This window comes from Coregonus lavaretus (genome assembly GCF_964263955.1).
Source record: "Coregonus lavaretus genome assembly, chromosome: 12".
NCBI classification, from domain to species: Eukaryota; Metazoa; Chordata; class Actinopteri; order Salmoniformes; family Salmonidae; genus Coregonus; species Coregonus lavaretus.
Genome location: NC_139999.1, coordinates 32,058,351 through 32,130,439, shown reverse-complemented (window position 1 = coordinate 32,130,439; position 72,089 = coordinate 32,058,351). Strand labels below are relative to the sequence as shown.

Here is a 72,089-nt window from a genome sequence, read left to right as displayed (position 1 = left end):
GTTCGAACACTGGACTGTGTTGTAATCTACACCTCGATTAGGCTGATATGAATCCTCATTATTTCTATATAGCCTACACTTTCTCCTTCTGAAGTTCTAACGTGAGTGGCTTCGTGAAAATGACCGCACGAGCAGCCGATCAGATTTGACAGCTCTAAAGCAGTTACACCTCCAGCACCGCCTAAACACCAGCTATGCGGGTGTCAGCTATCACTGGTTAACGATTGTTCTGATTGAATCCAGGCCAAGACTCCAAAGGGACATCACTCACCATGGCCACTTCCTCTACTCAATCAGCAATCAATCCAAATTGCAATTTTAAAAAGAATCCTCGCAGCGGGATTTGAAAGGACCGCATCCGGATCTTTCATTGCACATATTTCTATTTCAAGCGGAAATCAGCAGAGGAAACAATAACGAAGCGTACTCCCCGCCCCGGTTTTCAGTAAAAAGCTGAGGGATGGGCTGGAGAAATGGAACCACTCTCAAATTCATAGAGCTATGGATGCAAGGGCTGACTATCAAAATTAAGAGTTTACGATGTTTTGAGGCTATATAGTATTTGTTTACATTTACTTTGTTTACAAACATTGGAGTAAAACAAGCTTATATTTTGGGTTCTGATGGAGGCATTTATAAGTTATATTCTTCAACAATCATTCATTTATAAGTCCAAAAATGTATGTAGCAACTGCTGATTGCCCCTTTTTTAAGATTCGTAAAAACAAAAAGAAATACTTGTATAATCTTTTGTTTTTTTCACCTGATTTTTATCTTTCCTTCTGAGCAAAACCGGCTGTGTTTAGATAGGCATCCCAATTCTGATATGGTATTTTGACCAATCACATCAGATCTTTTCACAACAGATCTTTCTCAGAGCTGATCTGATTGGTCAAAAGACCAATTAGTGAAAAAAATAACCAGAATTAGGCTGCCTGTCTAAACGCAGCCATCTAGACAACTGGAATCCAGTTCAATGGTGATTCACCCCACTATCGGGGTATGTGTGCCTGTGAGTGTGTTTTGCATGTGTATGAGTGTATTATGAACAAAGTAAGGACAATCTGATGTGAAACCTATTTTATATGCATGACATATGGCTTTTATTCAAATTGTAGAGTTGAGCTCTTCTGAAAGCGTCGGACACTGGCTGCATTTACACAGGCAGCCCAATTTTGAAATGTCCACTAATTTGACTTTTAACCTATCAGATCAACTCTTTTGCCAATAATTTGGCAAAGATCAGAATTGGCTGCCTGTGTAAACTAAATGTAGTACTCCTTGTTCTTAGTATTTTAGTTTTTGTCCAACCATTTGTCTGTTAACAAGTTTTTGAAAAGTGTTTTATTTGATGAATTTCCTATTAAACCAACTATTGCATTTACACGCTGCAGAAGATGTGATATTTGTAATCTGACTCAAATTGGGGACATGAATTGTTGTAGGTAGTATTTTTTTATGTCTGGTATAAAATCAGGCTGTCCCTATAAAGGCGGTTTTGCACATCAATTGTTTTTTATCAAGTTAATCTTCGTCTAGTTAAAATCTAAACTGATTGCCAAGTTTGTTTTTCATGTTGCATCAGTGATCTGCTATATCTAGAATGTGTTTTGCTCTATTGTTCAATGTCTAAAATGCTGCTGTAGTTTAGTAGCACAGTAGTAGTTGCTGACATGCGTATCTGTGGTACCATGACAAATCAATTGAAATAACTTCTAATATCTGTGTATACGCATAAATAATGATCACCATAATAATCAGTTGTCAGTAAATCGCTCACTGGTTTTATATAGTTTTCAGCATGTTCACCATGTCTTGTTTGTTCATTTTGCCTTGTTTGTCAACTTGCCAAGAATGATGCATTCAATGTAAATATCTACATCATCCAAATGGAATAAATATTTTATGGAATAAATATGTTGAGTTAAATCTCTTGCTCTATTCTTCTGCTAAAGAAAATGAGTCTTCTTGAAGCGTTTCATGTAGTTATAGTCAGAGCCATATTTATAGAGCCCTCACTCAAGCCTTGGCCTTAACTGTCCATTGAAAGTCTCACTTTTAAAACCTCATCTGTTAACTCATACCCAAATAATGTTTTTGATTAATCCTATACTTGTATTTGTGGTAAAGCATAAATGATAAACTTTTTTATTTTTTACTCAAACTTGTGTTTGAGGTAAACGGTTTAAAAAATGCTTGCTATTTCCTCAGAGGATGCCGTCATGTTTTTGGCTGAGACGGCCAATCAGCTGTTTACTTGTCATTCATATTTCTTATTGACCAGTATACGCCCACACCAATTTGCTGTTGGGGTATGCCCACAACATTCAAACACAGAAAAGCTGCTTTTTAAAAAAGGGCCAATGCAGCCGTTTTTTTCTCAATATCAAATCATTTCTGGGTAACAATTAAGTACCTCACTGTGATTGTTTTCAATTTAAATGGCCAAAAATAAACAAAAATAGCTTCTTAGCAAAGAGCAAGTTCTCAAGCAACACATGTACTAGGACAGTCTGGAAGTGGAGTGGGGGGAAAACTGAAAATTAACTGTTATTGGTAGAAGGGTTTGGAACTCTTTCTTAATGGTGATGTCACCAGGCAGGCCAAAACTCCAGCCCACCAAGACAGGCTGATATTTCAGGCAGTCTTTTCAAACAGCTCTTAGGGCTCTATTCAATCCGCATTACGGAAATTCAGCTTTACAGCGTGATTTAAATTTAAAAGGCAATGTTCCCGCTTTAGCAGAGACTGCATTCATGGTAAACATTGCTTATGTTGGCTCAATCAGAAATTACCTTTTATATTTATTTTGCAGAATCGCTTCAGCTTCACCGATTGAATAGAGCCCTTATACTAAAAGGGCATTATCATAATTTTCACAGTATTATTCCAACCTCGGTGTGGAAATATATATAAAACACTGGAAAACCACATTTGACTGCGCTGGGCCTTAAAGTAATTTAAAAAATTTGGAAGGAAAACACTTTCACTCATATTGTAATTAATTATAGATCATATTTCATAGAAATCTGGAAACACTGGACAGCTACTTTAAAAAGATGCGATTTGTAGTTTCTCCACAAAATCATACCCAAATTTCTATAGACCTTTTCAACTGTCAAAACAATAACACATTTTATATGCACGCACATCCAAGAGGTTCCCCACATCTGGTGCTGCAGCGCACCATAATTGCTAGCTAGCTAGCACGAAATCACAAGTTAGTATTTCTTGATCCAACCAAAAAACTGATCGAGTTCTACAGTGCCGTCAGAAAGTATTCAGACCCCTTGACTTTTTCCACATTTTGTTACCTTACAGCCTTATTCTAAAATTGATGTAAATAAAAATAAAATATCTGCAATCTACACACAATACCCCATAATGACAAAGTGAAAACAGGTTATTAGATTTTTTTGCAAATGTATTAAAAACATACCTTATTTACATAAGTATTCAGACCCTATGCTATGAGACTCGAAATTGAGCTCAGGTGCATCCTGTTTCCATTGATCATCCTTGATGTTTCTACAACTTGATTGGAGTCCACCTGTGGTAAATGCAATTGATTGGACATTATCTGGAAACGCACACATCTGTCTATATAAGGTCCCACAGTTGACAGTGAAAAAACCAAGCCATGAAAATAGATGTGCAGTTAGGGCTGTGGCGGTCACAAAATTTAGTCAGCCGGTGATTGTCAAGCAAATAACTGTCGGTCTCACGGTAATTGGCCATTTAGCATCTCCTGGCTTCCACACACAGCCTACACTGATGCAGACCTTTGGAATATCTACATAATTCCATGTAATATAGCCTACACCTTCACAATAAATCCATTATTTATTTTAGACAGTTCTAAAGAAACATGATATGAAGAAAATGTAGTCTATTTCAGAAGAACAGACTCTGAGTTGTCCTTTATGTTAGGTCCTGATCTGGCTATGCCATATGGCTGTGCTACAGTAGTTCATTTAGCAGACAAGATTTGCTTAGAAAGTCTGTGGCATTATTATATATTGAGAATAAGGCTGTAACCTAACAAAATGTGGAAAAGGTAAAGGGGTCTGAATACTTTCTGAATGCACTGTATACACAAATTGACGTGTTGCTACACTAAATAAAATCATCACACAATGTTTATTATCCTTTTGCTCTGGTGGTGTTAGCTACATTTGGCTAGAACAGCAAGTAACCACAGAGGTAGCGTGATGTGATGGTATCGAAAGAGCAGCTTGCCTTGTTAGCCAGCTAGATAGATATAGATTAATTTCTCTCACGACAGTAAACAATATAACTAAACTAAACGTTTGACGGCCACATTGTTTGCATCCAAAGTTAGCTAGCAGCTGTAATTACCCCACTATCAACCTCTCTCTCACCAATCTGTCTCCCCTAGCTCTTCGTCTGCTTCCTCCAAAACGCAACTATATTGCCCACTTAGTTTCAATTAAGAAAAATACTGTAGTTTTAATGAACAGCTAGCTTGTTCTAGGCACCTCACGTTACGAGAACTAGCTAGTGGTTTGTTTACATGTAGTGACGCTAGACTATAAAACAAATACTAGCTCTGACACCTTGTGGTGATCATGTTGAACTGCATATAATTACACCAGGATGACACAACATGAAGCAAACAAATTGCAACTATTTCAAGCAACATGTATTTTGAAATTAAATTAACCTTAAAATATTCCTTTCTGCACACCCTCATGATAGTGAAATTTGCTAATAATGTCTCTCTCCTGTGCGTCATCCTTAAGACCTACAAGGGTAGAGCTTGCACTAATCCATTTTTTTTTTTTGTCATTTAGCAGACGCTCTTATCCAGAGCGACTTACAGGAGCAATTAGGGTTAAGTGCCTTGCTCAAGGGCACATCGACAAATTTTTCACCTAGTTGGCTCGGGGAAAAATGGCTACATGCCATTTCATGATGGCATGTAGCTGTATAAGTCAAATCTGGTATCTTTCAACATGGTTGGCCTCCTTAATTGTCTAATGAAAAATAAAAACCCATACACTGATCTTGTAATATCAGCCTTTTATTTTCTTTCAAGTTTCCCACAAACATACATTCTCAGATGTGAGTGCTTTTCCTATTTCTAATAGTATCATTTAAAATGGAGAATATATCTCAACTAAATGCAAACAGTGAGTGAGGATTTGCTAATCGGTGTTTCAAAAAGTATAGAAATGACAAGCCATATGTTCCATGAGGCCAATACTAATCCCATCATGTTATCATAAATACTCTCACATTCACTGAAAGCAATGGAACCAAAAGGGTAGAGTACGGATACTGGAGGCAAGAGAAAAATACCCTGGAGAGTGACCACAGTGAAGGGTCACTTTTTTCACATGGGCTGCCTGCAAAGTAGCCATGTTAATGTATGTGTTCCATCCCTGTATGGCTGACCGTCCAGGACGCAAATCCTAATCAAATGACACTTGTAGCTAGCATGCCAACCACTGGAGAAGGCGGACAGTGAGTGTAGCAGAATGAAGCAAATCGGCGCAAAATTGCAGGATTAGAACCTCCCGCAGCTGAGATGCTTACGGTATTCAAATATATACTGAACAAAAATATAAACGCAACATGTAAAGTGTTGGTCCCATGTTTCATGAGTTGAAATAAAAGATTCCAGAAATGTTCAATATGCAAAAAAAAATTCTCTCATTCTGTTTGAGCATTTCTCCTTTGCCAAGATAATCCATCCACCTGACAGGTGTGGCATATCAAGAAGCTGGTTAAACAGCATGATTTACATTTACATTTTAGTCATTTAGCAGACGCTCTTATCCAGAGCGACTTACAGGAGCAATTAGGGTTAAGTGCCTTGCTCAAGGGCACATTTACGTCATTTAGCAGACGCTCTTATCCAGAGCGACTCACAAATTGGTGCGTTCACCCTATAGCCAGTGGGATAACCACTTTACAATTTTTTTTTGGGGGGGGGGGGGGATTGCTTTATCCTATCCCAGGTATTCCTTAAAGAGGTGGGGTTTCAAATGTCTCCGGAAGGTGGTGAGTGACTCCGCTGTCCTGGCGTCGTGAGGGAGCTTGTTCCACCATTGGGGTGCCAGAGCAGCGAACAGTTTTGACTGGGCTGAGCGGGAACTATGCTTCCGCAGAGGAAGGGGAGCCAGCAGGCCAGAGGTGGATGAACGCAATGCCCTCGTTTGGGTGTAGGGACTGATCAGAGCCCGAAGGTACAGAGGTGCCGTTCCCCTCACTGCTCCATAGGCAAGCACCATGGTCTTGTAGCGGATGCGAGCTTCAACTGGAAGCCAGTGGAGTGTGCGGAGGAGGGGGGTGACGTGAGAGAACTTGGGAAGGTTGAACACCAGACGGGCTGCGGCATTCTGGATGAGTTGTAGGGGTTTAATGGCACAGGCAGGGAGGCCAGCCAACAGCGAGTTGCAGTAGTCCAGACGGGAGATGACAAGTGCCTGGATTAGGACCTGTGCCGCTTCCTGTGTAAGGCAGGGTCGTACTCTCCGGATGTTGTAGAGCATGAACCTGCAGGAGCGGGTCACCGCCTTGATGTTGGCGGAGAACGACAGGGTGTTGTCCAGGGTCACGCCTAGGCTCTTCGCACTCTGGGAGGAGGACACAGCGGAGTTGTCAACCGTGATGGCGAGATCATGGAACGGGCAGTCCTTCCCCGGGAGGAAGAGCAGCTCCGTCTTGCCAGGGTTCAGCTTGAGGTGGTGATCCGTCATCCATACTGATATGTCTGCCAGACATGCAGAGATGCGATTCGCCACCTGGTTATCAGAAGGGGGAAAGGAGAAGATTAGTTGTGTATCGTCAGCATAGCAATGATAGGAGAGGCCATGTGAGGATATGACAGAGCCAAGTGACTTGGTGTATAGGGAGAAAAGGAGAGGGCCTAGAACTGAGCCCTGGGGGACACCAGTGGTGAGAGCACGTGGTGCGGAGACAGCTTCTCGCCACGCCACTTGGTAGGAGCGACCGGTCAGGTAGGACGCAATCCAGGAGTGAGCCGCGCCGGAGATGCCCAGCTCGGAGAGGGTGGAGAGGAGGATCTGATGGTTCACAGTATCAAAGGCAGCAGACAGGTCTAGAAGGACAAGAGCAGAGGAGAGAGAGTTAGCTTTAGCAGTGCGGAGAGCCTCCGTGACACAGAGAAGAGCAGTCTCAGTTGAATGACCAGTCCTGAAACCTGACTGGTTTGGATCAAGAAGGTCATTCTGAGAGAGATAGCAAGAGAGTTGGCTAAAGACGGCACGCTCAATAGTTTTGGAAAGAAAAGAAAGAAGGGATACTGGTCTGTAGTTGTTGACATCAGTGGGATCGAGTGTTGGTTTTTTGAGAAGGGGAGCAACTCTCGCTCTCTTGAAGACGGAAGGGACATGGCCAGCGGTCAAGGATGAGTTGATCAGCGAGGTGAGGTAGGGGAGAAGGTCACCGGAGATGGTCTGGAGAAGAGAGGAGGGGATGGGGTCAAGCGGGCAGGTTGTTGGGCGGCCTGCAGTCACAAGTCGCAGGATTTTATCTGGAGAGAGAGGGGAGAAAGAAGTCAAAGCATAGGGTAGGGCAGTGTGAGTAGGACCAGCAGTGTCATTAGACTTAACAAACGAGGATCGAATGTCGTCAACCTTCTTTTCAAAGTGGTTGACGAAGTCATCCACAGAGAGAGAGGAGGGGGAGGGGGGGGGGCAAATGTGGCAAAGAGCTTCCTAGGGTTAGAGGCAGATGCTTGGAATTTAGAGTGGTAGAAAGTGGCCTTAGCAGCAGAAACAGATGAAGAAAATGTAGAGAGGAGGGAGTGAAAAGATGCCAGGTCGGCAGGGAGTTTAGTTTTCTTCCATTTCCGCTCCGCTGCCCGGAGCTCTGTTCTGTGAGCTCGCAATGAGTCATCAAGCCACGGAGCTGGAGGGGAGGACCGAGCCGGCCGGGAGGATAGGGGACACAGAGAGTCAAAGGATGCAGAAAGGGAGGAGAGGAGGGTTGAGGAGGCAGAATCAGGAGATTGGAGGGAGAAGGATTGAGCAGAGGGAAGAGATGATAGGATGGAAGAGGAGAGAGTAGTGGGAGAGAGAGAGCGAAGGTTGCGGCGGCGCATTACCATCTGTGTAGGGGCAGAGTGAGTAGTGTGGGAGGAGAGCGAGAGAGAAAAGGAAACAAAGTAGTGGTCGGAGACATGGAGGGGAGTTGCAGTGAGATTAGTAGAAGAGCAGCATCTAGTAAAGATGAGGTCAAGCGTATTGCCTGCCTTGTGAGTAGGGGGGGACGGTGAGAGGGTGAGGTCAAAAGAGGAGAGGAGTGGAAAGAAGGAGGCAGAGAGAAATGAGTCAAATGTGGACATAGGGAGGTTGAAATCCCCCAAAACTGTGAGGGGTGAGCCATCCTCAGGAAAGGAACTTATCAAGGCGTCAAGCTCATTGATGAACTCTCCAAGGGAACCTGGAGGGCGATAGATGACAAGGATATTAAGCTTAAATGGGCTAGTGACTGTGACAGCATGGAATTCAAATGAGGAGATAGACAGATGGGTTAGGGGAAAAATTGAGAATGTCCACTTGGGAGAGATGAGGATTCCTGTGCCACCACCCCTCTGACCAGATGCTCTCGGGGTATGCAAGAACACATGGTCAGACGAGGAGAGAGCAGTAGGAGTAGCAGTGATCATTATACAAGTACACCTTGTGCTGGGGACAAAAGGCCACTCTAAAATGTGCAGTTTTGTCACACAACACAATGCCACAGATGTCTCAAGTTTTGAGGGAGTGTGCATCCAACCGGCCTCACAACCGTAACTATGCCAGCCCAGGACATCCACATCCGGCTTCTTCACCTGCGGTATCATCTGCAACCAGCCACCCGGATAGCTGAAGAAATTGTGGGTTTGCACAACTGAAGAATTTCTGTACAAACTGTCAGAAACCGTCTCAGGGAAGCTCATCTGCCTGCTCGTCGTCTTCACCAGGGTCTTGACCTGACTGCAGTTTGGCGTCGTAACCGACATCAGTGGGCAAATGCTCACCATCGATGGCCACTGGCACGCTGGAGAAGTGTCAGAGGTGAGGGACCTTGTACCTTCTCCTCCAATACAGTTGTGATACAATACAGGTGAGGAGATAGGATGCGAGGAATCAAGGAAAGACAATGTGAGACAAATCCCTAGTAGCCATCATGTGGTGATGTTAACCGCCCTAAGACCTAAAGTACTGTTATCCTAGCCCAACCAAGATCACGGTTTTGGTAGGATAATGGACACTGCTTTGTGGGTATGAAGTGCTGTTGTGGACAGGGGTTGCATCCTAGGTCAGCCATACAGGGATTCTTACACCCACACAAAGAGTGTTGGGCCAGTAACCAAAAGGTCGCTGGTTCAAATCCCCAAACCGGCAAGGTGGAAAAATCTGCCGTTCTGCCCTTGAGCAAGGCAGTTAACACCTAACAACAACTGCTTCCCGGGCGCCGTGGATGTCGATTTAAGGCAGCCCCCCACACCTCACTTATTCAGAGGTTGGATTAAATGTGGAAGACACATTTCAGTTGAATGCATTCAGTTGTGCAACTGACTAAGTATCCCCTTTCCCTTTCCTTTCAAGGACATCAGCTTCTGCTGCAAATCTGTGCAATATCAGACAAAATGAGGGTGAGTGACAACCAAATAAAAACAGACAAACAGGGAATGTTCAATGACCAAAAAATACACTATAATTAATTCAAAGAATCAACACTTTATTTCATATCATACAAAGAACGCCTACATAAATGGTTAGTGGGTTTAGACATCCATCTTACTCCAAAATAAGAGATGATTGAATAGTGTCTAATACCATTTTTTTTTTTTTACATTTTAGTCATTTAGCAGACGCTCTTATCCAGAGCGACTTACAGTTAGTGAGTGCATACATTTTCATACTGGCCCCCGTGGGAAACGAACCCACAACCCTGGCGTTGCAAGCGCCATGCTCTACCAACTGAGCTACAGGGGACTAAATAATAAGCAGAATGTCAGGGCTGGGCTGGAACAGAAACCTGCACACCCAGTAGCTAGATCTCTAGGAGCAAGGTTGGCTATGCATGTTCTAGATCTATGCATTGTTACTTTTAACAGTATTTTTGTAGTCCTACAACCAATTCTAACAGTAAACCAATGGCATATATAACCCATTGGAGATATACCCTTCAGTCTCCAGAACTTGGGACTTCCTATGGGACCTTCATCCGTAGACAGGGTTTAGCAGCTTTCACAGGTCTCTGTATCTGACGTTAGGAAACAGAAATTAGACCAGGACTTGCTTCATTATTCTTAAGTGATATAACATTTGCTTTTTCGTTGCAATTGTGTTTTTGTATTGTCATTTCTCTCTTTGGGACAGGAAATATGTTCATTAGCTAGCTAGCTAACATTGTTGTTTTTAGCAGATCAAGCTAACATTTGTGTCATTAATAAAACTAATATTGGATGGCAGTCTATCCTATTTCTATGTAGCTAGCTAGCTACCTAGCTGACTTGACCTAGAATAGATGGTTAACTTGATAAACAACTTACCCGTGTGCTACACATTAGGATTTAATATTTTCCTGGTATTTTACAAATGTTCCATCCTGAGAATAAATCACTTTTCTCCCAGGTAACCCAGTATTTCCCGCCAAAACCGGAAGTGTCATTCAAAAGCATTATAAAGCATATAAATATTTCTGGATTTGATTGTAGCTTTGATCAGCATGAAAATTCTAACCTGATGCTACATGAGCCTGATAAGCATATTAAATACATTTTATGAACCCTACATTAATGACATTGAATGATCCCAAGCCCAAAAAAGCCTAAATGATTGTGCCATTATCCAATACATATATGCTCCCACAGCGGTCTAAGGCACTGCATCTCAGTGCTAGAGGCGTCACTACAGACCCTGGTTCGATTCGAGTCGAATAGGGCGGTGCACAGTTGGCCCAGCGTCGTCCGGGTTTGGCCGGGGTAGGCCTTCATTGTAAATAAGAATTTGTTCTTAACTGACTTGCCTAGTTAAATAAAGGTTAAATAAAAAAATATATAAAAATATAGGCTACTGCACATTACGCATAACAGAAAAACATAAAAGCCCATTGATGTAGCAAGCTATATGCTCTCTTGGGTGTAGTGTTATGCTTTATATAAAGAATCCGGAGGCGAATATCACTTTGGTTGACTTTAATGAAACAATAAGTAACACAACATAGGAGACTGTCTTCAATGGACTTGTTACGACGGATGTTAGTTTAGTAACTAGTTTAGTTACTGTGCTCTTCAGTGGTGGCATGTTTTTCAGTGTGCTATAAGTATTTTCTGATTTGAAACTTGTATCTGCCCCTGTGTCAATCTTAAAGTCTATTGCAGTACCTTTTATTGGCAGTTTCACTGTCCACATTGTGCCTTTGTTTTTCTTTGTCCATGCCTGTTTCTGTGTCTCTGTTTCTCATTGTGCACCGTGCGTTTGTATGCTACTTCACTGAGCCAGAACAGCGCCGGAAGAAGATGGCTGCCGTTTTACAGCCCTCTAACCAATTGTACTATTATGTGTGTTTTTCCGCGTTATTTGTAATTTATTTTGTACATAATGTTTATGCCATCGTCTCTTATAACCAAAGAGAGCTTCTGGATATCAGGACAGCGATTACTCACCTCGCGTTGGACGAACACTTTTTTTTCAACGAGGCGTTCGCGAAGGATATTCTACAGACTCCAGACAAGGCCCAGATCCCCGTCATTCGCGTGAGGAAGAGACGGAGATACCGTGGACGTAGGTCGGGGTGCCTTGTAAAGATCCGACGGCGAACGAGTAAACTGCCTCTCCCATCAATCCTATTAGCCAACGTTCAAGCTTTGGATAATAAAATGGACGATTTAAGATTACGGTTATCCTACCAACGGGACATTAAAAACTGTAATATCTTATGTTTCACGGAGTCGTGGCTGAATGACAACAATGACAACATTCAGCTAGCAGGCTATACGCTACATCGGCAGGACAGAACGGCAGACTCGGGTAAGACGAGGGGTGGCGGTCTCTGTATTTTTGTAAACAACAGCTGGTGCACAAAATCAAATACTAAGGAAGTCTCAAGGTTTTGCTCGCCTGAGGTAGAGTATCTTATGATAAGCTGTAGACCACACTATTTACCAAGAGAGTTTTCATCTATACTTTTCATAGCTGTCTATTTACCACCACAAACCAATGCTGGCATTAAGATTGCACTGAATGAGTTGTACAAGGCCATTAATCAACAGGAAAACGCTCATCCAGATGCAGCGCTCCTAGTAGCAGGGGACTTTAATGCAGGGAAACTTAAATCCGTTCTACCTCATTTCTACCAGCATGTTAAATGTGCAACCAGAGGGGAAAAAACTCTAGACCACCTTTACTCCACACACAGAGACGCATACAAAGCTCTCCCTCGCCCTCCATTTGGCAAATCTGACCATAACTCTATCCTCCTGATTCCTGCTTATAAGCAAAAACTGAAGCAGGAAGCACCAGTGACTCGGCTAATAAAAAAGTGGTCAGATGACGCAGATGCTAAGCTACAGGACTGTTTTGCTAGCACAGACTGGAACATGTTCAGGGATTCTTCAGACAGCATTGAGGAGTACACCACATCAGTCACTGGCTTCATCAATAAGTGCATCGATGATGTCGTCCCCACAGTGACCGTACGTACATACCCCAACCAGAAGCCATGGATTACAGGAAACATCCGCACTGAGCTAAAGGGTAGAGCTGCCGCTTTCAAGGAACGAGACTCTAACCCGGACGCTTATAAGAAATCCCGCTATGACCTCCGACGAACCATCAAACAGGCAAAGAGTCAATACAGGTCTAAGATTGAATCATACTACACTGGCTCTGACGCTCGTCGGATGTGGCAGGGCTTGAAAACTATTACAGACTACAAAGGGAAGCACAGCCGCGAGCTGCCCAGTGACACAAGCCTACCAGACGAGCTAAACCACTTCTATGCTCGCTTCGAGGCAAGCAACACTGAAGCATGCATGAGAGCACCAGCTGTTCCGGACGACTATGTGATCACGCTCTCCGTAGCCGATGTGAGTAAGACTTTTAAGCAGGTCAACATTCACAAGGCCGCAGGGCCAGACGGATTACCAGGACGTGTACTCCGAGCATGTGCTGACCAACTGGCAAGTGTCTTCACTGACATTTTCAACATGTCCCTGACTGAGTCTGTAATACCAACATGTTTCAAGCAGACCACCATAGTCCCCGTGCCCAAGAACTCTAAGATAACCTGCCTAAATGACTACCGACCCGTGGCACTGACGTCTGTAGCCATGAAGTGCTTTGAAAGACTGGTCATGGCTCACATCAACAGCATAATCCCAGAAACCCTAGACCCACTCCAATTTGCATACCGCCCCAACAGATCCACAGATGATGCAATCTCTATCGCACTCCACACTGCCCTTTCCCACCTGGACAAGAGGAACACCTACGTGAGAATGCTATTCATTGACTACAGCTCAGCATTCAACACCATAGTGCCCTCAAAGCTCATCACTAAGCTAAGGATCCTGGGACTAAACACCTCCCTCTGCAACTGGATCCTGGACTTCCTGACGGGCCGCCCCCAGGTGGTAAGGGTAGGTAACAACACATCTGCCACACTGATCCTCAACACGGGGGCCCCTCAGGGGTGCGTGCTCAGTCCCCTCCTGTACTCTCTGTTCACCCATGACTGCATGGCCAGGCACGACTCCAACACCATCATTAAGTTTGCCGACGACACAACAGTGGTAGGCCTGATCACCGACAACGATGAGACAGCCTATAGGGAGGAGGTCAGAGATCTGGCCGTGTGGTGCCAGGACAACAACCTCTCCCTCAACGTGACCAAGACAAAGGAGATGATTGTGGACTACAGGAAAAAAAAGAGGACTGAGCACGCCCCCATTCTCATCGACGGGGCTGTAGTGGAACAGGTTGAGAGCTTCAAGTTCCTTGGTGTCCACATCACCAACGAACTATCATGGTCCAAACACACCAAGACAGTCGTGAAGAGGGCACGACAAAGCCTATTCCCCCTCAGGAGACTAAAAAGATTTGGCATGGGTCCTCAGATCCTCAAAAAATTCTACAGCTGCACCATCGAGAGCATCCTGACTGGTTGCATCACCGCCTGGTATGGCAACTGCTTGGCCTCTGACCGCAAGGCACTACAGAGGGTAGTGCGTACGGCCCAGTACATCACTGGGGCAAAGCTCCCTGCCATCCAGGACCTCTATACCAGGCGGTGTCAGAGGAAGGCCCTCAAAATTGTCAAAGACTCCAGTCACCCTAGTCATAGACTGTTCTCTCTGCTACCGCACGGCAAGCGGTACCGGAGTGCCAAGTCTAGGTCCAAAAGACTTCTCAACAGCTTCTACCCCCAAGCCATAAGACTCCTGAACAGCTAATCATGGCTACCCGGACTATTTGCACTGCCCCCCCACCCCATCCTTTTTACGCTGCTGCTACTCTGTTAAGTATTTATGCATAGTCACTTTAACTCTACCCACATGTACATATTACCTCAACTAGCCGGTGCCCCCGCACATTGACTATGCAACGGTACCCCCCTGTATATATAGCCTCCCTACTGTCACTTTATTCTATTGTATATATAGCCTCCCTACTGTCACTTTATTTTTTACTTCTGCTCTTTTTTTTCTCAACACTTTTTTGTTGTTGTTTTATTCTTACTTTTTTTGTTTAAAATAAATGCACTGTTGGTTAAGGGCTGTAAGTAAGCATTTCACTGTAATGTCTGCACCTGTTGTATTTGGCGCATGTGACCAATAAAATTTGATTTGATTTGATTTGATTTGAGCTGTGCGCCGTTACCTGTTATGGGTGGAAGATGGCACATTGATGCCATCTGTTGGTAAATGTTCATTACTGCAACTCCAGTGTTTTACCGGTGTACTTGAGATACCCGGATGTATTGCAATATACTGAACAAGACTGGTTACTCGCATCAATGCCTCTGCCTCGTTATTTAACATTCAAACATGGTGTCAGAGTCAGATAACTAACCATGCTTTCCGCAAATTAGAGTCACCTGTTCTGGTTTTAAAAAGCTTAGTTGAGTAAAACTTCTCCGGAATTGTCCTTAGCTAGATTGAGTTTGCTAGTTAGCTTCAGTGTTGTTAGCACCGTTTAGACATGGCAGCGAACATTTCCCCTCCCGCCGTTATGAAGCTCAGCGGAGATTGGAGCACAAACTGGGATACGTTTAGAGGTGAATGGGAGGACTATGCACTAGCAACGGGACTTCGGGAAAAGGACGATGAGGTAGTGGCTGCCACTTTGAGGACTATAATGGGAGCAGAATGCCGACACGTATACAAACACAACCTGAACCTAACAGCAGCTCAGCAAGGTAACGCTACAGCTATTCTTGATGCTCTCGAACTTTACTTTAAGCCAGCAAAGAACGTTATCTACGAGCGTTATGTTTTCGGTTGTTGCAAACAGGAGGACGGGGAGTCCATTGACAGCTTTGTCACTAAGCTAAGGGAAAAGGCAGCTACATGTGACTATGGTGCTTTAAGAGATGAACTGATCAGAGACAAGATAGTGCTTGGCATAACTGATGAGGGCACCCGCAGACGTTTGCTGAGAGAACGTGACCTGACACTAGTCTTGGCAGTGGAGACATGCCGTGCAGCAGAGCTTACGGATATACAGATAAGGTCCATGGAGCTAGAAAGGCAACATATGGACAATGTCAATGCTACATTCAGGCAGCCAATAAATAAATTCCCTTTTGCCACAGCTAATGCTAATACTACAGCCAACTCTGCAGTAGACAACCCCAATGCATGCCGATATTGTGGCATTTCTCATGGACGAGGAAAAGAACACTGCCCAGCCTATGGAAAAATATGCAAATCCTGTGGTACAGCTAATCACTTCGCAAGGGCCTGCATGAAAAGCAAGAGAAAGGAGGGTAAAGTGCACTCCATTGAAATAAACACAGATGAAGGGAACAACAGCACAGAGGATGTATATGCTAGCGAGTGCATAGGGGCAGTAAGGGCAAAAGGAAAAAAATGGTTTGTCACTCTGCTACTTAATAATAAACCACAGCAATGCCAGCTAGATTCAGGGGCCACATGTAACGTTATGAGCCTTAAAGATAAAAGGAGGCTCGCGCCCAGAGACAAACTCACACAGAGTAGCACCAAGCTGAAACTGTATTCAGGCCAGTTCATGACCTCTTTAGGCCTGTTTGTGACAGAGTGTGTTTTACGTGGCCAGAAACACACTCTTGAGTTTGAAATAGTTGAGGCTAGTCAACAGCCATTACTGTCAGGTTCTACATGCGAGCGCCTTGGGCTTATTAACTTCACCATCCCAGCTGATCTTAACATTATAGACAAAGTCCAGGCTGGGCCCCTGAGCAAGGAGACTCTCCTAAGCAAGTACCATGATGTCTTCAACGCACCGGTCAACAGCACGAGCTGTTGATGGGACTCAGCGGCGTGGAACCCATAGCAGATGACATCCTCGTAGTGGGCTGTGGGGACAGTGATGAGGAGGCAGAATGTGACCATGACGCCAAGCTGCTGGCCCTGATGGTCAGATGCAGACAGGTCAAGCTAAGGCTAAGCATAAAAAAGCTTCAGTTTAAAGTGCCAGAGGTTCGCTTTCATGGGCACATCTTGTCCTCCACCGGATTGAAGGCGGATCCAGAAAAAGTGAAGGCTGTCTTGGATATGCCCCACCCATCTGACGTGAAGGCAGTGCAGCGCTTCGTCGGATTCGTCACCTACCTGGCCAAGTTCCTACCGCGGCTCTCTGAAGTGTGTGAACCACTAAGGAGGCTCATGGACAAGGACACCATCTGGCATTGGCTCCCAAAACATGACACAGCGGTGAGGGAAATAAAACAACTGGTCACCCAGACACCTGTACTGCGATACTACGATGTGTCAAAACCTGTCACGATTCAGAGTGACTCAAGCCAGTATGGACTGGGCTGTTGCCTCATGCAAGAGGGCCAGCCTGTGGCATTCGCCTCTAGGGCACTCACTCCAACAGAGCAGAACTATGCCCAGATAGAGAAGGAGTGCCTCAGCATTGTATTTGCATGCCAACGCTTCCACCACTACCTGTACGGGCGTGACAATATTACCGCAGAGACAGATCACAAGCCCCTTATTGCTATATTCAGCAAGCCTCTCCTGAATGCCCCGAAACGACTGCAGAGCATGCTACTGGCCCTACAAAACTACAACCTCAAGGTGGTGTATAAGCCAGGGCCAGAGATGTATGTGAGTGACATGCTCAGCAGGGCTACTGCATCAGGCACTCACACACGCTCCATGCATGAACAACACGCAGTGTGCAGCTTACAAACAGAGCAAGTGGATGTTGAACACATCAACCAGGCTGACTACCTCAATGTTACGGACCAGCGCCTTATACAAATCAGACAGCACACAGACAGGGACGAGCAACTCCAGGCATTGAGGTCTGTGATTCTGATGGGCTGGCCCGACTGCAAGGAAGAAACTGCTTTAGCCACCAGAGAATATTGGCCAGTCAAAGAAGAGCTCAGTGTTCAAAACGGAGTAATATTCAAGGGTCAGAGAGTCGTTATTCCCCGGTCTCTGCGCCCTGAGATGTTGGCGCGCGTGCACTCAAGTCACATAGGAGGTGAGGCCTGTTACAGACAAGCACGTGACACACTGTATTGGCCAGGAATGCAGAGTGAAATCAAAGACTATGTCAGTAAATGCACAATCTGCAATGAATATGCCATTGAGCAACAGAGAGAGACGATGATGTCCCACGAGCTACCAATGCGCCCCTGGCAGATAGTAAGTCTAGATCTCTTCCAGCACAGTGGCAAAGACTTTCTGCTGGTAGTTGATCATTACTCAGACTTCTGGGAGATTGACCTCCTCCCCGACCTCTCAGCAGAGACAACGATCAAACGCTGCAAGGCTCAGTTTGCCCGCTATGGCCAGCCAGATAGGGTAATTAGGAGGGGGTGGGTGTAGATATGGACCATAAGTTATGCGGATGTGAGTTCCGAAATTTGCTGCAGAATGGGAATTCGAGGCACGTCGTCACAAAATGAGAAGTGCAAAGCTAATGGAAGGCTGAGTCGCAGGTCAAAGATTGCTAGAGAAACCTGCAAAAATCCTGCAATGGCGCAATACGGACTGAAAGGCATGGCTTGCATGCGTGCATTCGTCAGCCTCATGGCACGGCGTTTAAAAGCAGCTCTGCCAGTAGCAAGCACTCTCCTGGAGCCATGTGTGGTGACAGACGTGCTGGTGAAGCTACGTCACAGAAGACAGGTCTCCAAGTTCATCTACGACAAATCAGCAAAAGACTTACCTGAGCTCAGGGTGGGTGAAACGGTGCGAATGAAGCCACTACCAGGGGACCGGACGGGCCTCTGGAGACTCGGATCCTGTGTACAGAAAGTGGCACCACGCTCCTACTTGGTCGAAGTGAATGGATCACTGTACCGTCGTAACAGGGTTGACCTTCGGATTGCTGAGCCAGCATCTACTCAGAACTCGGATGGTCATAGGGGTCGCATGACAAAAGACGGAACCCCAGCAAGTCACATGGGGCCTGAGGCACTGGGCGAAGAGCCAGGGGATCACAGGTCGGCCACTCCCTCGCCCATCAATACTCCCCTTAGACAGTCAGGTGACACGCCTGTGCGGGCCCAGCCACCAAAAAGACTTAATCTGTAGGTTTCCCATTAGGGATTGTTGACAGACAGAGATAAAAGTGAAGAGAGTATCAAAATGTGTTAAGTGGTTAATAAAAAAATATAAAAAAAATACTTAACTGTTCATGTTGGAAATTACTACTAGGTTTGTTTTGTTAGTGAATTGACAGCTCCTTTCCTATTTTATAAAAGGGAAGATGTTATGGGTGGCCATCTGTTGGTAAATGTTCATTACTGCAACTCCAGTGTTTTACCGGTGTACTTGAGATACCCGGATGTATTGCAATATACTGAACAAGACTGGTTACTCGCATCAATGCCTCTGCCTCGTTATTTAACATTCAAACATTAGCCCCTTGTTCGCTAATATGCCCCTTTACTTGCTCCGACTGCCTCACGACACAAGATCTACCGCTTTGTCGAGTGTCAAGTCAGGCGTTAGTTGAAGCTTCTCTGACAACTCCTTATCTAATATCCCTAAGACCAACCTGTCACAAATAATTTCATTCTTGGCAATGTCGAAAGCGCATGTATCAGCTAGCTCGTGTAGGCTTCATTGATTCCTCGCTTTCAACAGTTAAATGAAATACGTTTTGTTGTCCTTATCTTCATCATTCTAATGACATCCTTGAATAATATAGGACTAGATTGAAAGAAGAGCGAACGCGCGATGGCGGTAGGCTATAGCAGTTATTTATTCAGACCCATAACCATTCAAACTACCTGTGAGTTCTATTGGCTGCTGTATTTAACATTCAGCAAAAGAGCTTGCGTCCCTCTTCGAATAATCTATTGGTATAGGAAATGCTACAAAAAGCTAAGCGCTAAGGAGCATTTTTTAAGGAGAGGCCAGCGGAGCACAGGTGCTTGCGTATTGCGCAAGAGACAGAGGCTATAAATTAGAATCTTATTAAGCATAACCCATCATTATTTTGCTAAATATAAGGCTAATAGTGCATTGAATTTATTATCTGAAAGAGGTAGGCTAGGACATCTATATATATACAGTGAGGGAAAAAAAATATTTGATCCCCTGCTGATTTTGTACGTTTGCCCACTGACAAAGAAATGATCAGTCTAACAGACAGAATAACAACAAAAAATCCAGAAAAACGCATGTCAAAAATGTTATAAATTGATTTGCATTTTAAATGAGGGAAATAAGTATTTGACACCCTCTCAATCAGAAACATTTCTGGCTCTCAGGTGTCTTTTATACAGGTAACGAGCTGAGATTAGGAGCACACTCTTAAAGGGAGTGCTCCTAATCTCAGTTTGTTACCTGTATAAAAGACACCTGTCCACAGAAGCAATCAATCAATCAGATTCCAAACTCTCCACCATGGCCAAGACCAAAGAGCTCTCCAAGGATGTCAGGGACATCTCCAAGGATGTCAGGGACAAGATTGTAGACCTACACAAGGCTGGAATGGGCTACAAGATGACGAAGGTGACAACAGTTGGTGCGCAATAACAGTTATTCGCAAATGGAAGAAACACAAAAGAACTGTCAATCTCCCTCGGCCTGGGGCTCCATGCAAGATCTCACCTCGTGGAGTTGCAATGATCATGAGAACGGTGAGGAATCAGCCCAGAACTACACAGGAGGATCTTGTCAATGATCTCAAGGCAGCTGGGACCATAGTCACCAAGAAAACAATTGGTAACACACTACGCCGTGAAGGACCGAAATCCTGCAGCGCCCGCAAGGTCCCCCTGCTCAAGAAAGCACATATACAGGCCCGTCTGAAGTTTGCCAATTAACATCTGAATGATTCAGAGGAGAACTGGGTGAAAGTGTTGTGGTCAGATGAGACCAAAATCGAGCTCTTTGGCATCAACTCAACTCGCCGTGTTTGGAGGAGGAGGAATGCTGCATATGACCCCAAGAACACCATCCCCACCGTCAAACATGGAGGTGGAAACATTATGCTTTGGGGGTGTTTTTCTGCTAAGGGGACAGGACAACTTCACCGCATCAAAGGGACGATGGACGGGACCATGTACCGTCAAATCTTGGGTGAGAACCTCCTTCCCTCAGCCAGGGCATTGAAAATGGGTCGTGGATGGGTATTCCAGCATGACAATGACCCAAAACACACGGCCAAGGCAACAAAGGAGTGGCTCAAGAAGAAGCACATTAAGGTCCTGGAGTGGCCTAGCCAGTCTCCAGACCTTAATCCCATAGAAAATATGTGGAGGGAGCTGAAGGTTCGAGTTGCCAAACGTCAGCCTCGAAACCTTAATGACTTGGAGAAGATCTGCAAAGAGGAGTGGAACAAAATCCCTCCTGTGATGTGTGCAAACCTGGTGGCCAACTACAAGAAACGTCTGACCTCTGATTGCCAACAAGGGTTTTGCCACCAAGTACTATGTCATGTTTTGCAGAGGGGTCAAATACTTATTTCCCTCATTAAAATGCAAATCAATTTATAACATTTTTTACATGCGTTTTTCTGGATTTTTTTGTTGCTATTCTGTCTCTCACTGTTCAAATAAACCTACCATTAAAATTATAGACTGATCATGTCTTTGTCAGTGGGCAAACGTACAAATCAGCAGGGGATCAAATACTTTTTTCCCTCACTGTATACAGTGGGGAAAACAAGTATTTGATACACTGCCGATTTTGCAGGTTTTCCTACTTACAAAGCATGTAGAGGTCTGTAATTTTTACCATAGGTACACTTCAACTGTGAGAGATGGAATCTAAAACAAAAATCCAGAAAATCACATTGTAGGATTTTTAAGTAATTAATTTGCATTTTATTGCATGACATAAGTATTTGATACATCAGAAAAGCAGAACTTAATATTTGGTACAGAAACCTTTGTTTGCAATTACAGAGATCATACGTTTCCTGTAGGTCTTGACCAGGATTGCACACACTGCAGCAGGGATTTTGGCCCACTCCTCAGACCTTCTCCAGATCCTTCAGGTTTCGGGGCTGTCGCTGGGCAATACGGACTTTCAGCTCCCTCCAAAGATTTTCTATTGGGTTCAGGTCTGGAGACTGGCTAGGCCACTCCAGGACCTTGAGATGCTTCTTACGGAGCCACTCCTTAGTTGCCCTGGCTGTTTGTTTCGGGTCGTTGTCATGCTGGAAGACCCAGCCACGACCCATCTTTAATGCTCTTACTGAGGGAAGGAGGTTGTTGGCCAGGATCTCGCGATACATGGCCCCATCCATCCTCCCCTCAATAGGGTACAGTCGTCCTGTCCCCTATGCAGAAAAGCATCCCCATAGAATGATGTTTCCACCTCCATGCTTCACGGTTAGGATGGTGTTCTTGGGGTTGTACTCATCCTTCTTCTTCCTCCAAACACGGCGAGTGGAGTTTAGACCAAAAAGCTCTATTTTTGTCTCATCAGACCACATGACCTTCTCCCATTCCTCCTGTGGATCATCCAGATGGTCATTGGCAAACTTCAGATGGGCCTGGACATGCGCTGGCTTGAGCAGGGGGACCTTGCGTGTGCTGCAGGATTTTAATCCATGACAGCGTAGTGTGTTACTAATGGTTTTCTTTGAGACTGTGGTCCCAGCTCTCTTCAGGTCATTGACCAGGTCCTGCCGTGTAGTTCTGGGCTGATCCCTCACCTTCCTCATGATCATTGATGCCCCACGAGGTGAGATCTTGCATGGAGCCCCAGACCGAGGATGATTGACCGTCATCTTGAACTTCTTCCATTTTCTAATAATTGCACCAACAGTTGTTGCCTTCTCACCAAGCTGCTTGCTTATTGTCCTGTAGCCCATCCCAGCCTTATGCAGGTCTACAATTTTATCCCTGATGTTCTTACACAGCTCTCTGGTCTTGGCCATTGTGGAGAGGTTGGAGTCTGTTTGATTGAGTGTGTGGACAGGTGTCTTTTATACAGGTAACGAGTTCAAACAGGTGCAGTTAATACAGGTAATGAGTGGAGAACAGGAGGGCTTCTTAAAGAAAAACTAACAGGTCTGTGAGAGCCGGAATTCTTACTGGTTGGTAGGTGATCAAATACTTATGTTATGCAATAAAATGCAAATTAATTACTTAAAAATCATACAATGTGACTTTCTGGATTTTTGTTTTAGATTCCGTCTCTCACAGTGGAAGTGTACCTATGATAAAAATTACAGACCTCGACATGCTTTGTAAGTAGGAAAACCTGCAAAATCGGCAGTGTATCAAATACTTGTTCTCCCCACTGTATATATAGGGCTATATATCAATCTAGAAAAGGATTATCTATTTTGGATGCAATTTGAATGGAGTTGATGAGAGAGAGAAAGAATGCGAGAGAGTGCTCGCGCGTGCACTGATTTAAAGCAATGATATTTGAGTGATGGGCTGTTTTAAAACTATGCAGCTGCAATTAAAAAAATAATCATCTTTACAATTAAAGAACAAGGTGACCAGATGGAGATGGGTAAATTAGACGTGCATTCGGTCTTTATATTACTGTAGCATAGGCTATGCTGCAGCAAATGTAGGCCTACCGGTCACAAGAACAATGGTTACCATGATGAGATGATAGGTCTACATGCATTGTGAACTGCGCTCCATACTGAGATGGGCTGTCTGTCCCCACCCTGAGCGTTGATTCATCATGCAGAGGCCGTAGAGAAGCCAGATTTAGACATTGCATATAATTTAACAGTTTCATTTCACGCCATGCTGTTCATATAAATAATTTGTTATAATTTACCGGGTTCTCGCAGTTATTTATCCCGGGAAAAGGGAGTGGTTTTGGGTGGTAAATCCTGTTAAATCTACATAACCGGGTTCCCGCAATTCAACCCTACTACACATCATCCTGGCGCTGTCACCTCCTGCTGCTAACGTTACTATCCATGCAGGCAATGCAGCCCGATTAAATGCTTCTTTGGGAAATCTATAAAAACATACATTTTCAAAAATAGATTCATCCCAGCTCATAAGGACCATCCCACCCGCAAATACTATGTTAAAAATTATATTTTTAACCTTGAGAAAGCTAGAGCAGGGATCTCCAATCCTGTTCCTGGAGAGCAACCGTCCTGTAGGTTTTCACTCCAACCCTAATCTAGCACACCTGATTCTAATAATTAGCTGGTTGGTAAGATGAATCAGGTTGATTACAACTGGGGTTGGAGCGAAAACCTACAGGAGGGTATCTTGGAATCTCCCTCCTATAAACTGCTGCGACATGACCATAAATGTTGCACCTGAAACAACGCAGTGGATTCGGCACAAAAGCTCTAACAGGATAACTAATATATCCTAGCATGACTTTGTCAGGTAAAGACAGACTCAAAACTGAAAAGGACTGACAGTGACTCCTCTGTTTCACCACGCTCACCTCCGGGTCTGCGTCGGATCTAACGGCGGGCATCACAAACACCAGGAATCTTCAACTTCAATTGCTCCACCTCCACACTTAACGCTACCCCAGAAATCACTCATTTCAATGGTGCCCTGTACCTAAGAGCAAAGCAAGAAACAGATCTTGACCCAAGTTGCGTGACACGGAGCGCCTGCTCCCTCTGGTCAGAAGAAACAAACAAATATCACAAGTCCACTACAGGTTACCTTCACTGATTCAACTGCACCAAACTCCTTTCCCACCCACCCTGAAACCACAAATGGAGCTGCCTCACTTCCTCTCCTCCCCAAAAAGCAGTTAAAAAGGTCTATAGAGTGCCACAGTATGAATCATAATACCCATAAAACCTAGCGGTCAAACAAGGAAATGGTTCCAATCGTTTTTCCAAAATTCATTTTTCCCATAGGGAATTTTAGAAACACTTTTTTAAAGGGCTGTGTTTTGTTTAGGCTTACCCTGGCGTGACGTTTTGATAACCGTGTAAATCTCTCTAGGACAAGGTGACTTTTATCAATATATTTGCCTGTATTTACCCCCAAAAAATGAAATGCTAATTAGCTGCTAATGTGGCTATCATAAAGAACTACAAATGCCATGGTGATCTGGACAAGACTGCCAAATTGAGGCAAAGGTAAGAATTTCTGGATTAACTATCTGTTAGCTAAATTTAGTAATGACTAAATTGGCTACATTTCTTTAAATTGACAATTCTGTTAACTGTTTTGTGCAAGTTTTAAATTGACACAATACCTGTTACCAAAGGTGTCAGCTAGAGATGACGTGCAGGAGTTTGCAGAGATTTGTAGTCTTGCATGATGTCCACTTTTTTTATTTATTATTATTTTTTATTTTTGGTCATTTAGCAGACGCTCTTATCCAGAGCGACTTACAGGAGCAATTAGGGTTAAGTGCCTTGCTCAAGGGCACATCGACAGATTTTTCACCTAGTCGGCTCGGGGATTAGAACCAGCGACCTTTCGGTTACTGGCACAACGCTCTTACCCACTAAGCTACCTGCCGCCCTTTAATTTAATTTTGATGCTAATTAGCAATTTAGAATCTGAGAGCAAATGGAGCCGAATATATTGATAAGTCACCTTGTCCGAGAGAGATTTACATGGTTATCAAAAAACGTCACGCCAGGGTAAGCCTATACGAAACACAGCCCTTATTTTAAGTGTCTCTAAAATTCCCTATGGGAAAAATGAATGGTGGAAAAATGATTGGAACCACTTCCCTGTTTGACTGCTAGGATTTATGGGTATTATGACACCACTGTGGGGCTCTATAGAGGGGTTAGTTGTTTAACAACAAAACAGACTGGGTTGGCTTAGATTGTTGACAACATGTATTTCGTCTCCAATGTTCATTGAAAACAGAAATACATTTGCACAATGAGCACTTGTTGTCTCTTAAATACATTGTTACAGTTGTTGGTTAGCTAGCTAGCTAGTGAATTTTAGCATTGACATGAAATCAGTCAAAACATGACATGGTATCAAGAACAAGATGAAACTATCTGAAATTAGTCACAGAATTCCCCACGTGGCAGTTTCTTGTCATTGTTGGTAGCTAGCTGGCCATCCAGAATCACAACAACTCTGACTTCTGCCCCATTTAATTGTGTGCATCGTTTTCCTGATGTTATCAGTTTACCCATCAATACTATGGGCCCAATTCAGACATAGGAAATGGATGCTTTTCCTACACATTTTGATTTAAGCACTTCTCAATATTTGGTATTCAGACTTACCTTATGCAGGTGTGCAACAAACTCTTTGGGAGTGGCTCCCTTCTTCTTCTATGATATCATGGCGGTCCGCAAACAATCATTTAAGTGCATGCCGGCACCTACTGTCCTGGAATATATGATCAATCATGATCTGCCCAATTCTGTACTACCATGAAATAAAATTAAAACCAAATAATTCCCTACTAACTTCTACCACACCCTCCCCAACCCCATTAAACATGATCTATATCATGAAACACTCCACCCTTAGGATTGTTCAGCATGTCAACAACCATACAAAGCTCTCCCTCGCATACAAAGCTCTCCCTCGCCCTCCATTTGGCAAATCTGACCATAACTCTATCCTCCTGATTCCTGCTTATAAGCAAAAACTAAAGCAGGAAGCACCAGTGACTCGGTTAATAAAAAAGTGGTCAGATGACGCAGATGCTAAGCTACAGGACTGTTTTGCTAGCACAGACTGGAACATGTTCCGGGATTCTTCAGATAGCATTGAGGAGTACACCACATCAGTCACTGGCTTCATCAATAAGTGCATCGATGCATAAAAATATGCCCCACCTCAGACAAACTGATATCTCGTCTATATGACGCTTTCCAATCTGTTAGCGCACCCTCTACAGATGCCATTAAGGCAAAATGGGAGGAAGAACTAGGGACTGATATTTCGGTGGCAGACTGGGAGGATAGCTTGGAGTATATCCACACCTGCTCCATTAACTCCAGACATCGTCTCATACAATTTAAGGTATTACACAGATTACACTATTCCAAAACTAAACTGCATAGGATATTTCCTGATACATCCCCTATGTGTGATAAATGTCAGGCTGAGCAGGGTACACTACTCCACTGCTTTGCCCTATGCTCTAGTCTGTATGGTTATTGGTGTGGAATATTTGGGGTCCTCTCTGAAGTTCTGGAGACTTCAATAGACCCAGACCCGCTTCTGATAATCCTGGGAGTGTCCGACTCCCTAAACGGATTAACCAACTCCCAAAAACAACTCATCTCTTACAGTCTCATCTCGGCAAAAAAATTAATCTTGCTGTTTTGGAAAAGGAGGGAAGCGCCCTCTACCAAATTATGGCTCAGCGAAGTTGCAAAAACTGTACACTTAGAAAGAATTATTATGTCATATTTATATATACCTTTGGGCAGCGTGTGCTGGCCCCGACACTCGAGCAGTCGGGAGGGGAATAGGGTGGAATGGGGGGGGGGGGGGGTTAGATAAGAACTGTACACATGTCTTTCATACCTATACACCATTCTTGTGTGTGTTCAATAAAAAAATGTTGAACAGAATAAGTGCATCGATGATGTCATCCCCACAGTGACCGTACGCACATAGCCCAACCAGAAGCCATGGATTACAGGAAACATCCGCACTGAGCTAAAGGGTAGAGCTGCCGCTTTCAAGGAGCGGGACTCTAACCCGGACGCTTATAAGAAATCCCACTATGCCCTCCGACGAACCATCAAACAGGCAAAGAGTCAATACAGGACTAAGATTGAATCGTACTACACCGGCTCTGACGCTCGTCGGATGTGGCAGGGCTTGAAAACTATTACAGACTACAAAGGGAAGCACAGCCGCGAGCTTCCCAGTGACACAAGCCTACCAGACGAGCTAAACCACTTCTATGCTCGCTTCGAGGCAAGCAACACTGAAGCATGCATGAGAGCACCAGCTGTTCCGGATGACTATGTGATCACGCTCTCTGTAGCCGATGTGAGTAAGACTTTTAAGCAGGTCAACATTCACAAGGCCACAGGGCCAGACGGATTACCAGGACGTGTACTCCGAGCATGTGCTGACCAACTGGCAAGTGTCTTCACTGACATTTTCAACATGTCCCTGACTGAGTCTGTAATACCAACATGTTTCAAGCAGACCACCATAGTCCCCGTGCCCAAGGACACTAAGATAACCTGCCTAAATGACTACCGTCCCGTAGCACTGACGTCTGTAGCCATGAAGTGCTTTGAAAGGCTGGTCATGGCTCACATCAACACCATTATCCCAGAAACCTTAGACCCACTCCAATTTGCATACCGCCCCAACAGATCCACAGATGATGCAATCTCTATTGCACTCCACACTGCCCTTTCCCACCTGGACAAGAGGAACACCTACGTGAGAATGCTATTCATTGACTACAGCTCAGCATTCAACACCATAGTGCCCTCAAAGCTCATCACTAAGCTAAGGATCCTGGGACTAAACACCTCCCTCTGCAACTGGATCCTGGACTTCCTGACGGGCCGCCCCCAGGTGGTAAGGGTAGGTAACAACACATCTGCCACACTGATCCTCAACACGGGGGCCCCTCAGGGATGCGTGCTCAGTCCCCTCCTGTACTCCCTGTTCACCCATGACTGCATGGCCAGGCACGACTCCAACACCATCATTAAGCTTGCCGACGACACAACAGTGGTAGGCCTGATCACTGACAACGATGAGATAGCCTATAGGGAGGAGGTCAGAGACCTGGCCATGTGGTGCCAGGATAACAACCTCTCCCTCAACGTGACCAAGTCAAAGGAGATGATTGTGGACTACAGGGAAAAAAAGAGGACTGAGCACGCCCCCATTCTCATCGACGGGGCTGTAGTGGAACAGGTTGAGAGCTTCAAGTTCCTTGGTGTCCACATCACCAACGAACTATCATGGTCCAAACACACCAAGACAGTCGTGAAGAGGGCACGACAAAGCCTATTCCCCCTCAGGAGACTGAAAAGATTCGGCATGGGTCCTCAGATCCTCAAAAGGTTCTACAGCTGCACCATCGAGAGCATCCTGACTGGTTGCATCACCGCCTGGTATGGCAACTGCTTGGCCTCCGACCGCAAGGCACTACAGAGGGTAGTGCGTACGGCCCAGTACATCACTGGGGCCAAGCTTCCTGCCATCCAGGACCTCTATACCAGGCGGTGTCAGAGGAAGGCCCTCAAAAAGACTCCAGCCACCCTAGTCATAGACTGTTCTCTCTGCTACCGCACGGCAAGCGGTACCGGAGTGCCAAGTCTAGGTCCAAAAGACTTCTCAACAGCTTCTACCCCCAAGCCATAAGACTCCTGAACAGCTAATCATGGCTACCCGGACTATTTGCACTGCCCCCCACACCATCTTTTTTACGCTGCTGCTACTCTGTTAATTATTTATGCATAGTCACTTTAACTCTACCCACATGTACATATTACTTCAACTACCTCAACTAGCCGGTGCCCCCGCACATTGACTCTGCACCGGTACCCCCCTGTATATATAGCCTCCCTACTGTTATTTTATTTTACTTCTGCTCTTTTTTTCTCAACACTTTTTTGTTGTTGTTTTATTTTAGTTTTTTATTAAAAATAAATGCACTGTTGGTTAAGGGCTGTAAGTAAGCATTTCACTGTAATATCTGCACCTGTTGTATTCGGCGCATGTGGCCAATAAAATTTTATTTGATTTCAACAGTAACATCTGTTACCCCCAATGTCTCTTTTGCTGTCTCCACAATAACCTTCAACCTGTCATTTCTGCTTTCCATAACCTGAGTCGTATTGATAACCTTACCAATAAATGCTATGAAGTCGACTTTATTCATTATCAAAGTGTCCTTTGACACCGCACATTCATGAGAGCAAGATTTCTGAACAGGCCTCCAAACCATGCCAGGACCAGCAGAAACACCAGCCCGTCATTAGGTCCACTTACTACAGGAGCAGCCATGGAAGCTCCATCATTCCACCAATCTGTCTTACAGCCTCTGCATACGATACATAGGGAATAATTCTACATCTCTGAGCCTCTCTCTGCACCTGGCATCCACCAAATGCTGCACTATGTTCCTCCCCACATTTACAGAGCAACTTACAGGAGCAATTAGGGTTAAGTGCCTTGCTTAAGGGCACATCGACAGAGTTTTCACCTAGTCGGCTCGGGGATTAGAACCAGCAACCTTTCGGTTATTGGCACAACGCTCTTACCCACTAAGCTACCTGCCGCTCCCACATTCACCGTAATCATGGTCCCCTCCACACTTGGCACATATTTTCCTTCATTTACATTGAACAGCTACATGTCCTATTCTTTGGCATTTAAAAAAACGCAATGGGGATGGGACAAATTATCTGACATTGAAACTAAGGAATCCTATCTGTACTTTCCCAGGCATAACCTTCTCAAACCTCAGCAGCACTGATAGGCTTTCACTTCTTTGACCTTCTTTCCTACTGATCAACCTTTTGGCCTCAATCACTCTTCCTCCCTTCACATTGTCTTTAATATCATCTATGGACATAGATAATGGGACTCCAGTGATGACTCCCCTCAATCTAGCATAAGCACCAGTGACATGGCTTTTAATCTTATTCCCATTAAGCTTTTCCATTTTCAGAATCTTCTCTTGCTGAGCCTGGCTACCACAAAATATTAAGTCTACCATTGCCAATGAACTGAGCTAATTTCACTTCACCTACCTCTTTCTCTGCTGCATTAGTTAGTCAGATATGGTGTAAGTGAGGCCCTGTGGTCTCATCAAACACTATAACCACTTTCCACTCCAACACATCACTACTCTTGCTTCCTACCTTGGCCCTCTTTATGCTTTCTTTACTAGACACTCCACTGCTTTCTGTATCATGATCTCTCTTCTTCCTATGTCTTTCCACTATCGACCATTCCGGTCCTTGACCCTCATTCTCCCGCTCCATACCATCAGAATTGACACCCATATTGTTGGCATTCCAGCACAGCTGTTGCTTCACCAACTTTTTCTAAATTTCCTCAATTTCGTCCGCACTACTAGCCGCCATATCCAACCTTCTTTCTGCCGAGTGGCTCCCTTATGCACACTGAATACATTTAATTCAACTGCTGAAAACCCTCCCACTTACTGGCCAACAGATTTCCTCATGGAGTTTTCATTACATTTATCTAAAGTCAGGGAAATGGTTCCAATTGTTTTTCCACCATTCATTTTTCCCATGGGGAATTTTAGAAACACTTATTATGGCATGACGTTTTGATAACCATGTAAATCTCTCTCATACAATATTACTTTTATCAATATATTCGGCTCTATTTACTCTCAGATTCGAGCTGGAAGTTTTTCCCCCTTTAAACAGGTTTTAACATGATCCTAAGACCTTTTCTGAGATTCTTTGTGGATACACTGATCTTGTACAGTGCATTCGGAAAGTATTCAGACCCCTTGACTTTTTCCACATTTTGTTATGTTACAGCCTTATTCTAAAATTGATTAAATTGTTTTTTTTCCCCTCAATCTACACACAATACCCCATAATGACAAAGCAAAAACAGGTTTTTAGAAATTGTAGCAAATTTATAAAAAAAAATAAACTGAAATTACATTTACATAAATATTCAGACCCTTTACTCAGTACTTTGTTGAAGCACCTTTGGCAGCGATTACAGTCTTCTTGGGTATGATTCTACAAGCTTGGAAAACCTGTATTTGGGGAGTTTCTTCCTTTCTTCTCTGCAGATCCACTTAAGCTCTGTCAGGTTGGGTGGGGAGCGTCACTGCACAGCTATTTTCAGGTCTCTCCAGAGATGTTCGATCGGGTTCAAGTCCGGGCTCTGGCTGGGCCACTCAAGTACATACAGAGACTTATCCCGAAATTACTCCTGTGTTGTCTTGGCTGTGTGCTTAGGGTTGTTGTCCTGTTGGAAGTTGAACCTTCGCCCCAGTCTGAGGTCCTGAGCACTCTGGAGCAGGTTTTCATCAAGGATCTCTCTGTACTTTGCTCCGTTCATCTTTCCCTCAATCCTGACCAGTCTCCCAGTCCCTGCCACTGAAAAACATCCTCACAGCATGATGCTGCCACCACCATGCTTCACCGTAGGGATGGTGCCTGGTTTCTTCCAGATGTGACGGTTGGTATTCAGGCCAAAGAGTTCAATCTTGGTTTCATCAGACCAGAGAATCTTGTTTCTCATGGTCTGAGAGTCCTTTAGGTGCCTTTTGGCAAACTCCAAGCGGGCTGTCATGTGCCTTTTACTGAGGAGTGGTTTCCATCTGGCCACTCTACCATAAAGGCATGATTGGTGGAGTGCTGCATAAATGGTTGTCCTTCTGGAAGGGTCTCCCATCTCAACAGAGGAACTCTGGAGCTCTGTCAGAGTAACCATCGGGTTCTTGGTCACCTCCCTGACCAAGGCCCTTCTCCCTGATTGCTCAGTTTGGCCGGGCAGCCAGCTCTAGGAAGAGTCTTGGTGGTTCCAAACTTCTTCCATTTAAGAATGATGGAGGCCACTGTGTTCTTGGGGACCTTCAATGCTGCAGACATTTCTTGGTACCCTTCCCAGATCTTTGCCCCGACACAATCCTGTCTCTGAGCTCTACGGACAATTCCTTCGACCTCATGGCTTGTTTTTGCTCCGACATGCACTGTCAATTGTGGGACCTTATATAGACAGGTGTGTGCCTTTCCAAATAATGTCCAATCAGTTGAATGTACCACAGGTGGACTCCAATCAAGTTGTAGAAACATCTCAAGGATGATCAATGGAAACAGGATGCACCTGAGCTCAATTTCGAGTCTCATAGAAAAGGGTCTGAATACTTATGTAAATAAGGTATTCCTGTTTTTTATTTTCAATACAAAAATAAAACCTGTTTTAGCTTTGTCATTATAGGTTATTGTGTAGATTGATGAGGACATTTTTATCCATTTTAGAATAAGGCTGTAACTTAACAAAATCTGGAAAAGGGAAGGGGTCTGAACACTTTCCAAATGCACTGTATATTATTTAGGCTTAGGAACGTATTTATGAATCGACCTACTTTTGTAGAGCCTTTACACATACAGGGGCCAATTCCGACCCGAATTAAGTGTGTGTAAATGGAACTTAATTCCTTTTTTATGCACTTTTCCCTCTATGGGTATTCTGAACTTGAATTTAAGAATGGGCCCGATTCAGACTTAGGAAATGTATGACTTTCCTACACACTCCTCAGTAGTTGGTATTCAGACTTACCTTAAGGGCTTTGCAGGCGTGGTTCCCTTGCACGCTGAATACATTTAATTCAACCGCTGAAAACCCTCCCACTTGCTGGCCAACAGATTTTCTCGTGCCGTTTTCATTCAATAGGGTTTTCATTACATTTAACTAAAGCCATTCCCTTTAAATTTGGTGAAGCTTTAAATTGAATTTTCTTGACAGACTCATTAAAATATATTATTTGGGGTTAGGAAAGTATTTATTAATAGTAATAAAAACAGGTTTGGAGAGCCTTGACGCACTAAATATATTGGTGAATCAAAAATAGTGGTTTGATTCATCCTGAAAGTTGGCATATGCAATTGTTCTATCCATGAACTATTGGAAGGTGAGTACAATAGGGGTTGAACAGTAGTCCTATAAATCTACCCTAATAATCATGGAACTGTGATGACACCATTGCGCCAGGTAGGCTTGGGCGGTATCCAGATTTTCATACTGTCATACTGTTCTTCTGCCATCCCGGTATTTACGGTATTACCCGCATAGCACAGCACAAAAAAAGCCCATTGGGCCTCTGTTACCAAAATGCTAACTGAATTAGCACAAGTAATAGCGAAATCCCACAGACGCTGTTAACTAAATTCTAACGTGCGAAACTGAACATAGACTAATTGCAAAGACAGGCAAATCCAGCTCATAAAGTTATACAAGCATAGCTAGTAGCTACCGAATGTCATTTTCAGTGAGTGTGGACATTTACAAGCGAAAGTAAACAATATAAATTGTGTGAGGGATTCTGAGAGGATTCATGTGAGTAGGCAGAGACTAATAGAGAGTGATGGGAAGAATATGTGCTTCAGTAAAGTAGGCATTCATAGCTATGGTTGTCAATTGTACTGCAGAAATGGATCGAAAGTCACAGAAAATAGAGGTTGTGGTGGCAGCGGCAGAGCAATACATGGGATTGCGAGGTTTTACTGCAGAACATTTGCAGGGGGTGTTGAGTGGTAGTGTTCTGTCCTCCCAGACCATTGGTCTGGAGTAGGATTAGATAGCGTAAATAGTGGAATGGGGTGGTGTTTCTTTTTTTTTTAGAGAGGGCTAATAGTTGGCAGGGTAATTTTTCCTTTCCCCCAATTTTATAGAACCGTATCACAAATAATTGTATGTAGGTAGGCCGTGAATGGCCTCACGCTCCAGTACAGTAGGTGGCGGTGTATGCACCATAAATTGGATGCGATCCGCCAACACAATCCTAAAGAAGAAGAGAAATTGAACAATGTTGTGATGCATGCTTTTCTGAAGGAAGAGCAGCATTTGTACACGGAGCACAGAGAAGGGAAAAAATATTTAGTAGGAAGCACAGGGGGAAAATGGCAGCTGTACAGATAAGAGCTCTTTGACTTCTAAAGCATGTCAGAAAGCCGTTATAAGATATCTGATGGCAAACATTTAGTAGTGAATTGCATACAAGTGTAACTTCATCACCTCATATGCGCTACACAACAGACTTGCTCCAGCTTTCTCTTGTTGTGCTCTTTACAAGGAACAAGTGACTGGCTCAACTGTTCTGGGGAACTACGGTAAGCTTCATAATGTAAAATTATGTGACAGGTGAAATGAAGAACATAATCTGCTTTATTTCCCAAGGTATTGCACAAGTTGACTGCAGCACAGGAGGTTGGTGGCACCTTAATTGGGGAGGACGGGCACGTGGTAATGGCTGGAGCGGAATATGTGGAAAGGTATCAACAACATCAAACACATCATGAGCAGACCTCCCCTCAGCAGCCGCCACTGGACTGCAGGTATTAACATTAACTTAAAAAGTAACTACAAATATTCAAATGTATTAAAACATTTCAAAGAAATAGTTTTGATGGTTTTAAACAATCCTGTGGCTTTTTCCAAAAAGCCCAGTATATGGTATACCCCCAAAGCCAAGTGCCAGGCTCCAGGTTTAAACTGCTAAGTATGGACTGCGTTCCATAATGATTCAAATAGGCCACATGTCCCAAATTGTTGCACAACTTGTAATACGTTAGCCTAATATGATCCACTATTGCTAGCGATCCTCAGGAACAACCACACAAACGTGAGAGAACAAAGGTAAACTAACGATGTAAAGGAATGTTACGAATTGCAAGGAAACTAACACAAAGTGACAGTTATAAATGTATGTGGGTCTAACTGACGGTGGCTACCAATAGTGGCTAATATTTAACACTTCAAATTGTAAAAAAAAAAATATACAGTGGAAAGTCTGGCCATATAATTAAACCAGTCTAGAAATCATAAATCAACTCTCTAGGTTTGGCACTATACTGTCATGTGTGCATGGCTACAGAAGCCTATAGCTTGGGTCTCCAAATTTCATCCCTTTAAGTTAGAAGGCCAGCATTTCATAAATTTCACTATGGAAAAGGTGATATGTTGATATGCTTCAGTTTGCTGCCATATGACTGGTTTCACGTCTCCAGTGATCAAAAGGTAAAATAGATCTAAAAGAATTGTCATTTATATTTACAATCCCCTTGTCCAAACAGATTACTCATTTACCTAGCTCTTATCAAGTTGTGAATTACAGTGCGTGGAGAATGGTGTTATGTCGGGAAAAAATTGATGTTTTTCAATTTGGAACCTTCAGGTTGCTCGACATTCATTGTTCCTTGCGCATAAAGGTGGTGGAATTATGAGGGGAATTAGGTCAAAGTCAGAATAAGCATATCTGTAAACACACCTCTATTTCTGCGATCTCCACCCCAAACAAATACCTGGCTGGCACATGCTTTTCCCCATGCTTATGTTTAAGGTCAGAATGCTGTAAAATTAAGTTCCATTTAGGAATTCCCCCCTATGTAAATAGTTAATGAATTAAATAATGTAGTGTAATGTATTTTTTCTTCATAAATAACACACCAAAATACAAACAAACAATAAAGGGATTTATTCATCATCACTGCCAGCACTATTATCATCATCACAATCATTTCCATCAATGATAGGGTCTGCTCTGTGTGTATTAAGACACCAAATGTGCACCAATTCATTTTTCCTCAGGTTTGAAGGTCTGTTGTAACAAAAACATAGAAAAAAATGATATGTGTGCATATAATATTTATATAAAAAACTAAAACAAACCGTTTACATTATCAGACAAAAAAGCTCTGCATTCCCCTGTGCTCATTAATATTGATTAGGGTTTCATTTTAAGAACCCGCCCTGATTTAACGCTTTCTTCTAGGCAGAAATTAAATGAGGCTGTGTACAAACATCAATATTTTTGAGCACAGGGATACCTTAATGATGAAGGGCCACACCCCATTGGTCTGATGAGTCTTTACTTTCTTTCACTGCGATTGACTGGTCACACTTTTGCCCCTTCTCTCTCGGTCCTGTGATACGTACCCTCCAAGAAACCATGGTGACGGTTGTGATCAGCGTCAGGAATGTTTGGGAATTTTCTTAAAACTGCGTAAGTCAAAAACATGTATGTCAGGTAAAATGAAAACTTCTAGGTGAAAAGACAGACAGACAAAAAAAACAGACACTCACGTTTTTGAGGAACTCCTCAGCGACGATCCGGGCCCTGGCGTTGACAGACAGCTTCATCTCACTGATCTCCTTGTCGATCTCTTCCATGAAGTGGATGACGAAGTCCACCAGCTTGTGCTTGTACATCTGCTCTGTGTGGAAGTTGGTGATGAGGAAACTGATGTCATAGCCCTGCGGACAAATGAAGGAGAGAGGGAGAGATAAAGGAGGGGAAATGATGAGTAAACACTGTGTGAGACCGTTTTGGTCCTTGTACTGCCAATATTTTTCATTGTAAATATTTTATTTGAAAGTGTGAAATTATGACCGCTTGAGTTCTCTAAGAGGGGAACAGACCAAGTCATTCTCTTAATGTTTCAACTCTAAAACTGTTGGTTGCGCCACCAGTCCTCTCATTTCTCACCTCCACTGGTTTCCTCCTCAGGATGAAGAAGTTCTCTGCTCTCATCATCATGAAGCGCATGAATTTATGGCACAGGATCTTCTCAATCTCATCTGCCTTCAGGGACACACCAATCACACAGCAGTCAAACTCAGCACCCACCAATCACAGGCTACAGCTCTAAAAGCCACCAATCATACACCAGGTCATAAAAAACAACTAATCACAGTATACATTTCATGTCTATGCAGCCCTGTGTAGCTCAGTTGGTAGAGCATGGCGCTTGCAACGCCAGGGTTGTGGGTTCATTTCCCACGGGGGGCCAGTATGAAAATATATGCACTCACTAACTGTAAGTCGCTCTGGATAAGAGCGTCTGCTAAAATGACTAAAATTTAAATGTATGACAAACCAGCACACAATCATCCTCACAGAACAGCAAAAAAAAGTGTACAGCTGAGCTTCCATCTCTGTACTTCTGTTTGGGTAACGACAATGACGGAGGAAAAGATAGGTGTTCCCAAAATATGAATAAAGCATGAATGTCATCTAAATCAAGCCTGTCAACTGCACAGAAGGACAGTTAAACACGTTGGAATCAGTAGTCGCACTGACCTGCTTGACAGCGATGCTGACTCGGACTGAGTTGATGGAGCCCTCTATAAGAACCTTCTCCTTGTCATTACGACTGATGATGACTGGCTGCAGCAGCAACTCTTTACTGCTCCTGAGGGGGATAGCATACACGTGCAATGTCAAACACCCGGAAACACACACTATCACGCACACACAGACAGACAGACAGGGACTCACCGGACCTCCACCTCTGGCTTGTTGTGGCGCTCCACCACCTGAGAGGAGAAGTTCTCCAGACAGAGGGCGGCCTGTAGCGTGGCACGCACAGCGTTGAGGTACGGGCGCAGAGTCGCTGTCTGAGGGAGGGAGAGCGAGAGAGGAAGAGGAGAAAGAAAAGTTAGAAGATGAGAGGGAATATCTCCCTTACACTCTGCCAAATACCCCTACCACTCTTTACCTCACCACTATAACGAAGACGCCCCTTCCCTAAATCCCATTTTAAATCCAAGAGGGGGAGTGAACTAGACCGCAGCCTCTCTTACCACCAAATACCGCCTCACTCCACCCTACTATCCTCCAAAACTATTAGCTAAAAGGCCCTTACTCTTACTCCTACACCACCACCCCTCAAAAACAGAAGGCAAAAGTACTGTCAGGCATGCAGGCCTAGACCTGCAGCAAAAATTCTTGGCATACTGTGTCTTCCATAGCAATGGCTCATGGTTGGGCTTGGGCTGACAACACACAGCTCAGCAGTGCATATTTGATACTGCGGTTTCTAACAGCTCAACACTGATTTCACCATCATAGAAACTCAAACATATTAGTCAGTAAAAGTTCAAATAGGCCTAACAACCGAAATGCAAAACAATAATAATGTTGCCTGCGGAACATTAGTGAAATCACCATTAAATTGATACATCCAGGAGTCTCTCAAATGTAAAAAGAGGAAGTATATTGACCACATGAGTACAGTGCTTTCGGAAAGTATTCAGACCCCTTGACTTTTTCCACATTTTGTTACGTTACAGTCTTATTCTAAAATTGATTAAATAGTTTTTCCCCCTCAATCGACACACAATACCCCATAATGACAAAGCAAAAACTGGCTTTTAGAATTTGCACATTTATTTTAAAAAACATAAATATCACATTTACATATGTATTCAGACCCTTTATTGTACTTTGTAGAAGCACATTTGGCAGCGATTACAGCCTTGAGTCTTCTTGGGTATGATGCTACAAGCTTGGCACACCTGTATTTGGGGAGTTTCTCCCATTCTTCTCTGCAGATCCTCTCAAGCTCTGTCAGGTTGGATGGGGAGCGTCGCTGCACAGCAATTTTTAGGTCTCTCCAGAGATGTTCGATCAGGTTCAAGTTCGGGCTCTGGCTGGACTACTCAAGGACATTCAGAAACTTGTCCCGAAGCCACTCCTGTGTTGTCTTGGCTGTGGGCTTAGGGTCGTTGTCCTGTTGGAAGGTGAACCTTCGCCCCAGTCTGAGGTCCTGAGCGCTCTGGAGCAGGTTATCATCAAGGAGCTCTCTGTACTTTGCTCAGTTCAGCTTTCCCTCGATCCTGACTAGTCTCCCTGCTCTGTCAGAGTGACCATCTGGTTCTTGGTCACCTCCCTGACCAAGACCCTTCTCTCCCGATTGCTCAGTTTGGTTGGGCAGCCAGCTCTAGGAAGAGTCTTGGTGGTTCCAAACTTCTTCCATTTAAGAATGATGGAGGCCACTGTTCTTGGGGACCTTCAATGCTGCAGAAATGTGTTGGTACCCTTCCCCAGATCTGTGCCTAGACAAAATCCTGTCTCGGAGCTCTACGGACAATTCCTTCGACCTCATGGCTTGGTTTTTGCTCTGACATGCACTGTCAACTGTGGGACCTTATATAGACAGGTGTGTGCCTTTCCAAATCATGTCCAATCAATTGAATTTACCACAGGTGGATTCCAATCAAGTTGTAGAAACAGCTCAAGGATGATCAACGGAAACAGGATGCACCTGTGCTCAATTTCGAGTCTAATAGCAAAGGGTCTCTACTTAAAGTATTGTTGTTGTTTTATCAATTTGCAAACATTTCTAAAAACCTGTTTTCGCGTCGTCATTATGAGGTATTGTGTGCAGATTGATGAGGAATTTTTTTTATTTAATCCATTTTAGAATAAGGCTGTAACCTAACTAAATGTGGAAAAAGTCAAGGGGTCTGAATACTTTCCGAATGCACTGTACATATCCCTAGAATATAGCCTAGGCCTAGTTACACTGAAGGCAATCATGGCCATAAATGGGTTTGAACAATTGCACTATTAACTTCACAGTTCACCATTGCACCATAGCAATGTAATGTACACCACCTCTGTTTCACATAACGGACTAAACTCCACGGTGAAGGAAGTTTCTGATGAACTTCACCAATGGCGTGGAGCCGAGACCAGGCTTTGTGGAATCTAGCACTGACTACATCGATTTGCCCAAGGTTAATACTTCAACAACAACAAAAAATATTATGAAACTCCCATTGAATAATGCCTATAATAGATAAGGATGGTGTGTACACATTGGCTCTGGCCTAAGGCCTTACAGCAGTAGCTTGAAACAGTAGAGTGCACTGCCACTACATGCATTTTGAGGATGACTATATCTAGCTACTTCAATCCAGCCTGCATCTGATTTGGGCCGAGAAAACATTTCAAATCAAATTGTATTTGTCACATGCGCTGCATACAACAGATGTAGACCTTACCTTGATGCTTACTTATAAGCCCTTAACCAACCATGCAGTTTTTTTTTAAAGTAAGAAAATACTAAACAAAATCTAAATAAAATGTACTAAAGTAAAAAAAGTAACAAAATAAAATAACAAGGTTATATACGGGGGTACCGGTACCAAGTCAATGTGCGGGGGTACAGGTTACTTGAGGAAATTGAGGTAATATGTACATGTAGGTAGCGGTAAAGTGACTATGCATAGATAATAAACAGCGAGTAGCAGCAGTGTAAAAAAGGGGGTCAATGCAAATAGTAATTTGATTAACTGTTTAGCAGTCTTATGACTTGGGGGTAGAAGCTGTTAAGGAGCCTTTTGAACCTAGACTTGACACTCCGGTACCGCTTGCCGTGTGGTAGCAGAGAGAACAGTCTATGACCTGGCAGGCTGGAGTCTTTGACAATTTTTAGGGCCTTCCTCTGACACCGGCTGGTATAGAGGTCCTGGATGACAAGAAGCTTGGCCCCAGTGATGTACTGGGCCGTACGCACTACCCTCTGTAGCACCTTGCGTCAGATGCCAAGCAGTTACCATACCAAGCGGTGATGCAACCAGTCAGGATGCTCTCGATGGTGCATCTGTAGAACTTTTTAAGGATCTGAGGACCCATGCCAAATCATTTCAGTCTCCTGAGGGGGAATAGGTGTTGTCGTGCCCTCTTCACGACTGTCTTGGTGTGTTTGGACCATTACAGTTTGTTATTGATGTGGACACCAAGGAACTTGAAGCTCTCGACCCGCTCCACTACAGCCCAGTCGATGTGAATGGGCCGGACATTTCAGTGGGCAAGTCTTATTGCAACCCTATGCGTGTGGAGTGCAATGAAGGGAAATCTAAACTTTGGACGTACCTACTGCAAAGCAAAATAATTCAGGCAAGGTGCATAGCTAGCTAGGACAAATGAAAGCAAATGTTGAGACAGGTTCCTGCAGACCTCTTTAATACCAAGGCTGGCTGCCTGAGATTAGAGATTTCGCCTAACTAATTACCCTCTTCTACCACCTTGTGTTCGATATATTTTCAATGTGGCATGGGGATCTTTACTCATGGCATTCATTTTTTTTATTTACCAGCTTGATAGATGACGTAAAAGAGCTCCCAGCTTCACCATTACCGATAGCTAACTTGGCTAGCTAATAGTTACCAGAAAATGTATGTTTATATTTATGCATACATTTGAAAGGATACTTTAGTTTACAGTATTTGGCACTAACTGCCAAACTATCAAACTAACCTTGTATCTAGCTACATCACTAGCTAAAAACAGATTCTCTCACATTTTGGGTGGGGATGCTAACTGACGTTTGCTAAGCTTGCTAGCTACCAAACCAAATCTAGCAATAAACATACGCATTAACGCAAGCAAGGCTCAACATACTACTCATCGTATGACTGATGTTGAAATCATGTCGAAATGTCTTTATTTTCATAGCTAAAAATGATAGCTACATTCTCTTACCATTTCTCTGTATCCGCTGGGGGAAGACGGAAGTACACTTGCCAAGGCACTTCCGTGACCCTCTGCGCTCAGCGGAACATACCATGTACAAAACTTCATAGGGGAGCGTATATCGTCAAGACGAAGATTGTTCTGTACAATTAATTGTTTGAATGTAGCAGACAAACATTGAACACTTGTATTATATTTTTAAAAGCCATTGTTGGTGGTTTTCAGTATTTGGTTACATAATTTCCCAATTTAAATAGGATGAGAACATTTTGATGATATCTTTCACAAGTAGCAAAATGTTCATATAAAAGAGAATTCTGAATTATTTGGGTTCTCTCATTCTTCATATGAGAACAGTACTCAATCTAGAAATGGTTAAACTGAATGATAGTGATTTTGTCTCATTATTCTTATCAATCTAAAACGTGTCTGGCTGGTGTTTTCTTCCTTATAAGGTAAAAGGATCTCTCCACTATTTTTGCCAATAGGGGGGAAACGTACAAAGGTCTGTTTCCATAGTCTTCGTGAATCGTGGGTCTTATTGTACAATTATCTGATTCTTTATTATTAACGATTTCATTTTGTGATTCTAAAAGAGCTGCAGTGTGCAAGATTCTGCTCCAGAGCCAGATTCTGTCCCATTAGATCTTTGCATTTGTTGAGTGTGTAGGCCCCATGTGTAAATTGACTAAACTACATATGATCTTGAAAAGGATTGTACCGTTACACACTTCAATTGTGAAGACAATGTTTAACTTGGATGTTCTAAGCCCTGTTGTGTAATTAGCTCTTGATCTCAAGCCACCACTAAAGGCAGGTAATGTGAACTGACTATAAAAGGGAATGAGAGATTCTGAAGATGCTGTGTAGTAATAGTAATAGAACAATCATTGCCGCGGAAAGTAGTTTGGGGGTGGGGGGGCTGCGGCAAAAAACAAAACAAACATGGCCGAGCTACAGAAGACTATCGGTCCTCTAATACAGTACTAGTAAATGCACTACTTTTGTGACAATTTTTTTTAATTGATGAAGACTATCGGTCCTCTAATACAGTACTAGTAAATGCACTACTTTTGTGACAATTTTTTTTAATTGATGAAATAGCGTTGTGCAGCTGCCTTCGCTTCACAAGTAAGCAAGTGTGTAGTGCTGGGGGAGCGCCTCACTTTTTTCAATTTGAGAATACATGGAAAATGTATTCTGATCAATTCTAAATAAATTATATTTAATTACCACAAAAATTCCATAAAAACAATAGAATGACAAACCAAATAAATGTGTAGGCTACATGTGTGCACTGCGGAGGCCCGTTGGAGGCTTGACAAGTTAAGAACATAAGAAAGTTGAAAAAAATATCTAAATTAACGTGTCTGCGTTGATGTTCATAAATCTCCACAGACCTGCTCTTGCGCAGGGAACTCAGAACGATATGTGACCACTTGGTTACAGTGACACCATTTTGCCGAGGACACCCAAACCAGAGTGGCCACCACAAAGCCCAAGAGCCTGACCCTTTCTGGAAGTTGCTGTAACCCTGCTTGGGCCAAGTTGGAGGTAATAATGCATTTAGGTTATAGTTTATTGAGATGCATGAATACACCACACCAAAAGCTTGATTTTTATGGCTGTTTTAAAACGAAATGCCTGCAATTCTACATATTAATGATTTATGTTCACTACTTGGTCAATTGATTTGATTAAATCTATGCAAATAAATTATATGAATTGATAGTTCACCCCTCTGTTTTATTTTATTCTGTAATAAGGTACAGTGGGGAAAAAAAGTATTTAGTCAGCCACCTATTGTACAAGTTCTCCCACTTAAAAAGATGAGAGAGGCCTGTAATTTTCATCATAGGTACACGTAAACTATGACAGACAAATTGAGAGAAAAAAAATCCAGAAAATCACATTGTAGGATTTTTAATGAATTTATTTGCAAATTATGGTGGAAAATAAGTATTTGGTCAATAACAAAAGTTTCTCAATACTTTGTTATATACCCTTTGTTGGCAATGACACAGGTCAAATGTTTTCTGTAAGTCTTCACAAGGTTTTCACACACTGTTGCTGGTATTTTGGCCCTTTCCTCCATGCAGATCTCCTCTAGAGCAGTGATGTTTTGGGGCTGTCGCTGGGCAACACAGACTTTCAACTCCCTCCAAAGATTTTCTATGGGGTTGAGATCTGGAGACTGGCTAGGCCACTCTAGGACCTTGAAATGCTTCTTACGAAGCCACTCCTTCGTTGCCCGGGCGGTGTGTTTGGGATCATTGTCATGCTGAAAGACCCAGCCACGTTTCATCTTCAATGCCCTTGCTGATGGAAGGAGGTTTTCACTCAAAATCTCACGATACATGGCCCCATTCATTCTTTCCTTTACACGGATCAGTCGTCCTGGTCCCTTTGCAGAAAAACAGCCCCAAAGCATGATGTTTCCACCCCCATGCTTCACAGTAGGTATGGTGTTCTTTGGATGCAACTCAGCATTCTTTGTCCTCCAAACACGACAAGTTGAGTTTTTACCAAAAAGTTATATTTTGGTTTCATCTGACCATATGACATTCTCCAAATCCTCTTCTGGATCATCCAAATGCAGTCTAGCAAACTTCAGACGGGCCTGGACATGTACTGGCTTAAGCAGGGGGACACGTCTGGCACTGCAGGATTTGAGTCCCTGGCGGCGTAGTGTGTTACTGATGGTAGGATTTGTTACTTTGGTCCCAGCTCTCTGCAGGTCATTCACTAGGTCCCCCCGTGTGGTTCTGGGATTTTTGCTCACCGTTCTTGTGATCATTTTGACCCCACGGGGTGAGATCTTGTGTGGAGCCCCAGATCGAGGGAGATTATCAGTGGTCTTGTATGTCTTCCATTTCCTAATAATTGCTCCCACAGTTGATTTCTTCAAACCAAGCTGCTTACCTATTGCAGATTCAGTCTTCCCAGCCTGGTGCAGGTCTACAATGTTGTTTCTGGTGTCCTTTGACAGCTCTTTGGTCTTGGCCATAGTGGAGTTTGGAGTGTGACTGTTTGAGGTTGTGGACAGGTGTCTTTTATACTGATAACAAGTTCAAACAGGTGCCATTAATACAGGTAACGAGTGGAGGACAGAGGAGCCTCTTAAAGAAGAAGTTACAGGTCTGTGAGAGCCAGAAATCTTGCTTGTTTGTAGGTGACCAAATACTTATTTTCCACCATAATTTGCAAATAAATTCATAAAAAATCCTACAATGTGATTTTCTGGATTTATTTTTCTCCATTTGTCTGTCATAGTTGACGTGTACCTATAATGAAAATTACACGCCTCTCTCATCTTTTTAAGTGGGAGAACTTGCACAATTGGTGGCTGACTAAATACTTTTTTTCCCCACTGTATATTGTAACCATGTGTGCAAGCTAATCAAATCAAAGTTTACTTAGCGCTGTCCTTTTAGAACCACGAAGGGTGCTCCAATCGTTTACAATAACACTTATCAAGATCTGTTGCCTACGCCTAATAGTACTACTCATCATTTATTATTATTATTACAAATAGAAGATTATCACTTCTCACAATGGTGCTCGTTTAGTAAAGTTAGATCAAAGCTTAATCAATGTCTTGCAAGATCACATAACGATTAATTTGTATTTTACGTAACAGAACCGAATATAATAGCATAGCATAGTAGGCCTATAGGCTAATGTTAAATTTACACCAAAAACACCTCCGTTTCAAATCAAATCAAATCAAATCGTATTTGCCACATGCGCCGAATACAACAGGTGTAGACCTTACAGTGAAACGCTTACTTACAGATAAGTAAAAAAATAAAAATAATTAAAGAGCAGCAGTAAAATAAAATAACAGTAGGGAGGCTATATACAGGGGATACTGTGCGGGGGCACAGGTTAGTCGAGGTAATTGAGGTAATATGTACACTACCAGTCAAAAGTTTGGACACCCACTCATTCAAGGGTCCCCCTTCACCTTTACTACCCTCCATATTGTAGAATAATAGCGAAGACCCCAAAACCATGAAACAACACATATGGAATCATGCAGTAACCAAAAAAGTGTCAAACAAATCAAAATCCACTCCACATTTGAGATTCTTAAAATTTATATCGAGATTTTAGGATGGTTAGCTGAAGCTGAATAGGGTTTCTTTTTTTTAATCTCATGCGCCAAAACTCAACAGACCCACTAGGCAGGATATACGCTTTCAATTAAACAAAATACAAGAAAGGTTCAAAGTTTGTTAATATCATGTGCGCTAATTCACTCACAAAACAGTAATTCAAGAAGATCGAAATGCATAGGCTATTCCCATGAAACTGATTGAAATCAATCAAATGACTGGCATGCAGATGCAGTTTCACAGGTAAAACGAGAATAATTATCATTCACAATTGACAGTGATGTTGGCCTATTTTGAAATGAGGTATGCCTAACTTGTTTTAGGGTATTAAAAATATTACATTTTCTTGAGACAATATGTGTGGGCATAGGCAGATGTTGCAATTGGAGGATGCATTTTATTCATATTTTATAATAGGGCTCTCGGACCCTGTTCCTGGAGAGCTACCATCCTGTAGGTTTTCATTCCAACCCTAATCTAGAACACCTGATTCTAATAATGAGCTGTTTAATAAGATGGATCGGGTTAGTTAGAACTGGGATTGGAGTGAAACTCTACAATATGGTAACGCTCCAGGAACAGGGTTGGAGAGCCCTGTAATGATAGGCTGATTCAATAGGCTACATCTGTAGGTACAAACTTTGATTGAGGAAATGACATCATTTACATATTTTTTTGCACTACCTAACCTAAAAAAAATAGCACAACACAACTGCAAGTAAGATCTGTGGTAGGTCTGTAGCCGTGGTGTCTGTGTGCTGCATGTGTTCCCCGCTGGTTTCATCCAGATGAGCAGAAGCCAAAATGCAACTGTCCTGCGCTCATTATGAACAGGGTAATAAAGGACCTTGAATGACAGCACCATGGACAACTCTGTTCACCAGAGGCTTCATGCTGCTATTTTGATCTGCCGCTGACCACATTTTAGCCTTCTCCATTTACATTGTGTCATAGCCGACACTCGGATTAGCCTACGCTGTAATTCATTAAACTGGAATGGATTAATTTACGGCACCAGTTGCAATCCAATGTATGTAAGATTTATGCAATAAACTGATATTGGGCGCTGTAAAACATGTTTTTGCTGCGCTACAGCAGGCTATATATGTCTGCTAATACAGTACTAGTAAAGGCCCTGTGCACTACTTTCGATTTTTTTATATATCTTTTTTCAAGGGGCGCTGCAGTACCCTCAGCACCCCTTCTTCCTACAGCTATGAGAACAATCTGAAAATATGAAGCTGAACAATACAGGGAAAAACTCAAATTAAATTAGTACTACTTGTCTAATTGAAAACAATGTGCCCAACATACATAATTAAAGAATATAAGATACTTAATAGTATTGACATGGGTCTATGTATGGTAAAGACAGGCAGTGGAAGAAATTATCCTCACATTCAAATGTAACACCTTAAATAAAAAAATGCCATATGTCACAAAATGCAAAAAAGACTGTTAAGGTATTTATTTACAGAGATTGGCATTGAAGCAATTGTCACCTTTTCTGAAGAGACAATACAATTCTCATCAAATAGACCTAGTCTTTTAAACCATCGGTTTCTCAGAATTACAAATACACTTTTGCAATGTTGTCAACGACCTAGAAAATAATGAAAAGCCACAATCTGCATTTGCTGCTCATATCTGTAAGGGGAAACCTTTGGGTAAAGGGAAAAACAAATTTGTTACAATCTAACACTTTTGTAGCAGGGCATCTCTCAGACTGACAAGTGACAACATAAAACTGGGGGCGTTGCCTGTTATTCAAAGCAACACTACACTCATGGTCCCGCTGACAATACGCCACTGAGCCAATCACTGCCTTGCAGAGTATAAACATAGAAAACAAATTTTAGCCTATAAGCCATTGATGATTATGCATTGTATGCCAATGAAACAAACCATTAAAAAAAAAACTACCACAAAATAAGCTGTATAAAAATAAAAATCTCAAATAAAGTTCTGTATGCGATAGCGACTAGGCTACTTCTTTCTCGGTGACTTGGCTGGTGGCTTGTTGGCCTTCTTCGGCTTCTTGTTCTTCTGTGCAGCGTTCACCTTTTTGGCACCCAGCTTCTTCAGTTTAGCCGCGGGCTTCTTTACACCAGGTGCCTTCGGGCTGTTCTTCGCCTTTGGCTTGACTACGGTTGCCTTCTTGGTAGTCGATGCTTTGGCAGTTTTCGTGGTGGTCTTGGCTGGCTTGGACGGAGTCTTTTTCGGTACCTCTTTCGCGAACTTATCTTTATTGAGCCTGAAGGAACCGTTCGCCCCCATGCCCTTTACTTGGATCAGCGTGTTGTTGAGTACCAGCGCTCGGATGGAATACCGCAGGTAGGTTCGCCCATTCTGCTCATCGAACCAGCTCGCCTTCTTGGCTTCATTATAAATTTTTACCAAAGACGAACCGCTTCTCTCATTCAACATTTTGACAGCGTCTAGCACAAGCACACTGTACCTGCCAGGCTTATTCTTATTCTTTTTCTTCTTCTTCTTTTTGGCTGGACTAGGCCTACTTGCCACTGGAGCCTCCTCCGCGTTGATAGTCACCTCCACCTCGCTTTTCACCATGGCTTTTACTTTGAAACCAAGGTGAAGTTCTGCAATGCACTGTTATCACCGTCGGGTTTGCTATGTGTGTGGTGGGTTGGCTTGGCTATATAACAACCAAACGGACGTGATTGGGAACAACAACACAGAGTGCGGAAATGGTGTGTTGGAAGATGTGCTTTTAGATTTTTGTTTGGAGGTGATTTTATCGTAATTGGCCAAGTCATTATTTTATAACCAGCAACTTTTCTGAAGCCTAAGCGATGCATTATTTTCTGTATTGCGGTCACATCGGTCCATGTCGAAATCTCAAAGAAAACAGTGAATGAGTAGAGGGCACTCCACACTCGCAGCACCAAATAGGAGGGGGGAACCCACTTCAGGAGCAAAATACTTGAAAACGGTCAATTATTTGACAAAATACTAATTGCAAACCAACAGTGTAGAGTATGGCCATTCCAAATTGATCAATGCTATCCCGATTAAATGAAATACCACTGCAACACAAAACGTTTAATTCATGTAAACTAACACAGCAAACGCCCTCGCGTGGCAGCCTATTGACAAATCGAGATGTATGCCCTATCATCACGCGCGGCACCAATACTATTAATTGACCCTGATTATAATAATAGCCATTCCTAACAAATCTAGTTAATGCACATAATTAGGCGAAATTGTTTAAGGATACATGTGGTTCCAATCATATAACTTGTTGAGTAGCATTAGGGAGAATGTATCCATTAAATAAATAATTATAGCCCTATAAGATACGGTAGGGATGACTGGGGATTTTAAAATAATACTGTTTAAAACAAGCTATCTGCAATACTCCTCCCGGAATTCTCTCTGTTACATCTATTTTACTTTTAATTTGAGTAACAAAATGGAGACAGCTAAGCAGTCTTCAAGTTAATCAAATAAAACGGGCTCCCTATGTAATGCCATGACATTTTATCCCATCAACCTTTGAATGCAACCACTCACCAACACTTATAAAACACATGGCAATAAGACAACCATAAACGATGTTTATATTCAATAACCTTTTTATTATTACTTTTGAAATCCCAATACTTACTTTCAACAACTTCATTGGCATAACACTGATTATTTTTGTTAAGGAGGGCAAATCCTTGGACTGTTTCTTTGTAATTTATAGAAAGATCATCCAATTGTGTTTCATCTGATATTTTTTTTACACTGTCCCTGTTATATCTACACACAAGAGTAGCACACAATCTGTTAAAAAGTAATATTATGCACTCTTGCCATCCTGAGCTACCAGCAGAGAGAGAGAGATACAGTAGAGACAATACAGACATAACAGCGGACAGAGCTGTAATTCTAGTTTTGAAACAAGATGGTTGACGAAGGACATACAGCACATAGTAGTATCAGTAGTTCTAGTAGTATTAAGTAGCAAATAGTATTAATATCTTAAGAACTTTCTCCATGTCTTTCATTGTGTTTGTGTGGTCAGCTTTTCTCGTCATTGCCTACTTATGGCTTCCTGGGGGTAGTAGAGAATTATGGTGGGAGCAGTATTGTTGTTTGTGGCTTGTCGTCGGTCTAGCTGACGTTGCTCAAATCAGTGTTTAACATTTAAAGCCCCCCCCAAAAATGTTTTTCTGTAAAACAACAAAGTGCAAAAACAGTATAAGCTTCCGATGGCTTAAAACTTAACATCGACAGCCAATAAGAACAAAAATAACGTATAATTCAGCTGATTATTTGTCAAGAGTTAGGTAGGCAATATAGAACTTCAAGTCAAAACAAATTCCTGATAAACAGAAAATACAGAGGATAAGATGTCTCAGGACAATGACACAAAGATATCATAATCATGTAAAAAAGCATCAGCCATCACTTCTAGAGTTCCCCACTGCACTCTTAGGACATGGCTCCACCTGGTCCCCACAATTTGAGAGGCCAAGAGGGGACACAGTCAGACAGACATGGTGGGTGGGCCAGGTTGTGGGTTCACTCATGATATGGATTCAGGAACAGGCAGGCAGGGGTGTACTAATTCTTCTCTCATGTGATCTTTGGGCATTGGTATGTGTGTTAGAGGTGCATGTGAGGAGCTATACACCCATCGTGTGTGTAACTGGGAACTTAGTGTGATTCTGGTGGGAGGGGGATGTGACATGGGTGCAGAGACCAGAGATGCAGTCCTTTCCCTAAGGGGGAGCAGGTGAGGAGAGAGGAGGGTGTTCCAGAAAGCCAGACAGAAGATAGTCCTTGTTCCCCCTCAGCAGCTGCAGGCCTCTGCTGAAGTCTTTGCTCTGTCATTCCTGTCTAGCTTGATGGGCTCCGGGAATTCATTATACAGCTCCACCTCAGTCTCCTGATAAGAAGAAAAGAGATGGAATGAGGATGAGAAGATGGCAAAACCGGAATCTAAGTTTTGCTCTTCTACTTTTTGGGAGGAGTACTTAAGTACTACTCCCCCCAAAAAAGGTCAACAAAACCAAAAACCCAAAACACCCATTCCCTCCCCTGGGCTGCCATGACAACCGTGGCCCACCCACCTGTTTGAGGGCGTTGCGTGCAATGGTCTGGAAGGCCTGCTCTACGTTGATTGCCTCCTTGGCACTGGTCTCAAAGTAGGGGATGTTGTTCTTACTCTGACACCATGCCTGAGCCCGCTTGGTCGTCACCTGGGTGTGGATGGAAAGACATTCACAAACATCAGATGAGATCAATGAGGAGACCAGCAGGGTTGGGCTCAATTCCGATTGAGGGCAGTCAATTCAGTAAGAAAACTGAAATTCCAATTCAATGATTGAAAAAGGGGCATCTATTTTTTATGACTTCGAAACACATACATTAGATAATAACCTGTAACTAAGAAATTATTAATCATATGTATTGAAACTCCACTGGAGATGACATTAGCAACAGTAGCATTAGGGCCAGTGACTGTAGTACTAGAGGTGATACATTAGCATCTTTAATAACCAAGTAGCATTAGGTCCAGTAACTTACATTAGATGTTTTAACACCTATAATAATCTCTTTCACCTACCTGTCTGTTCTCCAGGTCGATCTTGTTGCCTAGCACCACAAAGGGGAAGTTCTCAGGGTCTCTGGGGCTGGCCTGGATGAGGAACTCGTCTCTCCAGCTGTCTAGAGTCTTGAAGGTGTTGGGGGCAGTTACGTCAAACACCAGCACACAGCAGTCTGCCCCGCGGTAGAACGCCACGCCCAGAGACTGGAACCTCTCTTGCCCTGCAGTGTCCCAGATCTGATCATGAGGACGTGTAGAGGGAGCGACGAAAGGAAGAGTGGAGGGAGGGAAACGGTGACAGAAGGCAAGAGGATGAACTATTGTTGGGCAACATGTTTTCTTCTGAACTAAGATCTTAAACTAATCACACTCACTGTGTCATGTAATCAGCCATGTTTGGTTGCCACTTCATGAAGTTAGCATCAGTGCTACCAAAATAGTACTTTATAATCAACTGTTAATCAAATCATGCTGATAACCCATTGGTGTGACAAGTTGTTTGCCTTTCCTTAGTATGTAAATCACAGACCGTATGTCAGACTTCCTTAAAATCTATTATAATATTGTCGTTAAGGAACTTTGGGTCGTCTTCATTTGGGCAATAGCAATTCAGTAAAGTGACTTTCTTGTGCCAGGTTTCCCGTTTCCTGTTATAAAAACACCCATTTGGGTCTGTAGTCATTTCTGTAGACTTAAATGGGACTTTTTTTATCAATGAGAATTGATACTCCTCTGGATCTTGAGGAGTAGGTGGAGGAGAATGTCAACCCATCCCAAGCTCGCCTAAACCTTTCACTTTCTATTGCTGATAGGTGAGTTTATTATTTTTCAAATAAGAAAATACCTTAATTATCCATTGACATTCCATGTCACACATGTTAATGCATTCATATGTTAAGTATTACATTTTTCACAGCCTACATTTTAGTCATTTAGCAGACACTCTTATTCATAGCGACTTACAGTTAGTGAGTGCATACATTTTCCATACTGGCCCCCCGTGGGAATCGAACCCACAACCCTGGCGTTGCAAGCGCCATGCTCTACCACATTGACTCCATACATTATGTTAGGTGTTGAAACACTAAATAAAACAGCTACAATGGAAATAGCACTTATCAATCCTCAGGCTTCTTAGTGGGCATGTATTCACAAAATAAAACAAATCCCTCATGTTCCTCTTTCACCTCCCCTTTGATGCTTCCCGCATGAATCTGTCCTGTACTGTTGCACAGGTGAGAGAGCGACCTTATTGGTGCATCCATAGCAGTCATTCCCTTTAATGCAGGTTATTGGTCAATGACAACTTGTCGGTCCTTGTCACGGATGGGCTTTTGCAGCAGACGACCACACAGGGTTCCACTCCTATCAACTAAAAACAAGAAGCAGCAGCTCCAGTGGGCATGCGCTCACCAACAATGGACATTTGAGGAGTGGAAAAACATTGCCTGGTCTGACGAATCCCAGTTCCTGTTGCGTCATGCTGATGGCAGAGTCAGGATTTGGCATAAGCAGCATGAGTCCATGGCCCCATCCTGCCTGGTGTCAACGGTACATGCTGGTGGTGGTGGTGTAAAGGTGTAGGGAATGTTTTCCTGGCACAAGTTAGGTCCTTTGATACCAACTGAGCAATGTTTCCATGCCCCGAAGAATTCAGGCTGTTCTGGAGGCAAAGGGGGGTCTGACCCAGTACCAGATGGACGTGCCTAATAAAACTGGCCACGTGATAATGGAGAAATTGATATAGGAATTGAAAAATGTGTTAATAAAGTGGGAAACATGATATAATCACGTGCAGATTATCCAACTAGGCCTAAATATAAAATAAATGAGTCAGTATTTGTAATCTCCGACAATAGAAGGTCTGGGTCGCTGCATGTTCAGCTTCCACACCCATTCCCAACCACTGGAGAGTGAGTGTCAATACTGTGTGTCCATGTTAGTCAACTAGTATAATTAGAGTTTTTGAAGTAAATATAGTGACTATTATTAAGGAGTCCTGTCTAGGGCTGGTTCTGCCTTCTGAGATACATGATACACTTCTAAAGTATACATTGATCATTTGTCCTGGCCAGCTTGATAAGCCTACCCTCTTGTTTAGTTTTTTTAAGCCAAGTGAAAGGAATAGGTTATCCCTCCTAGAACAAGAGAAAGACAACATAAAAAGCACTTACCCTCACTGTGTTAATTGAGAATAAAATGAATTTGATTATTTAGGCATCATTATAGTATATTAAAATATACATTTGTTCAACTCTCCATATAATTCTCCAATGAAATAAATACAAACAGATACAGGCCCATAACCACTAGAGTATCCTACAGTTCCGTTGTACTGCACGCAACAACATGTGGGGAGCACTCGTTTTGACCCACCGGGGGACAGAGCGGGTGGATCACTAAGAGCAGGGTGGTATAATGACTTGTAACATTAAATCAACATCCGTGCCCGAGCCAAAGCGAGTGCGTCCATTTATTCACTTGATTTTTCAGAATTGATCTGCTACATGTTCAGTTGGCCTAACTACATTTCTTGTACATTCCACTTTAGGATTTAGTTAATTAATTCATTTCGATATGATTGTCCAACAAAGAGCTGGAAATAATAATTGAAAAGGTGCATAATTGTGGGCTTTGAGCACAGCCTGTTTGTTTGTCTCCCTCTTTTATAAAGAAAGGATAATCCACTCGTGATGATACCATGTTGCCCACTTTAATAACACATTTTTCAATTAATATCAATTTCTCCGGTATCATGCCTTAATTTATCTTTGTCCCTATAGTTAAGGAACTTTGCGATGATGCCCCTTGGTTTGCTGCGCGTGTCCCCTCTCAGGCCGCCTGTTCGAGGTGCTCGTTCAATTGTGGAAGCCCGTGTGAAGTTCTCCTGGCCCAGTATTTGTGGTATTAGCTTTTCCAGGAATTCGTCCATTCCGGTTCCACAGCTTTCAGGGAAATTTACAAAATTAAGATTTGAAGAGCGACTCAAGTCCTCTATCCCGTTTAATCTTTCAGTAAGACCTGTAATTATGTATTTTTGTTCATCCACTGTTTTCTGGAGCTTTTCTCGTGCAATTCTTTCCATTGTTAAACCGGTTTCGGCCCCCACCACGCGTTTGCCCAGTATTTAAAAGGGATATTTTAGTAAAGAAAGGGAATTCCAAACAGATCGCCTTACCTCACGGTCGCCATTCTGGAAATCCAAGCCTAGACTTCTCCTGTCCTTATAATATTGTAAATTCAGCTGTTTGGCACTTCTGATCTCTTCTGATGGGTCTTCTCGGCCTGAAAATGTCTGTTGTGCTCCTATGTTATACTGTTTATATGGTGTCAGCTAGGCTGTGCGGTTGATATGGTGACGTTATGAATGGATATTGTGGCTGTGATGGTGGTGCTGTGGCCATGTTGCTGTACCTGCATTGTGACGAGCCGATCGTCCACCATCACCTCCTTGGTCAGGAAGTCAGCTCCTATTGTGGCTTTGTACTGGTTACTGAACTTCCTATTCACATACTGGTTCATCAAGGAGGTCTTCCCAACTCTGAGAGGGAGAGAAAGATGAAGGGGGGGAAAAGCAGGGGAGAGTGGTGTAAAAGATAGATTAATAGCGGTTATTCAACATGACTGCATTATTCCATCTATCTATCTATTCAGTCCTAATGGTGAAAGAGAAACCATGACCGATGGCTCGAGACAAAATCAATGAGGAACAGAGAGACACCAGACACCATTAAAACCCCATCAGAGGTGCTCTGGTGCACTCTACTGTGGTCACACGCTCTGTAGTTTTCCCCTGCAGTGCTGAGCATGCAGTGACATAATCTGATGCTACTGTATCATCATTACATAGTGTGAAAGAGAGAGGAGGGGGAGGATAAGTTAAATAAAAAGTAAACAGTCATAAATCAAATGGATACATACAGTGCCTTTAGAAAGTATTCACACCCCTCGACTTTTTCAAAATGTTGTTGCGTTACAGCCTGAATTTAAAATAGATAAAACTGATATTTTTTTGTCACTGGCCTATACACAATACCCCATAATGTCAAAGTGTTTTTTTTACAAATTAATTAAAAATGAAAAGCTGAAATGTCTTGAGTCAAGAAGTATTCAACCCCTTTGTTATGGCAAGCCTAAATAAGTTCAGGAGTAAAAATGTGCTTAACAAGTCACATAATAAGTTGCATGTTGCATTCTGACTACCTCAGCTCTGTACCCCACACATACAATTATCTGTAAGGTCCTTCAGTCGAGCAGTGAATTTCAAACACAGATTCAACCACAAAGACCAGGGAAATGTTCCAATGCCTCTCAAAAGGGAACCTACTGGTAGATGAAAAAAAAAGAAAAAAGAAAAAAGCAGACACTGAATATCCCTTTGAGCATGGTTAAGTTATTAATTACACGTTGGATGGTGTATCAATACACCCAGTCACTACAAAGATACAGACGTCCTTCCTAACTCAGTTGCCGGAGAGGAAGGAAACCGCTCAGGGATTTTACCATGAGGCCGATGGTGACTTTAAAACAGTTAGAGTTTAATGGCTATGATAGGAGAAAACTGAGGATGGATCAACAACATTGTAGTCCACAATACTAACCTAATTGACAGAGTGAAAAGAAGGATGCCTGTACAGAAGAAAAAGATTCCAAAACATGCATCCTGTCTGCAATAAGGCACTAAAGTAACACTGCAAAAAATGTGGCAAAGCAATTAACTTTATGTCCTCAATACAAAGTGTTACATTTGGGGCAAATCCAACACAACACATTACCAAGTACCACTTTCCATATTTTCAAGCATAGTTGTGGCTGCATCATGTTATGGGTATGCTTGTAATCATCAAGGACTGGGGAGTTTCAGGATAAAAAAGAAACGGAATGGAGCAAAGCACAGGCAAAATCCTAGATGAAAACCTGGTTGTCTGCTTTCCAACAGACACTGGGAGACAAATCCACCTTTCAGCAGGACAATAGCCTAAAACACAAGGCCAAATCTACACTGGAGTTGCTTACCAAGAAGACAGTGATTGTTCCTAATTGGCAGAGTTACCGTTTTGACTTAAATCTGCTTGAAAATCTCTGAAAATGGCAAGAACTGAAAATTATTGTCTAGCAATGATATCAACAACCAATTTGACAGAACTTGAATTTTGAAAAGAATAAAATGGGCAAATGTTGCACAATCCAGGTGTGGACAGCTCTTAGGGAACGATGCACAGCTGTAATCGCTGTCAAAGGTGATTCTAACATGTATATATATATATATATATATATATATATATATATATATATATATATATATATATTTTTTTTTTTTTTTTTTTGCTTAAGCCAGTTCATGTCCAGGCCCGTCTGAAGTTTGCTAGAGTGCATTTGGATGGTGCAAGTTGCAGCGGAGGGTGCAGAGCTAGTGGCCGGGGTAGCCAGGTGGAAAGCATGGCCAGCCGTAGCAAACTGCTGATTGAAATTCTCGATTATCGTAGATTTATCGGTGGTGACAGTGTTTCCTAGCCTCAGTGCAGTGGGCAACTGGGAGGAGGTGCTCTTATTCTCCATGGACTTTACAGTGTCCCAAAACTTTTTGGAGTTTAGTGCTACAGGATGCAAATGTCTGTTTGAAAAAGCTAGCCTTTGCTTTCCTAACTGATTGTGTATATTGGTTCCTGCCTTCCCTGAAAAGTTGCTTATCGCGGGGGCTGTTCGATGCTAATGCAGTACGCCACAGGATGTTTTTGTGCTGGTAAAGGGCAGTCAAGTCTGGGGTGAACCAGGGGCTATATCTGTTCTTAATTCTGCATTTTTTGAATGTGGCATGCTTATTTAAGATGGAGAGGAAAGCACTTTTAAAGAACAACTCAGGGGTTCGAATACTTATCTAATGACGATAGTGTTTTATTTTTCATACATTTTTCTTCCACTGACAGAGTATTTTGTGTAGATCGTTGACCAAAAATAACAATTAAACTCATTTTAATTCCACTTTGTAACACAACAAAATGTGGAAAAAGTCAAGGGGTGTGAATTAGGCTTGGGCGGTATAAATAGTATACCGGGGTATTTGGAAATAGCCACGGGATAGTTTTTTCAATACCGTTGAAACTATTTATTTGAAGTTTCTCAATACATTTTTATATTTGTAGCTATTTTTTAAGTAAATACCTGCAGTCAACTTGTGCAATAAGTTAGGAGATAAAGCAGATCACGTTCTTCATTTCACCTGTCACATTATTTTACATTATGAAGCTTACCATAGTTCCCCAGAACAGTTGAGCCAGTCACGTGTTTGTTTGTAAATAGCACAACAGGAGAAAGCGGGAGCAGGTGAGTCCAGCTGTGTATTGACAGGGGTCGCATTTAATATTGAAAGTCAACACTGTTTTTTCACTTCAATAGTGATCAGGCACGTGCAACTATAATTTTCCTTCACAGAAAATACATTAGTGCAACACATTCAGCAGAAAATAGCTTCATTTTCATCAGATGACAACAGAAGTGCAACACTATTTGGCTGGCAGCCACACAAGTAAGAGCTTACAATGAAAAAGCAAGGTATTTTTTGCAAAAACGATGCATGGCCATCATATTTCTAATATTTATCATAGAAAGAATGTAGCCAGCTACATTTCCTAATGTTTTGCTTCAAGTTAGTCTTGCATTTTACCAGAGAAATGTAGGCTGGCTACACTGAGAAAAGTAGCTACACATCAGTCAGAGCGCTGTATAGTGATAGAATTCCCATTTGTGAATTCTCATTGTAGTGGAGAAGTGCAACTGAAGCACAAAATGTATCTGATGACGAGCAGAAATTACATTAAGAAGCATTTTACATCTGCGTTTACAAAATGCAGCAATACATTTATTCTGCGTTAACGCGACCCCTAATTTTAACTTGCTACTTATCCAAGTAAGTGGCTGAATTAATAAGGTGACGGGGCACCGTATTGTGTTAGCTTTCTGCCATGTTTGAGAAGTCAAAGCCATTTGGATGAGTTATTTGTGCAGCTGCCACTATCTACATTTCCTTGCGTTTTTGCTTCTCTCCATTCCCCGCCTGTCTTCTCCAGCAGAGCAAGCAGGCCCATTGCCCTAGCGACTCCAGACACAGCGTTGTACACATGCTGCTCCAGAGCCAGTACTGTTCTTCCTTCAGACAAGCATGCATCAAAACTTTGTTCATTTGTAAAATGTATCTCTTTCACATTCAATTGTAAATGTCCAAACTCAACAAAAATGTCATTTGGTAGCTCCTACCTAAATATGTATAACTTTATGAGCTGGATTGCCTGTCTTTGCTATTTGTTTTTTTCGTTTGCGCGCGTTAACATATTTAGCCAACAGCCTCCATGGAAATTCGCTATTACTTGTGCTAATTTTGTTAGCATTCTGGTAATAAGACACCCAATGGGCTTTTTTGCATTTCTTTGGTGCCCCCTTTTGTACTAAGCTAGTAATACCTTATATCCGGGATGAAAGATATGAAAATGACGATATGACGATATGAAAATCTGGATACCGCCCAACCCTAGTGTGAATACTTTCTGAAGGCACTGTAGATGTGTGGGACAACCAACCAACAGCAGTCTGGTTGGACAGGAAGACTAGTAGGCTGTAGTTCTAATGAATCTGGCACACCCAAACTGCATTCTCTGATCAAAGTGGAAGACTAAACACTGTGGTCAAACAGAAAGAGAACACCAATATTCGGTGACTTACCCAGAATCCCCCAGGATGATGACTTTCAGGAGCACTTTCTTCCTGGATGTCATTCTGTCGTGTCTGAGGAGAGACCACACACACACACACAAAATCAGGGTTGCGTCCCAATCATCTCTCCTTCCCCCTGAAGTGTGCATTAGTTCACTACTCCCTACAAATTTAAAAGCATTTGATTGGTGTAGGCCTAGTGGGAGTTTCCCTTTACCAGTCATTTCCTTTCAAATCCATAAAGTTTAGTGAAAAAGCACACTGAGAAAAATGACATTTTCAGTGTGACACTCCCGGGATACGAACCATAATGAAGACCGAATGTGGTGCCCCGGGGCAAAATGAGTGACACCCCTGCCCTACCTAAACACAAAAGTTGTTATTGCAAGTATATTGACTTGATTTCTCTAGATATCTTATATTCCAATAGTTTCAAACAGATCGCTGGGGTTGAAATCCATAGCTCTGCACAATGAGTGTAAGACAATGCTATAATGTGTGTGATTTAGCAATCTGTGTAGAGTCAGTGCTATTCCACTGGGCCAATCAGACTTGAGCTCCATTCATTCCAGTCATGCGTTCCCTAAGCTGCTGGCCAAGTCACGAGGAAGACATCATTCATTCTCTCTCTAACACACACACCCACTCACTCACTCACAGGAAGTGAGTCTGAGGACTAGATCATGTTTCCCGTTACAGAGGCTAGAGAATGACCCAACCATAAAACTCTACGCTTTCCCAGGGTGTCCGTTCCCAGACTGCAGTTTTAATAAGTGATTGTGATTACACTTCAATACTACTGCCATACTCCCAACTTCTGAGGACATACTCTCTCAATGGAGCCATCTAAAAGGCACACACCTGGTGCAGTGTCATTGGAGCGAACCATGTCAGCCCAGCATAGTCCTATCATAATAGAAAAGCTCCCCAATGCTATACTGAAACATTGACGACATGAGTGACCCATTCAAATCCAGCGTATTTATCATGGGAAACAACAATGTAGCAGCCAGGCCAACAGTCAGATTAATAGAGCCTGACCGATATTATCGGCTGATATTAGCCTTTTACGGATGTATTTGCATCTAAGTTTAATCCACCGAAAAGGACCGTTATAAGATGAAGAGGAAAAGCTTGGGGAAAATGCAGTTCTTCATAGAATTAGACTTTTATTTGCATTTCATTATTTGTCCTGAAGAGAGCTCTTTTTACATGGCTATAAGCCTATCTTTCCTTGGCACGCTACAGCAAGACTGGACACCATCACCCAAAGCAATTACACCAGTCAGAGAGGAGAGCGAACTAACTGTTACTGCTTCTACGGTGAGTGCTGAGTAAATAGAAGCTTGACAGCTCAATAAAGTGGCAAAAATGTACACTGGCCTTATACTGTTATGTTAAGTGTCATGGTAAGGTGTTGGGTGTCGTGACAAACAATGGATGCTCTGCCCAAATATAAAGCAAATGCTGTGCTAAGAATGTTCAACTCTGTGGTAACGTTAAAGGGATACTTCGGGATGTTTGCCTTTTATCTACTTCCCCGGAGTCAGATGAACTCCTGGATCCCATTTTTATGTCTCTGTGTCTAGTATGAAGGAAGTTAGATGTAGTTTCACAAGCCAACGCTGACTAGCGTTAGCGCAATGACTGGAAGTCTATGAGTACCTGCTAGCAGATACGTCTTGGGAGGTCCCTACCCCAGAATGTCGGCCAAGTTCCATCTCACTCAATACTCTCCCACTGCCAGCCACTGGGCTTCCTCTCCTCACCATGGTAAGGATTGGAAATTCTAACTGGATGCTTCAGATTTATACATCAAACAGCTGGCTGCTTGTTCTATCTGTAGTATGGCTGTGTTCAGTCAGGCTGCCCAATTCTGATCTTTTTCCCACTAATTGGTCTTTTGACTAATCACATCAGATATTTTTCAGAGATTATCTGATTGGTCAAAAGACCAATTAGTGAAAAAAGATCAGAATTGGGCTGCCTGTTTACACGCAGCCATATATGCATCGATTGTAATGAAACTATTTTAGATCCAACACTCCAACTGAAAATAACCTAAATACTGATGAATAGTTGTCATAATATATACTAGTATAATAGGGATTTATAGAAATCCTACTGCAGGGCTTTGTTTCTGTAACAACCCCAGTCCTCGCCTTCTAATCTGCAACCCATGACACTATAGTCTAGAAGTCGATCACATGGGAGAAAGATTTCCCCAAGCTCAGGCTGATGCCTAAAAGACATTTGTTTTAAAATCGACTCGTTGGCATACGATATACCACGTGTAACATATCTAACAAACAATGTTACACACAACACATTCCGTTAGTGAGGTTCCTTTGACTCAGAATCCTAGATAAGTGTGGCTCTTTTTGCTGTCTGACATGCACTAATGCACCAACCACCTGATTCACACACATGCAAGGACTGACACACGCTCGCACAGTCTATCCATCTCTTTGACCCATCCCCTCTATCGCGTTCTTTCTCTTAAAACATCGTCGATTAGTTATTTGGAAGGTCCTGAACATCATACATTTGCGACTCGGTTGTTGGACACGACGCCCACGGTTAGATTTATACACCGTGACCGTCCCCGACCTATTGCTAAATTCGTCAGCAATAGAAGCCGCCCCACTGACGGTCACACATTTCTCACATTCCCCCTGTCGCTTCGGTAAACAAAAGCTTCGTAAGAAATAACGACCGTCACACGTTGCTGTCATAGCTAGGTAAGATTACATCATATAACTTACCTTCAACTTCCAACACACCAGAACGCTGTTTTCCGACTTGCTGTCTCAGGACAGCCTATTCTTGCTGGATTTGAATAACTGTCTCTGGCAAAATAACTAGCAAGCGAGCCAGATAAAATGTTAATGTTTAGAGTTGGTGGCCGTAGCTTGTGATGCTTAAATCTCTGATTGCAGCTTCCCCGAATAGTATTTTAGACTCTCTCCACAGTAATGTTTTAGTTCCGATTTTGTTGGCTTGTGTCTTTTGCTCTGGGTTCTTTTAGCGACTGATTTCTTTCTCCCCTCTTTCACTTCCTCCAAAACAACTCTTGCGTCATTGCTCTATAACGTTTTCACGCACAAACAGGATACACCACGCCCACTTGAATAACTGCATTAGAGATACGTTTACTGTTATCCAGAGCGACTTACAGTTAGTGAGTGCATACATTATTTATTAATTTTTCATACTGGCCCCCCGTGGGTAAGTAAGGTTGCAAATACCTTGGCTTTGACTGTACCAAAGATGGACATAGAAAGAAGCAATGTTTACTCCATGACTGTCCAGATGTAAATTAATCTATTTTTGGAAGTTCTCCAAATTACAACACCACATTTGCTCTGATATAACATGCCAGGCTAAAGAGCACCATGAGCAGTAGGAGATAAGCAGATAACAGCCAAAAATATGTTTAGGGAAGATACATTTTATTTTAGAAAAATGCAGTTAGGCGCGCAATTGGTGATTATTCCATTAATTTTTTTACTACAGCTATTACGGAAAGTAAACCACTAGAGGGCAGTCTTCATTCATTTCTGACAGGCTCTGATTACTTGCGAACTGGTCATGATGAGATGGCGTTATTGTGCAGGCCAAAAATTATCTCCTTTACGGATTTTCTTGTAGGACTATTGAGACAACTGATCTACTCATCATTACTATCTTGCCTGAACATCAGTTATCATCATCACCACAGATGTTGAGGAGCTATATATTCTCTGTTGTCTCTACTGCCTGTTAATTCTTATTTATTTTACCTTTATTTAACTAGGCATGTAAATTAAGAACAAATTATGATTTACAATGACGGCCTACACCGGCCAAACCCGGACGACGCTGGGCCAATTGTGCGCCGCCCTATGGGACTCCCAATCACGGCCGGTTGTGATACAGCCTGGAATCGAACCAGGTGGTCTGTAGTGACGCCTCAAGCACTGAGATGCAGTGCCTTAGATCGCTGCGCCACTCGGGAGCCCGAGTGAATCTCATTAGTAAAATATATTATTTTCATTCAATTCAAGCTCCACGATAGAACTCTCAGATTCTAACTCACTGTTCTGTGTCTGTTTAAAAAAAAATCTAGAATGCAGCTGCTCTACACTTCATCATCAATTGTGGTCCTCTGTAGCTCAGCTGGTAGAGCACGGTGATTGTAACGCAAAGGTAGTGGGTTCGATCCCTGGGACCACCCATACACAAAAATGTATGCACGCATGACTGTAAGTCGCTTTGGATAAAAGCGTCTGCTAAACGGCATATTATATTATTATTATATCAAAGTGCTGTTGTGTCCGATCTCACCCTGATATTAACTGAGATCCAGGGCTGCCTGAAGCCATCCAGTCCTCCATTCTTGTCTATGCATTCAAAGAAGGGATGCTGGGACAGGACTGATGGACTGTTCTCCATTACTGACTGACAACACGTACTGGAAGGACGTGGCTGAAGTATGCCAACTGTCTTACAGTGAGAGGGGAATGGGGGTCAGTTGTCTTTGCCCCTTGGCTGTGGGCAGACTGTGTGTATTCTGTTAGAGTGTGTCTGTTTGGCACATCCTAATGAGTATAGATGACCCTGGTGTTTATGGAGGAATTCCTGACTGCTCTCCCCTTTTGAGTGTCTAGTCTTTATGACCTGGTAGGAACGCAGTTGATAAACACATACGGCAATAAACTAAAGGGATGGGGTGAGAAAGGTGGGGGTATACAAGAGAGGGTAGTGTTAAAAAATATTTGTCCTCTTGGAGGAAAAAGGGTCACAAATATACACATTTTGTCACACAGACACACACTGACAGGAGAGAGTTGGAGGTGGGCACTGATTGTCAGAGGGAAAGTAAAAAATAGGAATATAGTGAGAGAAAGAGAGACAGAGAGAGAGAGAGAGAAGGAGAAAGTGAGAAAAGGAGGGGGAGGGGGAGGAACATGTGACTTGAGCATGAGCATTTGTGCAAGATAGAGATAAATGGAGAGGAGAGTAAAGAAAGGGAAAGGGATTGAACTCTAGAACAAGCTCATCCAACACTGCTCTGGTTTATGTGTCCATAAACTATGTGTGTGTGTGAGAGAGAGAGAGAGAGAGAGAGAGAGAGAGAGAGAGAGAGAGAGAGAGAGAGAGAGAGAGAGAGAGAGAGAGAGAGAGAGAGAGAGAGAGAGAGAGAGAGAGAGAGGGGGGGGGGTATGGGTCAAAGAGATGGATAGATTGTGTGCAGGCGTGTGTCCGTGCGTGCAGCTATGCGTGTGTGTGTGTGAATCGAGGGTGGGTGCATTTGTGCGTGTCAGACAGCAAAGAGAGCCGCAGTTATCTAGGAATCTGAGTCAAAGGAACCTCACTAACAGAGACAGAGACAGAGAGAGAGAAAGAGAGAGAGAGTGAGAGAGTGCAAGAGAATCAGAGGGAGAGAGAAATAGGAAAGAGAGAAGTGGAGAGGATGAAAGAGGTATACAGATAGAAACACAGATAGAGAAGAAGAAGTTGAAGAAGTTAACACAGATAGAGAAGAAGAAGTTTGAAGAAGTTAACACAGATAGAGAAGAAGAAGTTGAAGAAGTTAACACAGAAATAGAAGAAGGTTATGGGCAAAGAGTGGAGGGACACCATCCAAGGCTTCAAACAAAGCATCAAGCAGACGGACTCAGGAGTGGAGCAGAAACCCATCAAGGACAACAAAAAATACACAAAAGAAGAGCACAAGTGTCACTAAAGACGTGTCGGCACCCAAGTCCAAGAGGCTGGCAAGGCAGAACAGCTTTAAGGTGAAAACCGGTGTCAGGGGGGACAGTAAACGGAAAAACACAGAGGTGGGGTGTCTGAGAGCCTGGATTCTGCCCTGAATTCTGCCAGCTTTTCAAATTCTTTTAGGAGTTTTCCCATGATTCCACTGGGCTCTCTCGGCATGCTCCCACTGCTGTCCCTGTGTGTGGGGGCCATGTTGTCCCCCCCGGACGCACCCCCCGCCTGTCCCCACTGCAAGGACAGTCTGGTGGCCGCTCCGCCTGCGAGGACAGGGTCAGGGGGGTGTGAGGGACGCCCCGGGACGGCAGGCTGCAGGGTGGCGGTCGCCCCCCTGGCTGCCTCCGACCCCCCTCTGCGGGTGGAACACAGACATGAAGTCGGACAGGTTCAGCCAGAGGTGAGTGACATCACGCACCAGGTCAATCTGAAGTCATTTCCTGTGCTTTTCCCAGTAGAATGAGTGAGGTGTTGATATAACTGACTCAGGTATTGTACACGCCAAACAATGATTATTCTGAGCTGGGTGGCACAGAGGAAGGCCTGGACAATGTTTGTTCTGTAGGGGTGATTAGATACTGCTGGGGTAGAGTCTCTGAGTCTGACACGCCATGTGCCTCTGGTTTGTGTGGCGTTGGGTAAAGTTTAAGCTGCTGAAAAAGTTAACTATGGACATAACATCACTCAGCCAGTTGAAATGGAATCAAGCCCAACTCTGTAGCATAGTGGTATAGATAGTGTCTGGTGCCTTTAGCAATAGTGTTATGGTATGTGGAGAGGGGGCAACAGGTCCCTACTCTGTGGTATAGTATGTGGAGAGGGGGCAACAGGTCCCTACTCTCGGGATTAGGGGTACCACATGACAGACGCTTTCCAGGGATAACAATCAAAGAGGGAGTCAAATTAGGCCCAGGTTTATAAATGTCCTCATCATGTGGCTCTGCTGAGCTCATGCAATGACAGGTGTTCCACTAACATGGCTAGGAGGGAAGTAAATGTGACTGAGTGATTGAGTCTGTGTCAGTGATCTACTTTGCATGCCTTAGTGTCGGTTTGTGTGTGTGTGATGTGACTGTAAATGCTGGTGCGTGCTTGTGTGTGTGTGTGTGTGTGTGTGTGTGTGTGTGTGTGTGTGTGTGAGAGAGAGAGAGAGAGAGAGAGAGAGAGAGAGAGAGAGAGAGAGAGAGAGAGAGAGAGAGAGAGAGAGAGAGAGAGAGAGAGAGAGAGAGAGAGAGAGAGAGAGAGAGAGAGAGAGAGAGAGAGAGAGCGGTGTGACTATTGTGTATGTGACTGTCAATCCTGATGTGTATAACATGCATATGTCATGACTGTAATGCTAAAGTGTTGTTTCTGCAGGCCGGGGATGTGTCAGAGCGTCTGGTCCAGTTGCAGCGCTGTATGCGTTCCCTCCAGGAGCCAGGGGTCCCCAGGGGCCAAGGAGGCCAGGGAGGGGACACGCTGGGGGCCATTCTGGCTCTGATGGCTGCAGTGCTGACAGAGTGTGACCTACACTGTCACAGCCAGGCCCTCAGGGCTATGGCCAGGCGACTGGGTGAGGAGCATGGAAAACACACACATGAACGATTCACTCTTTTTGAACAACTCTTTTTACTGACTCGAGAGTCATGATTTGTTTTTCTGAGAGACTCATTCATTTTAGTCGTTCATTTGACCTGCTGGCCGCAATGAGTCCTACTACAGCAGGATTAATACACGCTCCTCCGGCTCAGCGGCTCCCATTGAGATAGATAGAGGACTCATCTTTATATCTGAGCCATTATAGCGTCTGTAACAACATGGGCAGTGCCATTGAGGCCACAACCCATAGGAATCCCCACCCAGTTGACTACTTTGACTACTTTAAAATGGTGGAAGCCTGGCGGAAGCCCTCAATGGCGCTGAACATGCTAAAACAGCCTTTTGGCCACTAGAGGCCTCTATCATTCTCTATGGTGGCTCCAGCCACATGGTCCGACCTACAACTAGATCCTGAGCATAGAGAAAAAAAATACATGTTTGGGGTGTTGCAGTTCTAACGACATTGTGTTTATCACCCTCTCGGCAGTCATTTACAAACTGTAATTGTCATCGTTTACAATCTAGTCCGGTTGCGGACACTACTAGAAACTAGTTTCAAATGTGTCAACAAATAATCTTATTTGTATGCCTAGCAATCAACAAATGTACATTGTTTAAAGCACATGTTTAAAAGTCTCAGTCACAAACGGCGGCTCCAATAGCCCCCTATGGTGAACGACATTTGAACGAGAGGCTTGCAGACTCATGACTTTTGAATTCTCAGTTCATCGTTCGCCGGTGGGGGGTCCTGCGTGCTCTGAGCATTACTGACTCAAATGAATGAAATGAGTCGAAAAGATCAGTCAGTAAAAAGAGCCAAACTTCACATTACTAACACACACACACACACATACACACACATACACACACACACACACACACACACACACACACACACACAAACACACATTGATCTTCTCGCTTTCTGTGTGTCCTCCTGTTCATTCTCTTGATCTCTCTCCACACAAACACTCACACCCGCACACAATGATGGTGTCTCTCCTATCTCTTAAGAGGGCCACACAAACACTACACACACACACACACACACACACACACACACACTAAACAGAGCCTTAGTGAGGCCTGCTCTGTGTCGGTCAGAGGTGAGTGCACAGGAATGCAAGGCTCTGTGTGGTATGAGTAGGGCAGATAGATAGCTCACCGGTATCTCACAACCACCATATAACTTCTACAGCAGATCAGAAGGATGGGTCCTCAATCTCACACACAACTTCTTCTTTGTCAATGTGTTTAGAGGGGGCAGCGGTTGGGAGAGAGGGAGAGAAAGACTTGATACTACTGTTGAGGAGCATCACACAACACCCTCCAACAGGTGAGAGCGGTGTATGTACTCTGTGTGTGTACTCTGTATGTGCTCTGTGTGTGTACTCTGTGTGTACTCTGTGTGTACTATGTGTGTGTACTCTGTGTGTGTACTCTTTGTGTGTACTCTGTGTGTACTCTGTGTGTGTACTCTGTGTGTGTGAGTGTACTCTGTGTGTACTCTGTGTGTGTACTCTGTGTGTGTACTCTGTGTGTGTACTCTGTGTGTGTGTGTGTACATGTGCGTACAGAATATACAGATGTAAGAGTGCGAGTGTGTGTTGCAGTGGCCCCCTCAGCGAGGCTGCATCCTCAGGACTGTGCAGAGATCTATCGTTTGGGGATCAAAGAGAACGGAATCTACAGCATCCAGCCTGACCCACGCAGACCTGCAGTGGAGGTACCTCCTAATACTTACACACACTAAATGCAAACAACCTGTATACTGTATGTGTGTTATGCACCATCTGTAGAGCTTGGAGGGGAACATACAGAGAGATAAAGAGAGTAAAATATAGTATGGAGCTGATGTTATAGATTACAGTAAAAACTCTCAATGTGTTACATCTCTCAGTCCTCACCCCCTTTATCCTCTATACTATTGGCAATGGTTAGGCAAACTTCATCATTATTCTCTGATGTAAATGTGACCGATATCTGATGTCCAAGAGTTGTGACCTTTGCACCCTCCCGCCCCAGGCAGAGTGTGACATGGAGACAGCAGGCGGGGGGTGGACGGTGTTCCAGCATCGGCGAGATGGCTCGGTGGACTTCAACCGGACGTGGCAGGAGTACCGCGAGGGTTTTGGTTCCCCACAGGGAGAATACTGGCTGGGGAACGCAGCGCTGCATGCTCTAACCAACACTGGTCAACACCTGCTGCGTATACAACTGGAGGACTGGCACCAGCAGAAACGCCAAGCCACCTACAACACCTTCAGAGTGGCAGCAGAGGCACAGAGGTAATGGAAACACACAAACACACACATACACCGATGAGCAAACAAGGATATACACAAATTAAAGAGATAATTTGCCTCAAAATCAAAGTTTGAAAATATTTGACAAACAACAACGAAAGTGATATAATGTCGAGATCAGTTCAGGTCCCACGGCATCTGAATGGGAAGATAGGCTCAGCCTGAAATCAGACGGTGCCTATCGTTCCCATTCATTTGGGATTAAGGCTTGTAGCTGGATCTACACAACAGGTGGAGTAGGACGTGGACTCATCTTAACATTAGACCTCTTTTGAGGTCTGAAAACATCTGAACATATCTCTTTAACATAGTAGTACATGGTGTTAATGCTGTCTCTCCTTCTCCCAGGTACCGCTTGACAGCACGGGAGTACTCTGGTGACGCGGGCAATGCCCTAAGCTACAGCAAACGCTACAACCATGACGGCCGAGCGTTCAGCACCAATGACCGTGACCACGATCGCTACACGTCGGGGAACTGTGCGGAGTACTATGGTGCGGGCTGGTGGTTCGACGCCTGCCTGGCGGCTAACCTGAATGGACGCTACTACCGCGGGCGCTACAGCGGGCTGACCAATGGCATTTACTGGGGCACCTGGTACATCCTGACAGACAGTCACAGCGGAGAGCGCTACTCCTTTAAGAGTGTGGAGATGAAGACCCGCCCACGCAACTTCTAATAAAGACTGACCTGGGAGCTAGGGCAACATTTTTATTTCCGCCTAAATAGACATACCCAAACATAATGACTGGTAATGTTGCATAGTTATAGAAAGTTATGGAACTCACCTTTCTGGTAAAAAATAGTTATAAATTGTTGAGATATACTCACTTATGAGGACACATGCTCAAGTACATAGTACAAATATTATGAAAATATAAAATATCATATATGTTTTTTTTCCTATTCAACAAAAGTGGGGCAATAGGGCTTGAAATGACTGAACAGCTTTCTTAATATAGTAACAATCAAATTATAAACGACTTAGTATAAGATTTCATCTTTCTTATAACTGTAAAATAAATATGATCATACTTAGTGACAGTACAATAATGGCACAATTTCATATAACTGAGTCCACTGAGCAGAGCAGAGACACCATTCAAATGTGTGCTGACTCGTTACAACTTCAGCTTTAAACACAAAGGGATTTTGTCCGTCTGTGATCAAGAGAAAGTGGTCTTGTTTCAATTCTATGAAATTATTTAGTATTTTTTCATATTGAGAGCTCTAAATCCGGTTGAGAATATCACAGCGACATGAAACCACAATTGTTGGGTCCGCTAGACTGTCAGGCTGGGCTCCGTCACTCCTAAGCAGAGCAAAACGATTCTTTGTCTGGATAGGCCAGAAAATGTGACACGTCACTGCCTATGCAAATGTGGGGTCTGATACCTGACACTTCAAGTCAGCTCCACTGAGAGAGTGGTAGCGCAGAGCAGACAGATGGAGCTTTCTGGCAATATAAGGCACAGGACCCTACGACATTCAAAGAGCGCTTTGTACACCAAAATGTCAGTCGGAACTGGTCCCAGACCGTCCAAAGTCCCCTATATAGGGGACTTAACATCTTCAATTTAAAACAGGCCTACTACTCAATACTCTGAGCCACGGTACTGTATATGCAAATCTAGGGTGGAGAACCCTAGCTTGGTCCCAGATCTGTTTGGCAAAACAGCACAAACAGATCTGGGACCAGGCTAGGGAAACCCTAATCTGGCTGCAGAGTGTGTGAAGGTTATTGTTACTCAGCTGATGACTGGATGTTTGATTCACTGGATAATGTTGGGATAGTGAGCCATTAAATCCGTTTTTCCAGGTGTAAATATGGTGCTAAATGGAAAACTGGTCAGATGACTCTATCCTTATCAAATCAAATCCAAATCAAATGGATTTATAAAGCCCTTTTTACATCAGCAGATGTCACAAAGTGCTTATACAGAAACCCAGCCTAAAACCCCAAACAGCAAGCAATGCAGATGTAGAAGCACGATGGCTAGCAAAAACTCCCTAGAAAGGCAGGAACCTAGGAAGAAACCTAGAGAGGAACCAGGCTCTGAGGGGTGGAGATTATAAGAGTACATGGCCATTAAGGCCAGATCGTTTTTCAAGATGTTTAAACGTTCATAGATGACCTGAAGGGTCATATAATAATCACAGTGGTTGTAGAGGGTGCAACAGGTCAGCACCTCAGGAGTAAATGTCAGTTTGCTTTTCATAGCCGAGCATCCAGAGGTCAGTAGTGAGAGAGAGAGAGAGAGGGAGAGAGAGGGAGAGGGAGAGAGAGGGAGAGAGAGAGGGAGAGAGAGAGAGAGAGAGAGAGAGAGAGAGAGAGAGAGAGAGGGAGAGGGAGAGGGAGAGGGAGAGGGATAGAGAGGGTCGAAAACCGCAGGTCCAGGACAAGGTTGCATTTATGATTCAAGTATGTGTTGAAATTGAATTACACCATTAACCAGCACAATCTGTGACCCTAAAGGCTCATGGGCTCCTCACCCCTGCTTAATTTTGTATTATCCAGCATTCAAGTCATATACCATGCAGCATCTTTTTGTTTAGTGAGATTAAAACAACTTTTCATATATATGTTATGCAAATCTTTCCACAAAAATGTAATGTAGAAATGTACATTAATAATTATGCCTGTAGAGAACTTATTCTTCAAATAAATTGCTATGACACGTATAACCAATGACTTCATTATTGTGTGTCTGAAAACAGTTTATAGGTGTTATTTTGGTGTTATTGACGGTAAATGCCAGTGGAGTACAGAACTTGACCAAAGAGGACAAGCACCTTTTTTAATTTTTCACTTGTATTTCTAGGTGAACAAGGTGTATAGCTTCAATAAAAAGTTACACTGTAAAACTTCAACATTCAGGGTTACATGTTGGCTGCTTCTGCCAGTTATCAGTTGGGTGATACTCAGACCCTTCCAAGCCATGGCCCGATAACATGCTAACGTACTAATGTACAACAGAGGGGCAGCCGATAGCCAACGCAGCACTCTCTACACATAGGCCTGCAGGCCCCTGTGTTCTGACTCCAGCTGTGGGATTGCTCAGCCAAACTCTAACTGCTTCTTTTGAAATGATGCTATGACACTCAACAGAGAACAGCTCAGTTTTGCCTCCCCTTCTCCTACCACCCATACATAACCTGTAACAGCTTTCACACTGTCCCAAACCAAAGTCCCACACATGATGATGGGCATTATGGGCACGATGAAGCCTACCTTGGTAGCTCGCTCACTCTCTGGCACACAGAGAGAGAAAGAGTCACACACACGCAAATGTACACACACACACACACACACACACACACACATGCTGACCTCTGGCTGTCCTCTGGAGTTGGCGTCAGACGGGCGGCTCCCTCGCTGGCTGTGGTTCACAGAGCTTTTCTGGGAGTTTAGAGTGCGTGTGTGAGTGGTGTGTGTGTGCAGGTGTGTGCAGGGTGTGTGCGGGGTGTGAGTGTGTGCGTTGGGGATGGGGAGGCTATGTGGTGGTGGTGGGTGAGAGGGTGTGTAAACTACTGTTCCCATTTTA

General features: G+C 43.3%; 5 protein-coding genes across 7 annotated transcripts in view; 2 read left to right on the top strand and 3 right to left on the bottom strand.

Moving 5' to 3' along the window:
- The window catches only part of LOC311138584 (6-phosphofructo-2-kinase/fructose-2,6-bisphosphatase 4-like), a 75,065-nt gene extending 73,142 nt beyond the window's left edge, over positions 1–1,923 (top strand). For all 3 annotated transcript variants that reach the window (XM_084173334.1, XM_084173333.1, XM_084173335.1), the window contains one exon: positions 1–1,923. This exon is cut by the window's left edge and continues 283 nt beyond it. The gene's annotated coding sequence lies outside the window, so the exon portion shown is untranslated.
- Positions 1,924–35,713: 33,790 nt separating this feature from the next.
- arpc4 (actin related protein 2/3 complex, subunit 4) lies at positions 35,714–41,581 on the bottom strand. Its single transcript, XM_084173348.1, has 6 exons — positions 41,525–41,581; positions 37,532–37,650; positions 37,334–37,445; positions 36,740–36,835; positions 36,337–36,507; positions 35,714–36,252 (listed from the first exon to the last, which is right to left on the bottom strand). Exons 1-6 carry the CDS (start codon positions 41,525–41,527, stop codon positions 36,247–36,249), a joined length of 507 nt encoding a protein of 168 aa, XP_084029474.1. The 5' UTR covers positions 41,528–41,581; the 3' UTR covers positions 35,714–36,246.
- Positions 41,582–47,086: 5,505 nt separating this feature from the next.
- On the bottom strand, positions 47,087–48,262 carry h1-10 (H1.10 linker histone). Its single transcript, XM_084173347.1, has one exon. The coding sequence runs from the start codon at positions 48,202–48,204 to the stop codon at positions 47,620–47,622; it is 585 nt and encodes a 194-aa protein (XP_084029473.1). The 5' UTR covers positions 48,205–48,262; the 3' UTR covers positions 47,087–47,619.
- Positions 48,263–49,214: 952 nt separating this feature from the next.
- Positions 49,215–62,003, bottom strand: LOC311138593 (ras-related protein rab7-like). Its single transcript, XM_084173346.1, has 6 exons — positions 61,669–62,003; positions 58,913–58,975; positions 54,611–54,737; positions 51,215–51,433; positions 50,718–50,846; positions 49,215–50,533 (listed from the first exon to the last, which is right to left on the bottom strand). The coding sequence occupies exons 2-6, from the start codon at positions 58,963–58,965 to the stop codon at positions 50,438–50,440; spliced, it is 624 nt and encodes a 207-aa protein (XP_084029472.1). The 5' UTR covers positions 58,966–58,975; positions 61,669–62,003; the 3' UTR covers positions 49,215–50,437.
- Positions 62,004–64,856: 2,853 nt separating this feature from the next.
- On the top strand, positions 64,857–70,148 carry LOC311138808 (fibroleukin-like; the record flags this gene model as incomplete). Its single annotated transcript, XM_084173621.1, has 6 exons — positions 64,857–65,060; positions 66,017–66,212; positions 67,497–67,574; positions 67,852–67,964; positions 68,264–68,526; positions 68,893–70,148. 6 exons carry the CDS (start codon positions 64,857–64,859, stop codon positions 69,221–69,223), a joined length of 1,185 nt encoding a protein of 394 aa, XP_084029747.1. The 3' UTR covers positions 69,224–70,148.
- Positions 70,149–72,089: the final 1,941 nt, after the last annotated feature.

Bases quoted from the DNA above. Each gene is read 5' to 3' on its own strand.
- LOC311138593 (XM_084173346.1), bottom strand. From the start codon at position 58,965: ATGACATCCAGGAAGAAAGTGCTCCTGAAAGTCATCATCCTGGGGGAT. The intron at 54,738-58,912 runs GTAAGTCACCGA...TCTCCCTCTCAG, and splicing joins ATCATCCTGGGGGATTCTGG to AGTTGGGAAGACCTCCTTGA. The intron at 51,434-54,610 runs GTACAGCAACAT...CCTCATGATCAG, and splicing joins ATCGGCTCGTCACAATGCAG to ATCTGGGACACTGCAGGGCA.
- h1-10 (XM_084173347.1), bottom strand. From the start codon at position 48,204: ATGGTGAAAAGCGAGGTGGAGGTGACTATCAACGCGGAGGAGGCTCCA.
- arpc4 (XM_084173348.1), bottom strand. The intron at 37,446-37,531 runs GTGAGTCCCTGT...TATCCCCCTCAG, and splicing joins AAGCCAGAGGTGGAGGTCCG to GAGCAGTAAAGAGTTGCTGC. The intron at 36,836-37,333 runs GTCAGTGCGACT...GTGTCCCTGAAG, and splicing joins TCAGCATCGCTGTCAAGCAG to GCAGATGAGATTGAGAAGAT.